The sequence below is a fragment of the Aethalodelphis obliquidens genome, unplaced genomic scaffold (assembly GCF_003676395.1).
Source record: "Aethalodelphis obliquidens isolate GAN/ISIS:26980383/991018 unplaced genomic scaffold, ASM367639v1 scaffold4, whole genome shotgun sequence".
Taxonomy (NCBI): domain Eukaryota; kingdom Metazoa; phylum Chordata; class Mammalia; order Artiodactyla; family Delphinidae; genus Aethalodelphis; species Aethalodelphis obliquidens.
In genome coordinates, this window is record NW_020837948.1 from 27,101,679 (window position 1) to 27,173,767 (window position 72,089).

The 72,089-nt window shown below is 37.1% G+C and overlaps 1 protein-coding gene across 2 annotated transcripts; it reads right to left on the bottom strand.

The window, feature by feature from the left end:
• Positions 1-22,936: 22,936 nt before the first annotated feature.
• SLC25A46 (solute carrier family 25 member 46) lies at positions 22,937-44,349 on the bottom strand. 2 transcript variants are annotated; one of them, XM_027100216.1, is made up of 9 exons: positions 43,937-44,349; positions 41,342-41,384; positions 40,474-40,531; positions 37,811-37,888; positions 37,261-37,361; positions 29,405-29,461; positions 28,115-28,172; positions 25,051-25,107; positions 22,937-23,776 (listed from the first exon to the last, which is right to left on the bottom strand). In XM_027100216.1, the coding sequence occupies exons 1-9, from the start codon at positions 44,226-44,228 to the stop codon at positions 23,198-23,200; spliced, it is 1,323 nt and encodes a 440-aa protein (XP_026956017.1). In that variant the 5' UTR covers positions 44,229-44,349; the 3' UTR covers positions 22,937-23,197. The 2 variants fall into 2 exon arrangements, with proteins under 2 accessions (XP_026956017.1, XP_026956027.1); XM_027100226.1 differs by lacking the exon at positions 25,051-25,107 and having other exon boundaries at positions 43,937-44,346.
• Positions 44,350-72,089: the final 27,740 nt, after the last annotated feature.

Sequence of the window (72,089 nt, forward strand, 5' to 3'; positions counted from 1 at the left end):
ATATGAGTATTGCTACTCCAGCTTTCTTTTGATTTCCATTTTCATGGAATATCTTCTTCCATTCCCTCACTTTCAGTTTGTATGTGTCCCTAGGTCTGATGTGGGTCTCTTGTAGACAGCATATACATGGGTCTTGTTTTTGTATCCATTCAGTGAGCCTGTGTCTTTTGGTTGGAACATTTAATCCATTCACATTTAATGTAATTATCGATATGTATGTTCCTATTACCATTTTCTTAATTGTTTTGGGTTTGTTATTGTAGGTCCTTTTCTTCTCTCGTGTTTCCCTCTTAGAGAAGTTCCATTAGCATTTGCTGTAGAGCTGGTTTGGTGGTGCTGAATTCTCTCAGCTTTTGCTTGTCTGTAAAGCTTTTGATTTCTCTGTCAAATCTGAATGAGATCCTTGCCAGGTAGAGTAATCTTAGCTGTAGGTTCTTCCCTTTCATCACTTTTAATATATAGTGCCACTCCCATCTGGCTTGTAGAGTTTCTGCTGAGAAATCAGCTGTTAACCTTATGAGAGTTCCCACGTATGTTATTTGTCATTTTTCCCTTGTTGCTTTTAATAATTTTTCCTTGTCTTTAATGTTTGTCAGCTTGATTACTATGTGTCTTGGCATGTTTCTCTTTGGGTTTATCCTGCCTGAACTCTCTGCTTCCTGGACTTGGGTGGCTGTTTCCTTTCCCATGTTAGGGAAGTTTTCGACTATAATCTCTTCAAATGTTTTCTCGGGTCCTTTCTCTCTCTTCTCCTTCTGAGCCCCTATAATGCGAATGTTGTTGCATTTAATTTTGTCCCAGAGGTCTCTTAGGCTGTCTTCTTTTCTTTTCATTCTTTTTTCTTTATTCTGTTCCACAGCAGTGAATTCCACCATTCTGTCTTCCACATTACATATCCGTTCTTCTGCCTCAGTTATTCTGCTATTGATTCGCTCTAGTGTATTTTTCATTTCAGTTATTGTATTGTTCATCTCTGTTTGTTTGTTGTTTAATTCTTCTAGGTGTTTGTTAAACATTTCTTGCATCTTCTCGATCTTTGACTCCATTCTTTTTCCAAGGTCCTGGATCATCTTCACTATCATTCTGAATTTTTTTTTCTGGAAGGTTGCCTATCTCCACTTCATTAAGTTGTTTTTCTGTGATTTTATCTTATTCCTTCATCTGGTACATAGTACTCTGCCTTTTCATTTTGTCTATCTTACTGTGAATGTGGTTTTCGTTCCACAGGCTTCAGAATTGAAGTTCTTCTTGCTTCTGCTGTCTGCCCTGTGGTGAATGAGGCTTTCTAAGAGGTTTGTGCAAGTTTTGATGGGAGGGACTGTTGCCGGGCAGAGCTGGGTGTTGCTCTGGTGGGCAGAGCTCAGTAAATCTTTAATCTGCTTGTCTGCTGATAGGTCGGGCTGAGTTCCCTCCCTGTTGGTTGTTTGGCCTGAGGTGACTTAGCACTGGTGCCTACAGGCTCTTTGGTGGGGCTAGTGGTGGACTCTGGGAGGACTCATGCAAAGGAGTACATCCCAGAACTTCTGCTGTCCTTGTCTCCGCAGTTGCCCCCCAGCTCTGCAGGAGATCCTCCCACACTAACAGGTAGGTCTTCTTCAGTCTCCTATAGGGTCACTGCTCCTTCTCCTGGGTCCTGATGTGCACACTACTTTGTGTGTGCCCTCCAAGAGTGAAGTCTCTGTTTCCCCCAGTCCCATCGAAGTCCTGCAACCAAATCCTGCTAGCCTTCAAAGTCTGACTCTCTGGGACTACTCCTCTCTTTGCCAGACCCCCAGGTTGTGAAGCCTTACATGGAGCCCAGAACCTTCAGTCCAGTGGGTGGACTTCTGTGGTAAAATTTTTCTCCAGTTTGTGAGTCACCCACCCAGCCGTTATGAGATTTGCTTTTATTGTGTTTGCGCCCCTCCTACTGTCTCATTATGGCTTCTCCTTTGTCTTTGGATGTGAGGTATCTTTTTTTGTGTGTGTGTGATACGCGGGCCTCTCCCATTGTGGAGTACAGGCTCGGGACGCGCAGGCTCAGCGGCCATGGCTCACGGGCCCAGCCACCCCGTGGCATGTGGGATCCTCCCGGACCGGGGCACGAACCCATGTCCCCTGCATCAGCAGGCGGACTCCCAACCACTGCGCCACCAGGGAAGCCCAAGTTATCTTTTTTGGTAAGTTCCAGTGTTTTCCTGTCTATGATTGTTCAGGAGTTAGTTGTGATTCCGGCGCTTTCACAAGAGGGAGTGAACGCAAGTCCTTCTTCTCCGCCATCTTGAACCAATCAATCAGATAATGTTTATTCTTATCTTGAGGGCCTGGCAATAGGATCTCTGTTGCAACTACTCAACTCTGCTGTTGTTGCATAGAAGCAGCAATAGGCAATATGTAAATGAATGGACCTGACTGCATTCCATTAAAAGTTCATTTACAAAAACAGGCAGCTTGTCCATAGCCATAGTTTTCTTACCCTATTATAGTAGATGCTCAGACAATCCCCTGTTTTGCACCCCTTGGCATAGCCATGTAAATCAACGAATATTTTTTGTTCTTTTGAGAAGAGAGAAGATTAATAAATTATGCTTAAGGCAAGGTAGACTAAATGTCATTAGATATATTTTCAAACTTACACCCTGGAGAAATAAGTGATAGTTAATTATCATTTAATTAAAATCATTTAATGTAGGAATTCTGATTTTTCTTTTTCATATGCATGGCTCCAGGAGGTTATTAGGCAATTCCTTGTTCCTATGTGTTCACAAGGCAAAAGAAAATTATAAATTATAAATTATTGTCAGTTCAAGAATTCTAGCCTAGGAAGGCCTTCTCTCCCTTTGGGGTGTCCCTAATCACTAAGGAGCAAAGCCATTCCCATGGGCCAGGACTCCCTTCTTTAGGCAGAGTGTTGAAAATACTGCAAAGAATATCTGTATATTCTATAGATATTGAAGTGGACAGAGAACAAAAAATATATAGTTTCCTTTCACTGGTCTTAACCTCTTGACATTCTGAAATTTTCATTGCGCTTCAATTTTAAAAAATTAGAGTACTTCCCAGAGAGACAGAGCATTCTCGAATTCGGCAAATTCTAAAACAAAGGTGACAGAATTCACCTATGGGAGTCCAACAAAAATCTGAATAATGGTAGGAAGCTGCCCCCATTGTACTGAATAATAAGGTAAATAGTTTGTTTACAATGGATAATGAGAAAGAGAAAACATGAGCAGAGGAAGACAATGGTATAAAGCTAGGGACTTGGCTAAAAGACCCATGGAAATTTCCTGAAAAAGAGATGGCTGAAGAGCTTCCCAGGAATGGAGATACTTAATGTTGAATTTGGTATTGCTAATTGCTGCAAAGTAACTACACGCTCTTCCGCAGCCATGACCCCCAGATTCTTGGTAAAAGTAATTGGTAAAAAATCAGTATTCAGGCTCCTTTAGACTTTATGTAAGTAGGTAATTATAAATAATCAAGGAAGGGGCTGTTTCACACTACCTGAATAAAATGTGAGACAGAGCTAGGGCAAATGGAAAGAGGAAATTGGAGACAAAGGTGACCATGAGAAAGTTAGCCTGTCTCTAAACATTTTTCAGACAACTTTGGATTCCCATAAGTCATAGGTTTAAAAAAATTGTTAACATACTTGTTTAGTTTGTAAACAATCATAACACAAATTACACTCAATTTGTCAAATTCTTTAAAAAAGTTTTTTTAAATGGAAGTATAATTGATGCACAATATTATATAAAGTTACAGGTATACAACATAGTGATTCACCATTTTTAAAATGTTATACTGCATTTATAGTTACTATAAAATATTGGCTATACTCCCTGTGTTGTACAATATATCCTTGTAGCTTAATTAATTAATTAATTAATTTAAAAAACTTTATTTATTTTTGGCTGTGTTGGGTCTTTGTTGCTGCATGCGGGCTTTCTCTAGTTGCAGCAAGTGGGGGCTACTCTTCCTTGTAGTGCTCCGGCTTCTCACTGTGGTAGCTTCTCTTGTTGCAGAGCATGGGCTCTAGGTGTGTGGGTTTCAGTAGTTGCAGCACGTGGGCTCAGGAGTTGCAGCATGCAGGCCCTAGAGCATGCCAGCTTCAATAGTTGTGGCATGAGGGCTCAGTAGTTGTGGCTTGCAGGCTCTAGAGCGCAGGCTCAGTAATTGTGGAGCACAGGCTTAGTTGCTCCGCAGCATGTGGGATCTTCCCAGACCAGGGATAGAGCCCATGGCAGGCAGGCAGATTCTTAACCACTGCACCACCAGAGAAGTCCCTTATTTATTTTATACATAATAGTTTGTACCACTTAATCCCCTTACCCCTATCTTGCCCTTCCCCCATTCCCTCTCCCCACTGGTAACCACTAGTTTGTTCTCTATATCTGTGAGTCTGTCAAATTCTTGAATACGCTTTTCAGTTTATGAATGCTTTTATAACAACTCTCCAAGTTAATGACTGTTATTCCTTTGGTGATATTTAGTTGTTATGACTGATTCCATGGTTGATGGCCTTGTGTACAGGTTCCAGGTTTTAGACATCATAATGACTGGTAATGGGACTTTACTTGTCTCTCAGGTTTTCCAAGTCTGACAAATTTTTGGACAATGTTTACTTGCATAGCTACATTTCCTAAGCCTGGTGGGGTTTTTGAAATCCAACAAATCTCTTTCAAATAACTTCTCTAACTAGCTATGTGAAGCAGGTCATGGCTATATTATCTAAAATTATTTAGACCTCAGGGTATCAGATGACTCCAGGTGACTTCTGCATTAAATACGTGAACCTGATAATGAAGAGAGCAAACACAGAATATATTAGCCACTATACCTGTACAATATATAAGCAAAAATTAAAAAAATTCAGTTGTCTATTTTGATGCTAAAGGCTGTCAGAATTACATTCAGTTGCCTCACTGATGTTTAATATTTAATTATGCTATAACTGATATGTTTGAAGAGCAGAACTAGTAGGGTGCAATTAAACAGCATCTTGATCTTTTTCCTACAATGCCTTTAAAACTCATTCTGTGTAGCTAGTTTGGGAAGTGGTGAAACTTCAGAAAGGCTTATCTGCTCTCTCTTAAATAGTTTCCCAAACTGTCTTAGTCCAGTAATTAATATGGCCATCCCAGCATTATAATTGAAACTCCTAACTTCACTTAAAGTTAAGACTTCTCCCTTCTTCTGAGAGGTAATGTAGATTTGGAAGCTGCAGAGTGAAAGGGCTTACTGTTGTCTTCTGTATTCCCCCATGCTGCATGTCTCCTCTCCTCCTCTGGCTAGGCTGCCTCTGCTCTGCCAAAGTCAAAGCAGGGAGGGAAGAAAAGGAAGGAACAATAAAGGCTTTGAATGAATTCTTGTAAGCAACATAAAGGATTTCTAACTTTGGAAGGAGGCATAGGATGCTTTGTGGGTTCTTTAGAGAAATCCCGTCACTAGGGAATCTCTCATCTGCATTTCTTTGACACTGATGATACACTTTCCAGCTGACTGTCTTCAGTTATTCCTTTGCTGTGTGCTTTTCTGAGGTCTAAGGATAGTGTCCTTAAAATACTCTTTATTGGGGTTCCATAGTCCCTCCAATTAATTCTCTTCATAAAAGTCCTGGCTGGAAGCCTGCAAACTCTTAAACATGTGCTCTGTCTCCATTTGGTCATATACATGAATTTTTTATATATGTAGAAGGAAGTACAAATATAACACTTCCCTCTACTCTGTTGGCACCAGACTGCTTCAGCCATATGTCATTCTTTCGAATTTTCAGGTGTGATTCAAACATAAATCCACTGTATCTCTCAAGTGCCAGAAGGCACATTATAGGCTGGAATGTGGTCTGCTTTAAACTTTCATTTAGGGAGTGGAAATGGAGAATGATGGTAATGGTCTGACACACAGCTTACTGCCAGTTCTTTTTAAAGAAATTATCTCTAATTTTTACTCTTTTTTTTTTTTTTTTTTTTTTTTTTTGCGGTACGCGGGCCACTCACTGCTGTGGCCTCTCCGGCGGCGGAGCACAGGCTCCGGTCGCGCAGGCACAGCGGCCACGGCCCACGGGCCCAGCCCCTCCGCGGCATGTGGGATCCTCCCGGACCGGGGCACGAACCCGTGTCCCCCGCATCGGCAGGCAGACTCCCAAACACTGCGCCACCAGGGAAGCCCTAATTTCTACTCTTTCACTCCAGTATTAAAACGTTTATAATCTTGAGAAATATGGGCAATAGGTTGATAAACGGGTTTTTGATCATTTCCTTTGCAATTCTTGTATATTTGGCTCAGTGCCTCACTTTGGAATATAAAAATACTTCCAACACGTTATTTTATTCTGGATATTTATTGCCTCGGCCAAAACTGAGAAAAGTGTCCCATTTTTAATATTTTATCACAATAACTTAATCTAAATATGGCTTTATACCAGGTTTCAATAGAATGAGTTCCACTTTACCTAAAAACTTCCTTGAAAATTCAAATTTCTTTCAGGACATTTGGCTTGTATTGGGGGGAAAGGGGGGAGTATGTTTAATAACTATTCTTTTTATTAGTAATCTCAGTCACAGAAGCAATATATGAATATTTTTATTCATAAAAAATAAAGTAATTTAGAAAAATGGAATAGTTCCCTTTGACTAGTCCCTTTCTAAAAATAATTATTGCTATAAACTTGTGTATTCTTCCAAACACTTTCTAGGCATTTGTATATAAAAGTTTAGATTCATAGACCATATATATGTATATATATGTTTGTATATGTGTGTACATACATGTATATATTATAAATATGTATATTTATATGTTTATATATTATATAAACATATAAATATGTATATATAATTATATATTTTTATATATTGTATTTTTGTGTACGTTTGTATTATATTTATGTTTGTGTGTGTGTTTTATTATATGTTTATTCCTTTTTTCATTATAAATTCTAATATATGGTGCATGCCATTCTTTAATCTGTTTTGTCCCCCTGCTGCATTGTACTTGATAGTCTGGATATAAAATAGTTAATTTAGGTATTTTCCTAATGATGGAAACTTTCAATTATTGACTATTACAAATACTTTTCACTAATACAAAACCATTCCTATATTTGCCTCTTTGTAAAGATGTGCAAGTGTTTTTTCCAGACTACAGCCACCTAGAAAAAGAATTCCTAGGGTTTTGGATTCGTGCATTAAAAGATTTTAATGGATATTGTCAAAATTTCCTCCATATACTGCACCAATTTGTATCACTGCCAGCAGTATATAAGAATCTCTTTCCCGGGACTCCCTGTTGGCACAATGATTAAGAATCCGCCTGCCGGGCTTCCCTGGTGGCACAGTGGTTGAGAGTCCGCCTGCCGATGCAGGGGACATGGGCTCGTGCCCCGGTTCAGGAAGATCCCACATGCCGCAGAGCGGTTTAGGCCCGTGAGCCATGGCCACTGAGCCTGCGCGTCCAGAGACTGTGTTCTGCAATGGGAGAGGCCACATCAGTGAAAAAAAGAATCCGCCTGCCAATGAAGGGGACATGGGTTCCATCGCTGGTCCGGGAAGATCCCACATGCTGCGGAGCAACTAAGCCCGCGAGTCACAACTACTGAGCTCACGTGCCACAGCTACTGAATCCCGCGCATCCTAGAGCCTGCGTGTTGCAACTACTGAAGCCCATGTGCCTAGAACCCGTGCTCCGCAACAAGAGGAGCCACCGCAATGAGAAGCCTGCGCACTGCAACGCAGAGTAGCCCCCGCTCACCACAACTAGAGAAAGCCTGTGCGCAGCAATGAAGACCCAACACAGCCAAAAATAAAGTAAAAAATTGTCTTGATATCTTTCAATAAGATGCCAAGACAATTCAGTGGGGGAAAGAATAAACTTTTTAAGAAATGGTGCTGGGAACTGGATATCCATATGCAAAAGATAAATTTGGATTCCTACGTCATATATATAGAAATTAACTCTAGTGGATCAAAGTCTTAAATAGAAAAGCTAAAACTATAAAATTATTGATGAAACGTAGTAATCTTTATGACTTTAGGTGAGGCAATGGCTTCTCAGATATGACACCAAAAGCACAAGGAACAAAGGAAAAATGTTTAAATTGCCTACCTTAGATTATACTTCTGTGTTGCAAAATATATCATCAAGAAAGTGAAAAGTCAACTCATAGAATGTGAGAAAATATTTGTAAGTTGTGCATCTAATAAAGAGACTTGTATGCAGAATATATAAAGAACACTTACGGGACTTCTCTGGCAGTGCAGTGGTTAAGACTCCACACTTCCACTGCAGTGGGCACAGGTTTGATTCCTGGTCATGGAACTAAGATCCTGCATGCCTCGTGGTGTGGCCAAAAAAGAAAAAACTGGGTAAAGGATATGAATAGATGTTTCTCTAAAAAGCCATACTAATGACTAACAGGCACATGAAGGATGATCGACATGAATCATTAGACATTAGGGCAATGCAAATCACAACCACAGTGAGATACCACTTCACATCTATTAGCATGGCTATAATCAAAAAGACAAGAAAATAACAAATGTTGGCAAGCATGTGGAGAAACTGGAACCCTCTTTCTTGCTGTAGGAAGTGTAAAATGGCACAGCCACTTTGGAAAACCTCCTGTCAATACTTGAAAATTTTAAACATAGAGTTATCCTTTGTCCCAGCAATTCTACTACTAGGTACATTCTCAAGAGAAATGGAAACCTATGTCTACACAAAAACTTGTATAAAAGTATCCATAGCAGTATTATGCATAGTTATTAAAAAGTGGAAGCAATTCAATTGTCCATCAACTGAAGAATGAATAAACAAAACATAACGTATTATACAATGGAATATTATTCAGCCATAACAAGGAAGAAAGTTTCTTCCTTGACACATGCTACAAAATAGGTGAACTTTGAAAGCACTGTGTTAAGTAAAAGAAGTCTGTCACAGAAGACCACATATTGTATGATTCCATGTATGGAATGCCTAGAGTAGGCAAATCTACAGAGATATAAAGTAGATTAATGGTTGCCTGGGTCTGTGGTGGGGGGGGGTGGGATGGGATGGAATATGGGAAATGACTGAAAATGGGCATGGGGTATCTTTTGAGGTGATGAAGTGATCTAAATTTAGATTGTGGTCATGGTTGCACAACTTTATGTGTGTACTAAAAAAACCACTGATCCATATACTTCCAATGGGTGAATTTTTTAGAATGTAAATTATATCTCAATAAAATTGTTTAAAAAAAAAGAATCTCTTTCCTCCATAAAACTGCCAACACTTTTTACACTCAAATTTAAAATATTTTTACTAATCTGACGAGTAAAAGATAGTGTCTTTTTGTTGTTTTAAATATCAAAACATTTATTTGTTGCCAGCTCTGCTGCTTCAATTTAGGAACACTTGAAATCAAAGTCATGTTAGGCATCTTATCAGTTGGGATTATGGGATGTGCACAGGGTCTAGGATGTCAACCTCATGAAAAAGTAAAGGGTAGACATAAAACTAATCTGGGCCTGGAAGATACACTTAAAATCTTGAGTTCAAGGAAGATGGTAAGGATGTGAGACAGAGGCACTTGTGGACACAGATGCAGTCGACTGTAGGGTAGCAACAAATGAAACCAGCCAGTCCAGCAAAAACCAGGAAGATACTGATAGCTAGGTAGGGCAGAGGTCAAATGCCAGATGAACAGACTGTTCAGAGCCATCAAATATAAAGGGATTGACAGAGTTGACTAATTAAAATGCAGACTCACAGGTAATCTGGAAGTAGGTCTAGAAATCACATCTAGCAATAGTCCAGGCCCAATCTACAGGGGAACCTTAAAACCTCTGCAAAAACCTCTTGTGAGAACCATGATGGGAGGGAACTATAATCACCATAAAAGAACCACCACTCAAGTATGTTATGTAAAGGTTAGCAAGGAAATGCATGTGCCACGAACAAGGAGTGGAAGAACAGACTAGACTTCAATTTTTCCTTGAAATAGAAACCCTTAGTTTCCGGTGCAAAACTTGTTGCAGGGAGGTCATATTTGCTCCAAGAAGTTGGCTATACATACTTCTTGCCTGCTTTCTCTAAGAGATCATGTCCATACCTGTGTCTCTTAACAAATTTTATAAACTTCCATGGTTTTCTGTTTCTATATGCTGGTTTCCAAGGAAAGTAGGTTAGTATCCCTTTAAGTTCTTTCTCCAATTATATCATTAGTTAAGTCCTCTGGTATTATTTACCTTGGCCCAAATGTTATAATTAATTAAAGTCAAAGTTACCTCAAGTGACTAAGTGGGCCTGTATAAATCACAAAAGTCCAAATCAACTGCATATCTATCTTTCCAACCAGCTGATGAAATGGCAATGCAGTGGAACCCTCCATTACCATTCATCAGGTGTCCTATAAACTCTGCTGCTCTTTGGCACCACCTCCAACATTTTGTACTTATGCTAATGGACTTGGAGGTGATGGAGTTTGGGTGCAGGAAAAAACAAACACTTGTAAAACAACATAAATCCATATCTACGTGAAGAATGCCAAAAAGATGACTTGCTCTTAAGTATGTTCCCAAACTATACATAATGCGCCTAAGGTTGGATCTCAGAAAGCCAATTACAGAATTCTGGGCTTCTGAAGCTTCTTGAGGAGCTACTTGTGTCTATAAAATCTAATATACTTATCTATTGAGCCCTGTAAGAATGTGTGGAGTCTTTCCTGGCCAGTCAAACCATTTGCTAGCATGGGAACTCTGTGAGAAAGTGTTGATAAAGGTTTCTTCCTTGAATGAACTACAAAAATAGGATTGAGTAGACAACAGGGTAAAAAGATAGTATTGATACCTACTTTTGGACATTTAGAATTGTTTTATTCCTTGTGGGTCAGTCTTTGATAGCAACATACAGTGAAGTTTCACAACATTTAATAAGTGGAAAATCCTCCAAGATTCTGGCAATTGGTTGACTGATCGTCCTTGTTTTTATTGCTTTGAGTTTTATTTCTCTGGGAGGTTTTTGCATAGGAAATTGGGAGAGACTGCACTGTAGATGTCTTCTTCAATCAACAAAACATATTTAAACTTTAAAAGTACTCCTCACCTGACTTCTCTAACTACAGAAACAAAAAGAATTGAACAATCTTCTGCTTGAAGAGAGAGACCAAAGAAACAAAACCAAGCAGACATTTGGAGACATTGGAAGAGAAAACGACTACATGATTTTTCATCTAGGACAAGTACTGGCTCATGAGATATATACGCGAATCAAATTTTACTGCAACAGTGCAATGAAGAAATGGCTACAATTGGAGAGAGAAAATCAAAAAGGAAAAAGAGAAGAAAAAGAGAGAAGTTATGATTTTTAGAAGTGACAGCAAATCAGCCAAAAAGAAATTATAATGAAAATAAAAGGAAACAGATTCCTTGACAGCAGAAGGAATTCAATTCATCATTTATCAGCCACCTGATACAGCAAAGAAATGGGCTAAGTGCCAAGTGTTCTAAAATGACTAAGATCTACTTTTTTTTATAACTGTTCCCTTTTATTGAGAACCCACTATGCACTACAACCTTACATATGTTTTCTTACATTGTCACCATTTTTTTCTTGTTTGATATTACTATTTCTATTTTATAAAAGAAAAAGCTGAAGCTCAAGTGTTTAATTTTCTCAAGGATATAACAGTAGTAAAAGATGCAGCTGGAATTCAAAACTAACCCAGGTTTATCTAACCCAAATTCATTTTCTCTCCAGTATACCATGCAAGCTTCTCAAAGTCAGGAATCAGATAAGTTTATAAATAATACAAGAAGTGATCATGGGTGTAGCTGGCAAGGAACTAAGAAAGAAAAACTAACATGGACAGGATACCTAGTGGAAACACCAGTGTTAGCATATATAGTATTTCAATATTATCTTAGTTCTATTGAGACACAGTAACTGGTATTGATAATGATAATCCCAAAACATAAAAAAAAAAGCTCAGTTTTGTTTTATATCTTCTAACTCCTAAAGAATAAGTTGTAGGATACATTTTAGGATTTCCTGTAGAATTTCTTCAATTTCCCACCATCCCACCTACAAACATATTTAAGTTTGTGACCTTTCTTATTTCTTCTCTCGAAAAGATTCCTACCCCACTCATTATCTCATTCAGTAAATATTTAGAGAGTCCATGCTGGGCTCTAGGGAGAAAATGGAGAATATTCCTACCTATATGGATTCACATTCAAGAAGTGGGCATAGTTAATAAACCAAATATATATATATATATATATATATATATATATGTATCATATCACATACATATATGATATATGTTATATATGATATACCATATGTTATACATATAATTTTATATATAATGTATTTTTATATGTACATTTTTATACAAAAATGGTGGAATTCAAATAAAGTCTGTAGTTTAGTTAGTAATATATTTTCAATGTTAATTTTTTGCTTTTGTTCATTTTACTATGCTTATATAAGAAGTTAACATTGGAGGAAACATGTTGAGGGAGAAAAGGAAACTTTTGTTTTAAATTAAGAGATTTTTTTTTTTTAATAACTGTTTTAGATTTACAGAAAGATTGAGCAAGTAGTACAGAGAACTCCCCTATACTCCCCACCTCCCTGCCATGGTTTCCCCTATTAACATCTTGCATTGGTGTGGTACATTTGCTACAATTAATGAACCAATATTCATGCATCACTAATAACTAAAGTCCATACTTCATAAGTCAGAAAGAGAAAAACAAATATCGTATATTACTGCATATAGGTGGAACCTAGAAAAATGGTACAGATGAACTGGTTTGCAGGGCAGAAATAGAGACACAGATGTAGAGAACAAACATATGGACACCAAGGGGGTAAAGTGGTGGTGGTGGGGTCGTGGTGGTGGTGTGATGAATTGGGAGATTGGGATTGACATACATACACTCATATGTATAAAATACATAACTAATGAGAACCTGCTGTATAAAAATTTTTTTTAAATAAAAAAAATAAAGTCCATACTTCACATTAATTTTTGCTTTTTGTATTGTATAGTCTATAGGTTTTGGCACATACAAATATCATGCCCACCTTTACAGTGTCATACAGAATTGTTTTTCTGCCCTAAAAATCCCCTGTGCTTCACCTGTTTTCCCTCCCTCTCTTTCCCACTCCCAACCCCTGGCAACCCCTGATCTTTTTAGGGTCTCTACAGTTTTGCTTTTTCTAGGAAGTCATGTAGTTCCAGTCATACAGCATGTAGCCCTTTCAGACTGGCTTCTTTCACTTAGCAATAAACATTGAAGCCTCCTCCATGTCTTTTTGTGATTTAATAGCTTATTTCTTTTTATCACTGAATCATATTCCACTGTATGGATATACCACAGTTTGTTTATCCATTCACTCAGTAAAGGACATCTCCGTTGCTTCCAATTCTTGGCAACTATGAGTAAAGCTACTGTAAACATTTGTGTGCAGGTTTTTGTGTGGACATACATTTGCAACTCAATTGAGTAAATACCCAGGAGCATGATTGCTTGATTGTATTGTAAGACAATAGTTTTAGTCTGTTTAGTTTTGTAAGAAACAGCCAAACTGTCTTCCAAAGTGGCTGTACCGTTTTGCATTCCCACCAGCAATGAATGAAAGTTCTTGATGCTCCTCATCAACATCTGATGTTATCGTCTTGGACTTCAACCATTCTAATAGGTACGTAGTGGTATCTCATTATTGTTTGAATATGCAATCTCTAATGACATAAGTTTAGCATCTTTTCATATGCTCATTTTCCATCTACGTATCTTTTTTAGTGAGATGTCTGTGTGTCTGTTCAGATTGTTTGCCCAGTTTTTAATTGGTTGTTTGTTTTCTTATTGACTTTTAAGAGTTGTATGTATATGTTGAATACAAGTGCTTAATCAGATACATGTTTAGTAAATATTTTCTCCTAGTCTCTAGCTTTACTTTGTCTTTTGTAGGTAAATATTTCAATAAAAAGCGGAGATCAGCAGCATTATCAAAATTTGCCCTCTTTGGCTATACTGTGTAAATACATATATGTCACTGTAAACATTCCAATTGTGTTTTAAGTGGGGTTAGATATTTTGCAGAGCCATCATGAACAGAGCCTTTTTGTTGATTGGAAAGAACGTAATTTAGCTTCAGGATCTCATTCAAGAAAATGCTACATCCAAAGTTACATAACAGATGGTTTTTCTACTTACCATCTATGATATTGTGATTTATAATAAATATGTGTTTGGTCCTTGTCCCTGTTTCTGGCATAGAGCTCCTAAAACCCCTGGAATTTCCTAAGGGATGAGAGCCTTTAAGGTGTCTTTTGTTATGTTAATGAGGTGACTTTTGGAGCCCATCTAAGGATGGGGTCTGGTTGCCAATGCAACCATGTTATGGGAGGATTGAAACTTGCAGTCCTGTCCTCCCACCTATGAGAAGGGTAGAGGGGCTGGGAGTTGAATCAGTTACCAGTGGCCAATGATTTAATCTATCATGACTCTGAAGTAAAGCCTCCATAAAAACTCAAAAGGACAGAGTTCAGAGAGCTTCCGGGTTGGTACATGGAGGTGCTGGGAGAGTGGTGTATTCAGAGAAAGCATGGAAGCTCTGTGCCCCTTCCCACATACTTTGCCCTATGCATCTTTTTCATCTGTCTATTCCTGAATTATATCCTTTTATAGTAAACCAATGATCTAGTAAGTAAAATGTTTCTCTGTGTTCTGTGAACTGCTCTAGCAAATTAATGAAACCCAAGGAGGAGGACATGGGAATCTCCAATCTATAGATAATGGGTCAGAAATATAGGTAAAACCTGGGCTTTTGACTGGCATCTAAAGTGTAGGTGTGTCTGGGGAGGGGTGGAGGGGGGATAGTCTTGTGGGACTGAATCCTTAACCTGTGGAATCTGCTGCTATTTCCAGGTGGATTGCATCAGAATTGAGTTGAATTCTCCGTTGCTTTGCTGGTGTCCAAGAATTGTTTGTTTGGTGTGGGGGCCCATGTTGGAATTGGGCCCAGGAACCTAAAAGACCTTCCCTTTGGTTTATAAAAGGCTGGGAATGATGTCAGTGTTGTGGATTTTTTCAGTAGCAATTATGGCAGACTTTGTAACTGAAAACAGACTTCTTTTTTTATTCAAAGCTTGATCCTGCCAAGTTTATCTTTTCCAAGCCATAGATCTTTCTTTTCTGCCTGGCTCAGAACTACTTCAACTAGTCCAAAGAAGTATCTGCTCACTAGCTGCAGCACATCATAGGTCTTTTTAAAGAAATAAAATGCACTTGGGCCCTCTGTTTCCATTGTTGGATGCAGGAATCTTATGACAAAACCAGTAATTAAAGAAGTTGCTATTTCAAACACATGTTTTTCCTGAGCATTGGTGTTGGGGGGAGGCATGGAAAGTTTTCCTCTCTCAACAGGTTAGATCAGATGAATACGATTTTACAACAGCCAGAAATAGGCTTTGTTTCACACACATTATACTTCTGTTTAAAGATAGTTTCAATCAGATTCCAGTAGAATCTGATTTGGGGGTAGAGAGATTCTCTAAGTAGCCTTAAAAGTCTGGGTTTGTTCCGAGGCCGTGAGCCATTGCTCAAGGTAGATCTCAGGCTGGGCACTAGCCTCAAGGCTGGATTTCAGGATGGCAGTTATAGGAGTTCTGAACTCATTTTCTAGATATGAGAATTTGTTTATCAAAAGGGCCCCTTCTACACTGTAAAATTATGATCTTAACAAGCTACTTGCTTGTAGTAAATACAGTTTGTGTTTTTGAATACTTATATGTATCAAGAAACGTGCTAGGGACTGGAGTGGGATGGAGCAGTGAATTTATTTCTAACCTTGAGAAGGTTGTTTGGGAGGTGATAAGAGTAAGGAATCTGTAATTAGCCAGCCAGAGGCTCTGCCACCTCAGCTACTCGCTAAGCATGTGACTCTTGCCAAGTTATGAACATCTTTAAGCTTCAATTTTTTCTTACTTAAAATGAGATAATAATATATAGTATACTAATATATTATGAATAATTATACTGATATAATTGTTATATTATTATAATATAATTATATAATAATATATGAAATAAACTGAGGAGAATAACCTTCATGGGGTCTCGGGAAGGATTAAATGAAATAATGTTTGTAAAATTTATAAACAATATTTGTAAAGCATTCAATACAGTGTTTGACATACATCCAACATGAAATAAAATTTAGCCATTATTATGATGGAGATTACAGTCTGTCGAAACAATAATAAACAGAGTTGTTAAATAAGCAACCCATGATATCTGCCAAAGATAAAATAAAGGCAGTTATTTCTGTGAGACTTCAAAGAAGGAAAGATAGGGATAGGAGGAGCTTGATAAATCTTGGCTAAAAGTTCCTTGTGCATGTGATGGTGTCTTATTCCTAGCTCCTCTCCTGTTATGTCAGGGCACTTAGCATATAAAATGTGCTCAAAGAACTTTGGCCCCCTGAATAACTTAGGATTTGAGTGGCAGGATACAATCTCAGTGGAGCAGAAATTGAACAAGGATGTGAAGTCAGGAGCAAGAGTGACATGAGTGCTGAGGTAATGGTGATTAACTAGCGCCTGCTCACGTCGGGTGGCAGTGAGTGGTCGGAGAAGCCCGAGGAGAGACGGCAAGCCTTTGGGAAGGTGTAAGCACCTGGATGGGGAGTACAAACTTAATTTTATGGGCGCTGGGTGGTTAATGAAAGCAGCTGAGCAGGGGAGCAATGCTAATAGAATGACAATTACGAAGAGTAACTTTTCAGTCTGCAGAATTCTTACAAGGTGAGGCTATAGGGAAAACCTGTTACACATGTGTGAGACAGTGAGAAAAACTCCAGGGGCAGAAAGGAGATTGGAAAGGGGAAACCTTTCAATACCACAGGTTATTTACAGATGCTATTTCATCTAGCCTTCAGCAAGATAGGCCTTATCCCCATAGGCAAGGAAACCGAGGCTCAGAGAGTGCATTAACATGCCATGGAACCAGAATTCCAAGCCAGGTTTTCCAGTCTCCAAGGCTTATTCTTTCTGTTAGGCTTTAATAATTGATTGACTATGAAATATTTAGGAAGAAACTGAAGATAATTTCAAATCAATTGCATATGATTGGAAAAATGTTAACATTACCTAAAACAGAGCCAGTTTGCAAAAGATAATGAATTTAGCTTTCAGTATATTGAATTTGAGGAAACATGAGTGCCAATATGTATGAAATAATTAGAGATGTGGGTCTGGAGTTTAGAGGACAAGCGAGGGCTGTAGAGAAACATTGGGAAGTCAGTGGAAACAATGGTAGCGGATGATCTGTGCTAGGCCCAAAAAAGTAAAGCCTTGGAACAGAATCAGGAGAAGGACAGGATTAGAAACTGGAGTCAGTGAAGAGGACAGAAGGTGGAACAGAAACGTTAGCAAATGAAATAAGGAATGTACAAGTAAAAAAAATTTTTTTTGAAAGTAGGGTCTACCAAGTGCTACAGAGCTCAGAGAGCTTCAGGTGTATGTTTGTACGGATATATAGCTGGAAAGGAGGGAGTCAGGGGTGAATGAAAGCTAAGAGGCAGGGTGATATAGGAGAAACTGACTAGCCTGGGAGTGGGAAGATGTGGGCTGTAGCACCAGCTCTGTTATTCTGTGACCTTAGTAAAATCACCAGACATCTCTAGGACTCAGTTTATAAATCCGTGAAATGAGAGGTTTAGTTGAGATGATTTCCGAAGGTCACTCTCAGCGTTGAAATTCTAAGCTAAAAGAGAATACGTTTCAAAATATATAGACAAGATCAGGTACACGATTTTATGATTCATTTATTCATTCAATGTCTATTATGTTTGTGTAATTTATTATGTCTATGTCTCTGTGTAGCAGGAGTGGGGAGAAAGCATGATCTCTAGCATAAAATTAGAGAATTTAAGAGTTGCTCACAGAAACTACAAGCTAGAAAGTTCATATACTATAAGAAAGAATTAAGAGGCTGGCTGTGAAAGCTCAAGAAGAAGAGGAAGCTTGTTTCCATCCTGGAGAAGGGAGGAGAATGGTGAGGACTGTGGAAGGACCCATCAAAGAGCTCTCGAGAGCCTTCCCATGCAGACACCAGTACAGATTAAGCTGAGAATTAATTCACTAGTGAGTGAGAACAGTGGTGTCCTTCATTTCTTCTGTTGAAGGTCATTATTTAAAGCAAGGCAAACTTTGACCTGGTAACCAACCTAGGATTAAGCGAGGTGTGTCAAATCTGAGCTATGCTACTTACTAACCTAATGATCTTGGGCAAAACTCTTAAATTCCCAGCTTCAGTTCCTGCATTTGTAAAGTGAAGATACTACCAGTAACTACTTCATTCACAAGGTTGCTGTAGGGAATATATGAGTTAATGCATTGGAGTTCTTAATGATCTGGGTATGATACTAAGTGCTCAGTAAATGTTAGTCATTGTTCTTTTCCTAAAGGGCAGATATTATTAGACCAGCTATTCCTGACTCTGAGAGGTCCCATTATGGTAGGACACTGAACTGGATTACCAGACCTAGGTTTGATTTCTGGCTTTGTATTTAGTGTTGCTTAACTTGGTGGATTGGCTCTGTATTGGGGTACCCCTTTAATCCTTAGCCAGGCTCTTTACAACTTTGCCTCAACTTTCACTTCCTGCTTATACTGAGTTTTTAGATTATCCAGTAGTGAAAGTTCAGGGTCTTCTCAGTTCTTTTCTGAGAACGTGTCCTGTCCCGGGTATGTGAGTGGCTTTCTAAATTCCCTAGTATACATGACCACTTTGGAATGCCCTAACTTCCCAAAGAAACCATCTCGCTGGCTTTTCCTCCCTGTCTTTAGGGGGTTTCTTACATGTCTCAACTGTTATTCTTAGCCCTAGGTGGCTGGAGGGTTTTTTTGATTTCCTTAGTGTTTTCAAGCAATGCCCACCATTTATACCTATTTCTTCCCTAAACAGCACTACTCAGAAAATTGCCTGAGGACAGTTGTAACGACCAAATATGGGACTGTGTAATACCAGAGATGATACATAGGCAACCTTATGTAAGGAAATATGTTACTTGTTTTGTACACATCACAGTTACATCAGAATGATTTTTTAAATGATGGGCAAAAAATTTAACTTTGTATTTTTTTCTTGATCTTCATTTGTACCTACAAAAGTGAACTTTTCTTTTACCCCTGTAGGTGTAGAAAAATCTTCCCTTCTTCCCTTCTAGGTCTTTGGCTGGTCTAATAACTTAATTGACATGAGACAGGTTAACAGGAGACAAATTTAATTTCGTATGTACCGGATCCCCATAAAATGAGACTCAAAGAAGGGAACCGGAGCTGAAAGCTTTTATAACGTTTAGACGAAGAAACAGTAAATTTGTGAAGAATTGATAGGCAGAGGGGTTTGTGGTGGGGTAGTAAATGGTGAAGAAGTAACAAGGTTTATTTATACAGTTTTCTCAGCCCTAAATTCTCTCTTCTGGTACAGGGAGGCTACCTTTCACATGGGCAATTTGCTTTCAGGGGAACAAAGGAGGGTCAGAGTGTCCTTTTGCACCCGCTGTTTCTCAAGGACCTTTAATACAAAATAATCAATATGCCAACACAGCATATTTTGGGGGGACATATTCTGAACACCTACACCACCAGCCTTAGTAGTTCTCTAGCATCAGTAAGAGAAAATTAGTGATTTTATTTCAACATTTTATTTAACCTTTTCATATTACACAATTTACTGAAAACACTTAAAGTACCAGTGAGACAAAAACTTAAAAGAAAATACAGACAACACACCTCTTCTAGCTGAGGTAATATTGTATAAAATTCATTGTCAAATCACAAGTTTTTGTTACTCTATTATACAACTTGGTAGCATATCAGTGATAATCAGTGACTCAAAAGAAAGACATTATATATCCAGTTTATATGAGAGAGAGAGAAGGAAAGGGAGAGAAATGTATAACTACTTGAAAGAGTAGAGAAACCAGAAATGCCGAAGTTAAGTATCACTTAAATTCTGATGCAATGTGAGTTGTTACCATGGGGATTTTCTTTGCTTATATATTATTAAAAATAATTAATTCAAACCTGGCTATCTTTTCAAGACCTCCCAGTATGCAAACTGAGGGTAAACATCCTCCACAATCTCATTTGAAAAAAACAAAAAGCCATGTGTTTTCTTTTATCTTCTGAGCACATGTATGAATACACGGAAATACTGAAGTGTTTGTGCCTAGTCAGTTAGTGAATGCTTTGTGGGGTTATAACAAACACAGTGCTGAAAAGACAGCTGTGAGCAGGCAAGCACATATGCAAAATGAGCAAGACCTCTTGCCTCTCAGTTTTACTTCTGAAAACACTGGCTATCAAACTCCACAATCCGTAACCATTTTGAAATTAGTTTTTTACTATTTCATAATTATAACATCTAGTGCTGGAGTTCGGAGGCTTAAATTATGTAAACTTAGAGATTATTTTTCTGGAAACCATAAAATAAAGAGTCTCTCGAAGGAAAGGGATTTATAAACAGATTTAGTAAATCAATTCATAAATTCACTTAACATAGTAAGTTAATATTTACCAGGTATTTCAGTTTTTAATTCCATTGCTTTCAGACTATTTGACTCAAGTTAAGAAACCCAACAATGTAAGGCAAGTATATCATACTTCAGCTCCATGGCCCAAATCTAGCTTATGTAAGTGGATCACTGGGACTGTGGAACATTTTAATAGACTCTTACTCATGATAATATTAATCATACTGAATTAAAAATGTTATTCTAAGCTATTATCACCTTAAGAAATATAGCCCATAGGTATTTGATTTTGGCACCTATATGCTAAAGAAATAGAGCAATTTTAAAAGGGAAAGAGCATGTCTAATGTTTATTTTGCTTATTCCTTTCTAAATTCAGTTAAACATATTTGGCCGGCATTTAAGTGCTTGAATTTTAAGGATTTTTTTATATTTCAACTAATTTGGAGCGGTACTAAAAAAATTAGTATTTTACTTGCTGCCTTTCAATTTTAGGTTTTTTTTGAATTTTTTTTTATACAGCAAGTTATTAGTTATCTATTTTATACATACTAGTGTATATTTGTCAATCCCAATCTCCCAATCAATTTTAGTTTTAACATTAATTTGTATTCTTTCTCCAAAGAGACAGAAAATAAGACCAACCTACTTGTATGTGGTTCAGCCTATCAGTCTTGTAAATGATTCCACGAGACAGATTTATATAACTGAATCTTCATAACTTTCATAAAATAATCTTGAAATATCTAGTAATTAGCTAAAGGATCCCAGATTTTCACTAGTAGATACTTGATTCCATTCAGATTCTGTTCTTCTAGAAATTTTCTGAAACTTGAAATTTTCAGAAGTTTACTCTTGTCTGAAACTATCTTCGATTATAATAAAAATGAAAGGTTTTTAGGAAGTTGGACATATTATAAACATCTAAAAATTTACTTATTAATTCAAAAGCAATGAGAACAACTTAAGTGCTGTAAACCGGACAAGGTAAACCATAATCTGAACGAGTACAACTTGTGTTTAATTTTATTTTCTCCCTCATGGTGGAATGGAAAAATGGAAAACTTCCATGTTTTAGTCATTAAAAAAGAACCACACATACACAAGATAGTAGAGAGAGTTGCAACAAATGTATTGTTTCACACTTTCTGGATGTCAATTTTTGGTTCCAACATTATTAATCACAAAAAGTAACCATTTCGCTGACATTTAGTAAGTAAAATAGATCTCAGTAAAACAGAACCTGCATTCTAGGTTGGACAACATCAGTGCAAAGTCATTGTACTTCAGTGTGCTAAATGGTTCCTAGTAAAACTGATCATTCACATGAAGAAATGAAACTTTAAAACATTTAATGATGGATTAATCAAATGCATATCATTTTACTATATGAAGAGCCTCACCCACCAAATTCAATTTCGGAACAGACAGAATTTTTTTATTAAACTGATGACCAACTTTTTTGCTTATTATTTGTTGAAATTTACTTCTTTTCATCACCCATAAAAAGCAAGGACAAACTTCCTTTAAGGTTTCTATTTTTCATCAGTATTCATCCAAACAAGTTTCAATAAAAGGTGATAAGGATAAACCTGCATTTCCCTTTATGTATATCTAGTTTGGAGAATGAAACTATGAACAGAAACTAAAAGAAAATAAAAATTGAAGTCATCATTTAATGATGACTATATGGAAGGCAAGAGGCACAAATTCCCAGGTGAATTTTAATCGTGTCTCCTCTAAGTCAAGTCATTCAGAAACGAATGGCAAGTGATATTCACTTTAGTACACAATTTGTAAATGTGGAAGCAGGAATAGTTGTCATGATTATTTTATATTCTATCTCTGTTAAGAGTGGTTCTAAAAACAGTCTGATGATTCATAAGGCTAGATAAGCAAATCAAACTTTATAAACATATGACAAATTCTAAGTTGCTGGCACTGAAACGGTGGGTTTGCATATGGACAAGTAAGCTGTTTGCCTTAAATCTTTGGGGTACCTTGGCTTTTAATATTTTGTTCTGATATTCAAGCAGAAAATACATAACTGCATTTTATACAGTAAGCTGATCTAAGAGTGGGAAATTTGTAGGGATGAAGGCAATTCCAAATTGTATGTATGCATATAAGTGGCTTTATAGAATAAATGTACAGCCATTAAAGTTATACAGGGACAGTGCAACTTAAAACCCTCAGCTCCTGTTTACAGACTGCCAGATCTAATCTTTCTTGTCCGGGTTACTGATAACATAACTTATTTGCTGAAAGGTAAACTATGACCTCCTGCTACTATACACTGTATTAAGAATGACATACCAATATCTAGAAGGTGAACTAAACATGTAATAAACATTAAAGTCATATGAAATTTTGTTTTCAGTTTGCTGACAAAATTTTGCTTCTTCCCGAGATCATTTTTAGTTCAGCATTAGTGCTACACTAGCTAGAATTTAATTCATATGAGTGTCTTTATTCAGTTTTCAAATTTGGAATACTTTGAATCCAAAATATATACCAATAACCTTTTTAAAAAGTGAAGAGTCAATATAATCAGCATGGACTTTTTCTACCAGTTTCACTTTCTAATCCATTTTCCACCAACGGTATTTCACTCTTATCCCTCATAATTTCATAACGAAGTATCCAGATGATGTCTTTCAGACTAACCAGGAATCTAAATCTCAAACACTATTTTGAAGAAGAGTAGAGTAAATAATCTTGGTAATCTGTAAAACAGCTGCGTGCAGCGTGTACTGTATTACAACAGCACCAAACCCTTTATAAAAACCAAGCATTCCTTCTTCCTGCCTTATGGTATTGATACAGTCTCTCATTCCCTCATACTGTGTATTAATTGGAAGCACTTCATAGCCAAGGTCTGTATTGTCAATTATTGTGCGTGTTCCTTGAATGTGAAGGCGGTGCAAAACTGTTTCCAATGGGTAAAGTATAACATCAGAGCAAAGACTGGCAGCAAAGTTAGCAATAAGCTCTGGAAAATAAGCATCCAACATACTCTGCACCGGGCTAGTGCTCTCAGCTAGGTGGCTATTGTAAGTCTTTCTCTTTAGAATTAGCAGGACAATCTTCTGAATGACTGAGCTAATGATGTAATGAAGAACCCCATGCAGCACCGTAGGGAAGATCAAGGAAAGAAGCGGAAGTAGTCGTTTGCTGTGAGGCACTCCCAAGCCTATCACTCTTCCAATTCCTTCTTTAATACATTCCAAAATTCCAGTATTGTCTCGAATTATCTCACTCTGAAATGAAAATGATGAAATGAGTAAAAGTTAACATCTGCTTATTCTGCCACAAAGAAGGATTCTTTCTAGGTCCCTTTTAAACCCTAATTTTCTGACTAAAGAGGAAAAACATCAATGGTTTGCAAACTTCAAATGTTATCTAGGCATTAGATTCTTTTTTCAAATAAAATTTCACAGAACAGATAGCAGTGAAGCTGGGAGCTATTCTTATTGGGGGAGGGAAACGAGAAGAGATGTGGAGGGTGACACACCTGGTTTCCCCACCCTCAAGAACCTCCTTAGGACACATTTTGAAAAGCAACAAATATTGTACATGACATTGAAGAGGTAGCACAGTGCTTGGAGTTCTTAAGCATTGCTTTAAAACCCACCTCCATTATGTACTTACTGGTCATGTGACCATGGGCAACTTACTTAACTTCTCCTAAGAGTCAGTTTACTGTTCTATAAAAATGGAATTAGGCCTACCTACCTTTTATGCACAGAGTTGCTGGGAGCATTAAATGAAAAAAGGCCTGGTACCCAGAACACACTCAATAAACATGAGTCATTATCATCTGCATTGTCTCTGCTTTTTTACAATTATGGGGATATGTATAAGGAAGTTTGTGATACTGGTTACAGAGGCATGGACAGGCAGAAAAGGAACAACTAAGAGGCCAATTTGGCTGCAGCAACGACTGAAGAAGAGAACAGCAAAAAATGAAGTTAAAAAGGTAGTCAGGGGCCATACCATGCCACTGTGCAGACCTTGGCCTCCAGTCAGATGGGAAGTGACTAGGTGGTTTTAAGCATAAGATGGGTAAGATACAATTTATGTTATACTGGCTGTTGTGTAGAGGAGAATGAGAGCAGAGGCTGAGAAACCAGTTAAAGATATGATGGTGGATTGGACTAGCAGGTAGCAAAGGAAATAAAATGCTGCAACTGTGCTTTTATCCTAAAATTATAGCCAATAGGAATTACTGGTAGATTTGATTTGGGGTGTGAAAAAGAGAAGACAAGGATGACGTCAAAGCTGTTGGCCAGAGGAAGTGGAGGAATAGCAGTGCCTTTTACTGAGTTGGACAATATTCCTGGGGTAGCAATTTGGGGGAGAAGATCAAGAATTCAGAAATGTTAAGTCTAAGGTGTAAACTCCAAGTGGAGTTTATAACCTAGACTACAAGGAAAAGGTCCGAGCTGCACGTACAAATGTGAGAGTTTACAGTGAAGAGAACATATTTAAAACCATGAGACTAAAATGAGCTCACCTAACCTAATCCATTTACCTGCCTCTGGCCCCCTTCCCAGTCCAGTTTATTTTTAATACAGCAGCCAAACAGATCCTATTAAAGACACAAGTTAGATCATGTCACTCTTCGCTCAAACCTACCAAAGACTTTCCATCTCCCTCAAAGTAAAGCCAAATTATTACAGTGATCTTTAGTGTCCTGTGTGATCTCTCTCCCTCTTACCTCTCAGACCTCATCTCCTCTTGTTCTCCCTTCCTTAGTCAGCTTCAACTGTATTGGCCTTCATTTTGCTCCTCAAACATGTAAGATATAATCCTACCTCAGGGCCTTTGCACTTGCTTTCCCTCTGCTTAGAATGTTCTTCTCCCAAATATCCATGTAGTTCTTATGTTCAGACCTTTACTCAAATGACTTTTGCTTCTGAGAACTTTCCTGATCTTAAAAAAATAGTAACATCCCTTGCTACCCATTACACATCTTATTTCATTTCCTTGTTTTATTTTTTAGCACTTAGCACCATGAAGTATCCTTTTGTTTATCTTGTTTATGTCCATCTTCCCCACAGGAATGTAAGTGCCATGAGGGCAGAAAGTTTTTGTTTGCTATGTTATCCCCAGGGTCTATAACAGTGCCTGACATAGGTTAGCACTCAATAAATGAATTTAATTCATTTATTTAAAATTTTAAAATTTAAAATGAGCTTTTAAAAAAAATTAGCAGTTAAGAAAGATTAGCTGAAAGGTGAAGTCAGTAAAAACCTTGATTTAATACTATGCTGAGAAGTCTGAAATTGATCTTCGAGAACATGAGTCAACGTGGATCCTTAATCAGCAAAAGGATACAAGCACTGCAATTTAAGAACACTAATCTTGCATGAATATGTAGAATGGACTTTAAAATGCAGGAAACAGAACAAAGATTCTTAGTAAAGACAACAGATCACTAGGAAGTTCATATTGAAGAATGGTGGTGTTCTTTAGGAGATCTATATATACATGTGTATTTTTCAAGGGAAAGACTGTTCTCAAAGAGATCTGAGCTCCCCAGACAGGCAAAAAACCACTGAACATGGTAGGGAGAAAGAAGCTAATGTAACAAGAAGGAAAGAGAATGGTGGCCTATCGGTGGGGAGGAGCAGACAATCTCAGATACTCCCTAAAGTTAGAACTGAGAAGGCATGATGGCTGATTGGTTATGAAGGATGAAAGAAATATGAAAATCAAGAGTTTTGTAATTTTTAGATTCACATAAAGGTGAGAGTTAAAAGGATTCATGCAAGTAAATGAGTTCTCCAGGACAGTGAATATGGGACACAAAGCAGAGAGGGTCAAGGATTGTGCCTTGGAGCTACAGGAGAAGAGATGGTAAGAGGTTACTAAAAGAAAAGGAGGATGTTCAAGAGAGTAGAAATTGAAGGAAAAAAAGAGAACTAGAAAATCAGACAAAAGGAGTCAAAGGAGGCGGTCAGCAGGTGGAACCTGGGGCAGAAAAAAACAGGGCATTTGGGTTAAAAAAACACAACAAAATGAACATATAGTGAGCTGGGCACTTTACATAAATAATTCACTTAATTTTTATAATTCAGTTAATAAAATACTATTCCCATTTTATGTATGAGAAAATTAAGATTTAAAAAAGGTTAGGACATCTGCTTAAAGTCTCTAATTTAAGTAGAGAAATGTGACTGTGATATGGGTCTGCATAAAGCTAAAACTTGTTTTTCCCCAATATATCACGCTGTTTCGTTTTTTTTTTCCTTCAATAATTATCTTCCTGCTATTTTTTCCCCCTTATCTATAAAATGAGGCTATGTCATAAAGTGATAATTCTGTAAACTGCAGCCCCATACAAAGGTTATATCCTTTCACATTGCCAAATGCAAGGGGATAGGAGACAATATTTGGGTAGCAAGATGTTAACTTCAGTTAATAATTCTAAAAAATAAACACATAAAAAATCAACAATAGGTTCTGCCCCCAATCCACCCCCAACTGAATCTCTGCCCTGGGGTTTGAAGGCAAGCAGGTAAATGTGAAACACATAAAGGACTTCCTTCCTCAATTTGTGCCGTGCTCCACTGCACTGTGTAGTGAAGCGAGAAAGGTCTGTGATGGTTTTGGAGTTCCTTCACCATTTGGTCCAATTTGTATTGTAATAAGTCAATGTTTCTAAAGTTGTGCAGGAAGATGGGGTCATTACGAGTTTATGCATGAATAAAGTTTTTTCTGCCTTTAAAAAAAAAGAAAAGAAAAGAAAAACAACGATATGGCCAGAAAAGCAATTAAGTGGAAAAGAGTAATTAGAAAAGGAAAGGCTGATCCAGTGAGGTTTTATAGAGAGGAAACTCATAAGCGCTGATTATGACAAAGAAAAAAATATGCCAGAGGATCTGATGTTGAAGACGGAAGACAGGTGGTAGACAGTTAGTTGGATTTTGTGTACAGGGTAAAGTTAAGCTAGCTCTCTTACAGTTTTAAATGCAGGAACGGTATGTGAGAAAGTACATTAATTCAATGTACTTGAAGTGCCACCATGTGGTTAGAAATAGTGAAACAATTTAAAATGCTAGCAGGAGACTGCTTTCGCTTTGTAGTATATACTAAACACCATAGCATCAAATGTTCCTTAAAAGGCATATTTAAAAAGAATGCTGTTAGTAAACTACCTATGGGGACTACCTTCTCACTGTTAGGATGATTATCCATCATGTTTTATGTTCAGGTAATTAGTAATTTATTGTCTGATAAGCCATAACTATTTGAGTTATTAAAAAGTTGGAGAAAAAAACAAAAACAAAAAACAACCCTATAGATTTTTTTGTATTCATAGGCTGGTTTCTGAGATATCTGAATGAAGAGTACAGCTGTCTGTGTAAGGGATAAAAAGAATTAAAAGTGTGAAGTAAATTTGCAAAGGAAACAGACACACCAGCAGTGTGCCTAGTATATAATCTTTGATATATGTATGGTATCTGAGAAAAAATAATTTTTTTAGAAGGATACTGTCTTAAATTTTTCTGTTATACTATCAGACATACACAATATACTGAATATTCCAACAACATTTTTAATTTAAAAAAAGACAGGAAAAAATAGCTCACCTGTACTGTTTCGATTAGACTTGCTGAATAAAAAGGCATTGCCACTATATAAGTTAGGCTGTAGAAATTAAAACAAACTTATCAGTATACTGAAACAAGATGCTTACACTAAATTTTTTAATATCTACATTAATACATCAACATAATTTATACTCAAGCTTGAATAATATATTCAAGGTTTTTAACTATTAATACCTATAGCCTAAAGATACTTCGGAGACCTGTAACAGAAGATGCTTTACTCAACAATTAGAGATGAAAAATTAAGTATTAATAATAACACAGTGACAGCCTGTAAAGAAAATTATTTTAAACCAGTAAAATGTAGGCTTGTTTATGATTCACTGTTTGGACGTCTACCTGCACATAGCTAATGTAGCCTGTATATCTGATACCTAAAATTTAGGTTGAGGGATCCATTCCATTGCTTGCCTTTTTAGTGATATCTCAACAAGGCTACTGTTCTGCTATTGTCCTATCTATTATCATTATCCATTCCCAGATTTCCCACCCAGCAGAGCTAAGCCAGTCTTCCATGGTAAGTGAAGTCCCCTTTTATTATTAAAAAACAATATTGTACAGCTTTGCAAAGTTGCCTCCTATTGCCACTATTTAGACATAGTAATATTACAACTTTGCAAGCCTGCAAAATATAGTTATTTAAAATAATGTCAAGGTGGGACTTACCTAACCCTATGGGCCAGGTCCTGGCAAGTAGTGGTTTTCAAGGTGAATGGAACATCACTAAGTAAAAATGTGCTGGAATGTCCCACAGAGGGAGCCAGCAAGCTGGGGGGTTTCCAATTCCCAATCTTCAAAAAAAATTAAAAAATGAAGAGTAAAATTCTAATCCATAAAAATGGTCAGTGTTGTAAAGTCACTAAGTGCCTTTAGGACTACGTTTTAATGACACTAAGGTTTTGTTTGAGTTTACTCATCACCATACAAATATAAATTTGTATGTCTGCTTACTAAGAGAATAATGATAATAATAATAAGAGTAATAATTTTCCTGGCAATTCAGGTTTAACAAGTTGAAGATCTCTGCTAACTTCCTAAGAATGCAAAGAAAAATTAGGTTGTGATTTTAGCCTTTCAAATTAGAAGGGTTATTTAAAAGACAACATATATTTCAGGATTTTATTCCTAAATTCTATGTTACTTTTCTGATTAAGTTCTAGTCCCACAAATATTTCATTGCTCTACTTTCCTTCACTTTGTTTATTTAATAAGCTTTTTTTCAGTTCTAACACTATAAAAATGGATATAAATGCTGCTTTCGATACTTACGATTTCAGTAGAAGGTGTTCTCCTATTTGTTTAGGATTCCATTTATGTGAAATCTCCCTAAAAAATAAATAAAGTAAAAGCCATGTTTTCTAAAACATCTTGAATTAGCTTAAGCTTTAAAAAAGTAATCAATTTTTAATTTTTTTTAATCTGTAGGAGAAATATATTCTCATGATGAACATTTTCCTTTCTGGGACCCGTCAAACAATTACAGTGGGTTGAAAAGAGAAAAAACATAGAAGGTCTTTCTGTATGTGCTGACAGAAGGGGATGACAGAGGAGGAAGAGTTATAACTGACTATAAAAATGAACATGAGACATTAGATAAGATGCAAAAATGATAGACTGAGGAAAACAATTGATGGGGAAGAGAAAGGTAAACAATAAAATAGGATAAAGGAATAAAAAAAGCTTTAAAATGTATGTAAGAATGAGAATTAGAAAACAAAACAAAATTAAGTAACTGTAATTCAGAATGACACATACATTTGTATAGCCCGTAATTTTCAAAGTGCCTTTACTTATTGAGATGACATTACTTTTGTGACCTTTATTATATTCTATTATCTTTTTTAGCTCCTACTATATGCCAGGCATTGTGCAAAGCACTCTGCATAAATTACTTCTAACCCTCACAATGAACCTATAACCCCCAATTTCATAGATGAGGAAATCGGCTCAGAGATGGTTCAAAACTTACCCAAAGCCATGCAACTAGTTAGCGGTGCAACTTGGTCTAAACCATGGTCCGTATGACTTGAAGTCTATACTATCTGCCTGTACTGCCTCTCACCTCATTTGATACAAGAAGGAATCCTGTGAGATAAGCAGAGCAGGTACTGTCCTATTTCTTTTACTTATGAGAAAAATAAAGGTCAAAAAGATCACAGGTGGGCATATACCCTGAGAAAACCATAATTCAAAAAGAGTCATGTACCAAAATGTTCATTGCAGCTCTATTTACAATAGCCCGGAGATGGAAACAACCTAAGTGTCCATCATCGGATGAATGGATAAAGAAGATGTGGCACATATATACAATGGAATATTACTCAGCCATAAAAAGAAACGAAATTGAGCTATTTGTAATGAGGTGGATAGACCTAGAGTCTGTCATACAGAGTGAAGTAAGTCAGAAAGAGAAAGACAAATACTGTTTGCTTACACATATATATGGAATTTAAGAAAAAAAAATGTCATGAAGAACCTAGGGGTAAGATGGGAATAAAGACACAGACCTACTAGAGAATGGACTTGAGGATATGGGGAGGGGGAAGGGTAAGCTGTGACAAAGCGAGACAGAGGCATGGACATATATACACTACCAAATGTAAGGTAGATAGCTAGTGGGAAGCAGCCGCATAGCACAGGGAGATCAGCTCGGTGCTTTGTGACTGCCTGGAGGGGTGGGATAGGCAGGGTGGGAGGGAGGGAGACACAAGATGGAAGAGATATGGGAACATATGTATATGTATAACTGATTCACTTTGTTATAAAGCAGAAACTAACACACCATTGTAAAGCAATTATACTCTAATAAAGATGTAAAAAAAAAAAAGATCACAGGGATATGTTCAAAGGAGAGAGGCAGAATGCCAGGTCTGGAACCAAGGTCTAGGACTGCGTGCTTCCTACTATTTAGGTTACCTTTGGAAACCAGAAAAGAGAGAAGAAAAAGAAGAGAGGCAAGCTGAATGAAGAACAAAAAGGGAGAAAGTTATATCAAGAGAAAAGTCAAAAAGGAGAAAAGAACATGGAGAATAAAAGGGAAAGTAAAAAGGAGGCGGTGTGGGGCGGGGGGGGGGAATGAAAAGGCAGACAGAGGGGATGGAAGGGATGTGAGGGGAGGGAGGAAGGCAGAGTAACAGAGAAAAGGAAAATGTAAAATAAAGGGGAGACTGGCTGCCACCTGCTCCCCTGATGACATTGGCACCCATGTACCACAGCCACAGCAGGAACCTGAGAAAAACATTTTCTATTTGAAATGAGTAAGTATGACAATCATAAGGAGACAAAGGAATATATTTTATACTAAAAAGGTAAAGGAAATTAATCACTGATAATGTAAGTGCTCTAAAAACAAACTCAGTACACTTATGGCATGGGTGGTATGTGAACTTTTCTACATTTTTCTAGGAGACTGAAAGGTCTGCAGAGAAACTTTTAGACAACAGAACAACCATCTCTGATTCATCACATTCTGATTAAATTAATACCAGAATACTATATGAGGCCTGAACAACTATCGAAAAATGCAGCTGGAATGACATTTAATGATTAAGACGAAAATTGTAAAAAAAGATTAGGCTACTTAACTTACTGACAGTGACTTTATGATTATAAAACAAAATATGCTAAAAGTTTTGGAAAATTTCTGGGCACTGCTATTACTCTTACTATGGCCTCAGAAAGGGTTATCACAGGTTATTATGACATTAAGTTTGTGCACTCCATTAACATTATGGATAGATGGGTCTGTGACCTGCATTTCTGTAAGGACTGGGCCACCTTTCCTTTGAATACTAATTACTGCGGCCGGTTCGTAAGATTATTAGGATTAAGGTAAAAAGAGTGAAAAAAGAAATTTAGAATCAAGTATAAAAAAAACCCCGAGACGCTCTTCCTGGTATCTGCTTTCTACTCCTTTATAAAATGTGTAAAACTTATTGCCACAGCTCTATAAATTTAAATTAGCATATTTAAATGCTTCAGGAAAAAGGGTAGTGTAAAAATCTACTTGTGATTAAACCTTTTTATATTTCATCATCAAATGCCAAAATATATAAGTATATTTAACTCGCTATTTTCACAAGCAAAAACTGCCCTTCAAATGAGCAACAAAATTAAGTGAAGTGACTTACTTTTTATCAGTTTTTCATTTGACACACTAACACACATACTCCCATGCATAATCAATACACAAATGCAATAGAATTTTTAAATAACCCTCTATTTATACAGTCTACTTTCCATTGCCTCTTATTTTCCCGTGCTCAAACTGCGCTCTTAAAAAAAAAATCTTCCCTCAATGTAACCCAAGCCCCTCATCTTCCAGCTCCTTCTCTTCATCTCTCCTCTTCACAGAGGACTGTCTAAACTTGCTATTTCCATGTCCTAGCTTCCCACTCACCCTGAACCCATTCCAAATAGGCTTCTACCCTATTATTCTAAGAAAACAACTCTTGCCAAGGTCCCCATGACCTCCACATCACTAAATCAAATAGGCATTTTAAGGTTGTGCCTTATTTGACCTTTCAGCAGCCAACATGCACTTGTGTTCTTCCCTCCTTCTGGAAGCACTCCCTGCCCCTGTATTCCACTATCCCATACTCTTCTGGTTTTTCTCCTCTCTTCTGGTCTCTACTTTTGACTCCTTTGCAGGGGCATTTTTCTGAACTCAGCAACCTATTCTGGAGTTCCTAAAGGCTCAAGCCCTGTTCTTTTCTTACTATATAAGTTACATTCCTTCCCCAGGCAATCTTACCCAAGATGATGCTTCAGAACCTCCCAAATCTATTATCTTCAGTTTAGACTTCTCTCTGTGTCAAAATGAACTTGTCCAAAATCAGACTTATAACTTTTCTTTCTTACTCTTAGACTCTTTTACTGTTCCCTAATTGAGAACTTAATCAGAAAGGAAATCTATTGAATTGGAGAAAGAGTTCATTGTATTTAAAATGGAATGTGTTTCAGGTCAGTGAATTCAGAGGAGTCATTAGGAGAAACAGACAACATGAGGAGAAAACAGTAAAACAGTACTGGTACAACTACAAATGTGAGATGAGTCAAACTAAGCTGGAGTTCAACTAAATGGATTCTGTGAGAGACTGAACTATACAGGTAGCCTTGGTTAGAGGTGCTCCTTATGTTAATGATTTGAGAAATGCCACGTGAAAGGAAAGGGTACTTCAGGGTAGAGCAACACAAAGTCTAACTCACTCCACCTGGGGGAAGGTTTGGGGAAGAATTTAGGAGGGATCTGAACAGTAGATAAAGAGATCACAGATGATGATCCTGGGCTTTATACATTTTTTTAAAAAAGTAATAAATACTGAGAAACTATAATGTGATCAGATCACAAATTCAGATGTGATCATAATCAGTATAAAAAATTATTGGTGAATCCAGACTGTCTCACCTGTTGTACCTAGTGATCACCGTGAACCTCAGTCTCAGAGACCCTAGAGCTCATCCTCCTCAAGTGGTAACTTCTGTGAAATGCTTTGGGTTTCTGCTTTAATACTGTGTCTGCTATGACTTTGTTTTCCCCCAAGAAAAGTCAACCTTGCCCAAATAAGTTAGAATTAAAAAAAAAAATGTTTACACTGTATGTCTGAGAATGGCTTCATTTGACATCTAGTTACACAAGCCAAAATCCTAGAAGTCATCCTCGACACCCTGTCTATCATCAACTAACTTTAATCCATCATCAAGTTCCATCAATTTTACCTAAATATATCTCAAAATCATCTATTTACATCCATCTCAAAAGATACCATCCTAGTCCTAGTTACCATATTTCTCACCTAGATGGTGATAGCTTATGAACATGTATCCTTTTCTCTACTTTGGTCCTCCTGCAATCTTTTCATCTCCACTTACAATGACCCTTTAGAAACATAAATCTGATCATGTCATTGACTCCTGCTTAAAACTCCTCAATATTCTTAAAGTGGCCTACAAGGCCAAGCGCAGATTGGCTCTTGCTCTCCATCCTGCTCTCTGAGCTCAAACCCTATGAGCCTTCCCTCAATCACAGGAATTCTCCACATTCCCCCTGCCGCACTGCCTCTGCACCAACTGGTCTGTGTCTCCTGAGTGCCATTCGGATCTCAGCTTAAGTGTCATTTTATTAGGGACACTGTTCCTAACACTCTAATACTGTCACAGAACCATATTCTTTTCTTTTAGAGAAAAAGCCTCAGTTTGTAATTATTCATTCATTAGTGGGATTATTTTACTTAACATATGTCCCTTACACTAGATCCCAAGTTTCATGGTCACAGGTACCTTTTGTTTCTTCTCACTATATACCTGATTTCTAGCACAGAACCTAGCACATAGTAGGGACTCAGGAAGTATGAGCTAAATAAATAAATGAAGTAATGAGTGAGATTTACCACAAAAATTTAACCCAAGTAGGATACCACAAAGACAACCTTTTCTGTCTTCTTTAATAAGATTCAAATGACCAACAGACAATACATACCCACACAACTGATGTGTCTGTGTGTCTACAGAGTAAGAAAGTTAGATAATAAAATTTAACAAAATTTTGTGCCTTCTCATTCTCATTTCTCTTTTCCCTTCCCTTCAACCTGAAGTTAAAGTTACTATTTCATCTCTGCTTTAGAGAAATGGTGTTACTTGCCTAAGGTCCCAGAACTAAAAAGTGGAATAGTCAGGACCAACAGTGTTCTGACTGCAAATACAGAATTCTTTACTCTTTGCGGTACAGAAATTACTGAATTTCGTTAAATTTTTATAAAATTTTGTGTTTGTGGGAGAACTTCAAGAACATTTGATGACAAGTACTAAGTTTTGATCTTATCCTGTGATATGAAAAACAATGGGGTGAATAAAGTTAGCCAAGGGCAGAAATTCAGATTTTTTTTAAGTATGAGAGGAGAAACTTAGCTGACAAAACATTTTTTGTTTTCTCTGTAACACTCAGCAAAGCTGTGTTAAAGGAACTTCAAAGCTATATGGTCCTTTGAAAGCAATCACACTGGCAAAAAGCCTGATATCAGTCTCTTCTGCCTTTACTTCCTTCCCTACAAAGACTGATTCTCAGATTGAGATGCTAGTGGCTGCACCTTCAACTACCTCACTTCCTTGTCAATCCAAAAAATTCACCCTGCCAGGGGCCAATTTTGGAATAACAAACCACTCGGTCTTTAACTCCATCCCTGGGATTTACTGTTGATACAGGAAATCCCAGAGTCCTGCCAAATAGCACCTAAACAAATTTATGATCTCCAACATTCTCTCTTAACATTATTTTCATGTATTCCTTGTAAGATCCCCTTCCTGTTACTCATAGCTGTGACTGTCTCAAACGTCTATCATTGTTCTTATGCTCTATCTAAACCACCCCAGTATGGTTTCACCTGTACCCTGTTTCAGAGAGAAAATATACCCAGAATCAAACATTCCAATTTCTCTACCCTCTCCCTCCCAAAGAATCTACAATTCTGATTCTCCTCTCTTGGCTTGCAGGCCACCACTGTCCTACAGCTTACTGCTCTTGTTAATTTTTTTTGTGAACATCTCTTACTACTCCCCTCTATTACCTCTCCTACCACACACACACACACACACACACACACACACACGTGCACTCACACACCGCCCAGGATTCTGTCCTTGGTCCACTCTCTGTCATCTAGTCTACACGTCCTCCTTAGGGAAATTCATCCAAAGCTTCAACTGCCACTTTAGTGCCACACATTCAAAGCTATGCCTCCAGCTTTAAATTGTCTCTGAGACTGATCCACAGTTCCAACCACTACTAGGCATGTCCCCCTAGATGTCTTGCATGAATCTCAAACTTTATTTATTTATCCAAAAATATTTATTTATTTATTTATTTGGCTTCATCAGGTCTTATTTGGCAGCATGCGGGATCTTTGTTGCAGCATGCGGGCATCTCTCGTGGTGTGCGGGCTTCTTTCTAACTGTAATGCTCGGGCTCTAGTGCACGCGGGCTCAGTAGTTACAGCATGCGGGCTCAGTTGCCCCGCGGCATGTGGGATCTTAGTTCCCTGACCAGGGATCGAACCCGCATCCTCTGCATTGGAAGGCAGATTCTTAACCACTGGACCACCAGGGAAGTCCCTCAAACTTCATTTATTGACAGTTACATTCCTTATCTTCTTTCTGACTCCAACTTACTCTTCTTTATAAATTCTCCAACTCAATTCCAATCTAGAAATCTGTCACTGCTGCTAATTCACTCTCCCATAATCCCATTCCCAATCTATCACCAATTATCTATTATACTTTAGAAATGTTTATCCAGCTCCTCCCTTCTGTTCTACTCCATAGTTCAGACCCTTCTCCGTCTGGCCTAGATTACTGTAACAGTTCTCCGTAAGTCTCTGTCTACAACACTCCATGTTTTAAAAAAACACTGCCACTTGAGAAATCCTTGATCAAAGAACCCATATATTAAACAAAAAGAAACAATCCCCCCCCTTAGATTCCCAACTCCATAGACAATAAAGCCTAAGTCACTTACAAAGGCAGAACCATGCTTTAGTCTAGCACCTCAGCCTCTTTTCACGTTATTCTACTCCACACATGCCCAATATTCTAAGCACAAGACACTTCTTATCACCTGGACCTTCCAACTTCCATAAAATTGGGCATGCTGTGACCTCTACTTGCTCTCCTTCTCTGCCAAGGTATTTCCTACTCATAATTCCAGATCTAGCTCAGATTTCAGGCTGTTAAAAAAATCTCTGCCAATAAATCCACGCAAAGTGTCCCCTGCACTCTGAAAGGGGTTTGTTTAATTACGGCACTAATCACGATGTAGTAAAATTTGCTTACATGTGTCTCCTTCACCAAGCTAGCCACTTAAATAACAGGAATTGCTCACATACTCAGGTTTGTTCCTTAGTTGATAATTGTTGATATATAGCAGTAGGAGCTGAAAGAGCTCAATAGATATTAGACCAGGAAGCATTTTCTTTATCACATACTAATTCCATAAGATATAATTAATTATTTATTCTCAGTTTCTTCTCTTAGCTACTTCAGGCAAGTTTTCAAATTCAAGGTATTTTTAGCAACTATCATATTTTGTCATATATTTAATATGAAGTTAATCTGAGAAAATGCCAAAAAGGTACCTTGGTAAAGGTGTGAATTCACTGATTATTCCCTCTGCTCCAAGTGTGACTCCCTGAACAATAAATGTACTTCCCATTCCTTTCCAAAGAGCCCTTGGTCCCTAAAATGAACAAAATTTATGGTTATTTCTGTTAATGCATAAAAAAGAAACCAAAAAAAGGTCTTAATAAAACTTGATATTGAATGTTTACTGATATTTTCCAGTAAGGCATTATTCAAAAGGACATTTTAGTAAAGAACTACAACTGAAGTAAGTCCTATCATTATTTTAACATTTGTTGGGTGGCCTACATTTAGGTGAAGATAAACACTCCAATTAATTATCTCTAATATGGATTAAATACCCCTAATATTTAATTAATTTTGGCAAAGGTGTGAATTTACTGATTATTCAGTGATATCAAGAAGATGTCATTATGTTAAGTTAGTTTTAGTATAAGAGTTACAATATCTTTAATAACTAAAAGGAATTATTGTTGCTTTAATTATTACTAAGGCAAAATGGCACATTACAAATAACTTTAATAGAATGTACAGACTAATTCTCACCTGAGTTTTGTTGAAGCTGTACATAATATTGATGACTGTAAATGGAGTGAGATGATAAAGCCGAGCATGGTAATTAACCTGTAAAAAAAGATATTTCATGGTTATTTTCTGTTATTGTCTTGTTAAGAAATAAAAAGTCATGAAAGATACAGTGAGTCATAGCATAAATGAAAGTTCAATTCTAAAGTCAGCATAAATTACACATAAGCAAAATTACTCTTGAAAGTGCTTTAAATAACTTAAAAGTACAGTACATGAGGTTGTACAAATACAGCCCTGAAGACCAATGTGTGATATACATAGTAATGTAGAATATATAATAAAGAGGGCCTTGGTGTTTGATATTTATGTTTCCTTAAACACCAGAATTACATTCAGTGAGGCAAAATGCTCATGCCATTAACACATAGGAACCACGAAGAACTCAGGGAACAGCAGATTCCTGTCTACCAATGGCAAGCAATAACAAGCTACAAACAATTGGTAAATTATGAAATCAGTATACGGGGTCAGAATTAATACTTATTAAGTGAAATAATAAAAAGGAAAGTATCAGAATGCATCATACATTCTGAAGGTATTATTTGCTAAAACATTTTAAAAAGTTACTCATATAGAAGTATACACTGGATCACAATGTGATGTTGTCACAATGTAAAATATATGCCTGAAATTCACTGTTCTAGTGTATGTAACACTGTTAGGGCTATTTAAATAGCTATTTCTCTCTATATGCTTACTTTTTGGTGCTAAGCATAAACAGCTTAATTTTTAACTATTTCTATCTTGTCTAACTCAATTTTCAAAGAAGATAAGTTATATTATAGGAGCTTTTGCCAGTGTGGTCCACTAGCCCTCAAGGGCCTCATTACCCTTTCAGGGGATTGACAAGTTCAAAATTATTTTCTTGATACTAAAGCATCATCTGCCTTTTTTACTGTGTTGACATTTTCAGTAATACTGCAAAAGCAATGGTGGGTAAAATTACTCACTTCGTAGCATGCATGAAGGCAGTGGCACCAAACTATATTTTTGTACTTATTGTATTCTTTATCCGACTCACTTATAAAGAGGCAAAAGCCACTTTCCCTAAAGAATGCCCTTGGTGAAGCAGTAAGACACATTTATTTTATAAAATGCTGACTCTTGAGTACACATCATCTTTCTCATTAATATTTTGTGTGTTGCATAACGAAGATGGCTGTCATAAGGAAAAGAACTTGTCCGATGGAGTTGTGAGCCTGAACTAACCACTTTTTTCATGGATCAACATTTTTTCTGGAAAAACTAACAGAATATAGTTATTCACATTTGGGATAACATGTTTTTAAAACTGAACAAAGTGGGCTTGTTGATTAAACAACAACAACAGTATTTGTTGCCAATGATAAATTTGAGCTTACAAGCAAAAATTATAATTCTGTAAAACTTATATCCACTATCAAGATCGTATGAAAACTGAAACGCTTTTCTGGTGAGACTGGTAGTGATTTTAATGACGGTGGTCTTTTGATACTGTAAAATCAAATGTCATAACATTTAGATGATCTATATGATTCAGTAAATTAGTATTTTTCAATTAATCAATGCATGATGTAACAGAAGCATGCACACGTAAAAAAACTATTCAAGGGCTTCCCTGGTGGCACAGTGGTTGAGAGTCCCAGGTTAATCTCTTTGTCAATGGGATCTTCAGATAAATAGACTAGTTACACTTACTAGGAGGAAGAGACTTTATCTAGAGTGCTCTTAGGACAGCCCTGGCTAAAGGATTACTATAAATAAACCTGAGGGCTTCCCTGGTGGTGCAGTGGTTGAGAGTGCACCTGCCGATGCAGGGGTCACGGGTTTGTGCCCCAGTCTGGGAAGATCCCACATGCCGCGGAGCGGCTAGGCCCGTGAGCCATGGCCGCTAAGCCTGCGCGTCCAGAGCCTGTGCTCCGCAACGGGAGAGGCCACAACAGTGAGAGGCCCGCGTACCACACACAAAAAAAATCTATTCAACATGAAGTACAAATCAATAGCTTTTAATGTAACAGGGTATAAAAAGTTGATTGACGTGGTTTCAGATTTCACATTGCAAATAACTTTTAAAAAGTTACCACTTATTGAGTTTTGGTGTAGTATCAAAGAAGAATATCTGCCATTACCTCTTGTTTCTTTCAAAAACAAAGTGTTGCAACAAATTGCCTATAGAAGCAGATGTGAAAATCTGGCTGCCTTCTATTATGCCAGACATTAAAGGTATTTTCAAAAAAGTAATAGTGATTTTTCATAAAAAGGCTATTTATGTCAGTATCTAATGATACTAATGATCTAATGATCAGTATCTAAGATATTAATATTTTAATTAAACATATATATATATATATATATATATATATATATATATATATATACACGTGTGCATAAATTTTTCCAGTTTGGGGTTCTGAAATGGCAAATATTGATAGATATAATCAATATAAACAATTGTTCTTTGGAGACCTCAATAATATTTAAGACTTAAGAGCTTTCAAAGACCAAGAAGTTTGAGAACTGATATAGATTTTGGTGAATGTCACATGGGATAATGGTTACATGGTCTCAGTCATTTATCTGAGGTCTGTACTTCAAATCAGGGTTAGAATTACTGTTTAGAAAATCATAGAAAGTACATTTACCTGACATTGGCGGCGTAGAACAATGCAGGGATGGGCCAGTACATTTTCTGTAAAAAGACTATAAAATAATAATTTATAACATTTAATTTACAACACATATAAATCTGAATTTATTCTTGAAGAATCATGCATTATTTACATTATGCATTTTTCTTAAAATTAAAAAAAAAGTTTTCAAATGTCTAGACATGTTTGCAAATCATTGTACCAATAACAAGATTCAATATGAAAAAAACTAAAGCCAGATTCGCAAACTGGTAAGCAAAAGCAACAACATATATAATATTAATATATACAGTATAAAGATGAAACTACATCTTGTATGCCTGATATGGAAAACTTCTTTCCTAGACAATTTAAATGCCCCTTTCCATTTCTTTCAGAGGATGTCCTATGAACAAAGTTCCTATCAGAAGGGCCATCTGCCCTATAAATTCTGTAAATTTTGGTTTTGATGTGCTTTGCACTTAAGTTATATGGATTTTAACGATCATGTAAGTAAAACCTAGATGCCATGTTGCTAAATATCTTGTTATAATTCTAATGTTCAGCAAAAAGGTTCAATGCACAATTACTTTTTTTTGGGAGACAAGATTAGATTTTATTTTATTCTTTGGATAGATACATGAAACTTCTTACAATATTCCTTACAAAATTATTTTGTGTTTATAAAATTGAATGACTATTCTCTATCCTTACTGGGAAAAAAAATCAAGTTATCGATTTTAAATAATAAATTTTTTCTGCAAAATATTTTTCAATATTTTAACTACTGCTCTAAAGAAAGCAATACTAATTACCTAACATTATAAATTAAAGAAAGAACTTTAAATAAAAACTTGAATTAAAAATCTTTAGACAAAATTACCTTGCAAGTCCAATACCAAATCCAGCAAATCTATTCAGCTGTTCTAAAACAGAAGGAATAAGATTACTCATAACCATTATTTAGGTTTACTGTGAAAACAACAAAAAGTATTTTCTTTTTAACATGATATTCATTTAAACTCCATGTACCAAAATCAAATTCTGATAGGGGCCAGAGAGGCCATCTGAGGAAGTGAAGAGCTCTCTGGAGGCTTGTGGCAAGTTGCAAGGTGTAGACCTTCTAAAGGCCCAACTGCTTTTCAGCTCCAATCCATTGTTGCCACATGGGACTCTGAGTCCAAGGTTTCAAAGCTGTGATTTTTCTAAAGAGATATTCTCATTTTTATATAGCATCTTCCAATCTTAAAATACTAGCAACTATTTTAAAAAGCGTTAAAATGTTGTGTGGACCAAATCAAACACGTTTGCAGGTAGAATCTAAGGGCTACCAGTTTTCAACTTCTGACTACAAATAATTTAAAATTTTTTCTAGAGAAGACTCTGACTGATACTTTCACCAACTTTACCTCCCATGTTGTAAAATTCGTCCTTCACTGTTACTGATGGAGAGCATCTATGTTAAGCCACTAGTTGCAAGCAAAAATACCCATGAAAATTATTAAATTGAAAGAGCACTTAGGGTAACTGAAATGGGTAAATAAGGCTCTCTTCTCTACTTCCCCAAGTTTTAAATACTTTGATAGTAGCTGCTTAATTAGGTCTCGGTGATAGACTACTGCATCCATATGCACTATAGCTGATGGCATATCTATAGTCTTATTAGAAGAGTTTACAGCTGGAAAATTCCTATGCATATGTCAAAACAGAAAATAAAACCTTTTTCTACTTAATTGGAAAACTTAAAATCATAATGGTGAAATATCACAACCCCAAGAGACCAGACATTAAATTTCAGCTATAATACAATATTCACAAGGGATAATTTTTCTCTCATCCTCTTTTCTCTCTCCCCTCTCTTCTCCAATCCCTCCCTCTCATCTCTGCTCTTTTGAATGAAGTAATGCCCTCACTATTCCCTGACAGACAGAACAAGGTCACGTAAACAGTCTCTGGGGAAACCACTTGGTTCACTATTGCCTTGAAAAACATGCAAGGTAGAGAGAAGCTTCTTTTGCCCAATTAAGATACTTTCCTTCTTTCAGCTTTTCCCTTTTTGTGTGTGTACAGGTCATCTGCTAATATTAACAGAAAATACCACTGACATTTTCTGGAAGGTGTTAGGAAGGTTTACTATTGTTAACTGTGTAAGTCTCTCAGGCTTCTATCCTCTTTGCAGTTATTCACCAGCCTCTAAACTGCTGCAAAAAACCCCCACAAAACCCTGGTTATTAAGAGCTCCTCCTCATTGTAACCATCAAAGCATACATTATGAAAAGATAAAAACATCAGCTTTACTGCCTAAAGGTAACTGTGTAGCAATCGTACATGCATTTTCAATCATTTATAACTTTCCAGCACTCCTTCTGGGACCTGTAGGAAAAAAAAAACTAGACAGAGTGAAAAAACTAACTGTATGACATTGAGTAAGTCACTGATCCTCCTCCATCTGTCCTCACTGGATGACATTTGAAGTCTATTCCTCCCAGTAACCCAAATCAAATAAATATTACTGTATTTCCAAGTCGAAATCAAAGAAATGAGAATACAATTTATGTCTGGAATATACATAATATTTAAGGATGTAATCTATTATTTTAAAAATTTCAGGAGAATGGGAAGATGCAGGCATTATTTCCATTTTACGAATACAGCAGATGTTGACAATATCCAGATCATACAGTGTTGAAATTAAAACAAGTCTTCTGACATGCTACAGAGAATAATTATGTCTTGATTCCAAAGACTTATCTTGAAAATCTCTTAGTGATTTTGACTTTTCAGTGGAGTTAAGTCAGAGAAAGAAAGCAGGAGGTGCGAAAATACAGGGGTAGTTTGGGGATCTAGAACAGATACAATTACTATGAGTAAATGGAAAAAGGAAAGATACACTTTTAGCCTACTCTGTGCTCCATACTGTACTAGGCATTACTCACACCTCATTGTTTTGACACTTATAAAACCCTGAGTTATTCTTCTACACACCTTAAAGATGAGAACACTAAGAAATCACAGAGGTTAAGAAAGTCTCTCAGCTTTTAAGAGTGGTAGAGGCAGATTTGAGCCCAAGACTGCCTTTGCTGGAAATACTTCTCTTTCCTTCCACATTTCAAGGAAATATAGCTGTTGGTCAATTAGGTATTTTTCACATGATTCCCAATAAACAGTAAACCATTTCCGTCTTTCTTGATTCAGGTCATGGAATGTAATATGCCAAAACCCTCCGAAATCCTACCATGCAGACCACAGCTAAGTCAGTCGTCTTCTTTTGGAGGTGATCCCGGAGAAAACATTGGTGTAAAGAAGCGGGAGGAGGCCCGCTTCAGGGGCAGAGGACTAAAGGAGGGCAGAGGGTGTGGCGCGCGATAGGTCGGGAGGCCCGGGAGGCGGGACCCTCCGCGCGGCTTCCGGGGTATGCATGACCCGGTCTGCGGCTCCCCACTCCACCCGCCCCTACCGTGCGCCCCAGGTCCCTTACCGCTGCTCTGCCCGGGCACGCTGCCGCCGCCGCCGCCGCCGCCGCGGGGAAAGGGTTCCTCTGCTGGACCCTCGAGCGGGGTGGAGGGAGGGGGCACACCGTAGGGCGGGCTCTTCTCGCCCCAGTGCAGGTTGCGGCTACCCGGGATGTCTGGGGGAGTTGTCACCCAGTGGCTCAGGTCCGACGCGGAGCTGAAGGACCTTGCAGGGAAAGCGCCGCCAAAGCCCTGCTCATCCCGGGCACCACTCCGATAGCCCAAGCCATCGAATCCGTCCGGGCGCCGCGGATGCATCGCAGACGGGGCAGGATGAGAAGAGCCCACCCGGAGGCCACCACCCCTGGGGCCACGGCGACCTCGGGCCACACAGCTTTTCCTCCTCGGGAGTCTCCGCGTCTGGGGAAATTCTGACAACCGGAAGTCACGTTACAAATCCGGACGTTCAGGGAGCACGTGATCGTAGTCTCTTCCGGCGGCCATTAGAGACACGGTTGCTAAGGTGACGCGGCAGTAACTCTTAAAACTGCGGCCCTTAGTAGGGAGTGGGAAAATGACTGTCGGGTTAATGAAACACAGTACCGAGAGATGCTGTGAGGGAATTGGGGCGAGAGGTGCGGCCTGGATGAGAGGAAGTCGAATAAAGATGTTTCCTAGAGGGAGTTGACGCGTGGGTGGAGCTGACGCCAGAAATCTGATCTCAGCCAGAAATGCCCCGCCCCACACAAAGGCCCCAGGTCTAGCTCTTTCATTTCTTCGCTGGGCTGTTGTCCCGCCTGCCACGAAGGAGCTATTAGAGGTTAGAGTTGCGGGATGTTCGTATATCTGGCTTTGCCTCCCGCACTTAGCGTTTTGGGTAAAATCTGTTGAGAGATCTGGTTCGGCTCAGTGAACCCAAAAGTATTGTGGACGGCTAGAGCAAGCGTTAGAATAGAACGTCGCGGGAGAAAATCCGCCTCTTCCCCTCCCCTCCGCAATCTACCCCAAGAATATAAACTGTTCTCCGGGATTTAGGAAATAAGCATTTTGCTTTTCTGAGGCCACAAAACAACTATAGTTTTCTGTAGCTTTTTCTTATTTTTTTTTCTGCTGCATCTAAATCACTCAGGGTATTTAAATCCAAAGCGATACTGTTCAAAATCGAGACCCTAGTTAAAAAATTAAGAGGACTTCTAAAGAGAGTCTCCTACTACCTGTTTTCATCAGCTCCGTGGGCTCTTCTGGCAGCATCTCTCTCCCTAGATGTGAACGAGCCTAACATGGGTTCTTCCTGTGTCTCTTCTGACCCATTGGACTCCCAGGATTCTGAAGGCTTTCGGAAGAGAACCCTGACGCACTATTCTGAATCTTCCAGAAGCCAACCTTTTTAAAAAGTGATTATCAACTTCGGTATAAGTAGATTGACATTCTTTTTTGTTTTTCCAGTATGCGGGCCTCTCACTGTTGTGGCCTCTCCCGTTGCGGAGCACAGGCTCCGGACGCGCAGGCTCAGCGGCCGTAGGCTAAGGGCCCAGCCGCTCCGCGGCATGTAGGGATCTTCCCAGACTGGGGCACGAACCCGTGTCCCCTGCATTAGCAGGCAGACTCTCAACCACTGTGCCACCAGGGAAGCCAGATATACTTAAATTGAGTTGTAATGTGGCTTGGGCAAATGTATTGAGTCATTTCCTTAGTAAGTGTATCCAGTATTACTCGAGTACTAATACCAAATTACTGTGTACCTAGTATCAAATTAGTTACTGGACGTAATAAAAATATTTCTGTGTTCCTTAAGAATGATTGGCTCAGGTCCAAAACGTATTGTTTATTAAAAGAAGGAGAAAAAGGCCTGTGTGTGTGGCATCTCACAATTTCACATCTACCTCAGTGGAGAAAGGATGAGTTATTAAAAGGAGGACAATTGGGTAGCCACTTGAGGGGAAGAAACAACAGCCTCACCTCACAGCTTACTCCCAGATGAATTCCAGCTATAATATATTGTTTTTTTTTTCTTTAGTTTTTGAAGATTGAATATTGGAAGAAAATAATTGGTGAATATTTTTCAAATAGTGGATTGGAAAACTTTCTAAAAGTGACAGCAAAGTCAAAAGCTGTGTAGGGAAAGAGTAATCAACCTGACCATATAAACTTTAAATTTCTACATGATAAAAAGTTAAAACATAATAATCAAAACTTAAAGACAAACCACAAACTGGGAAAATTACATTTTAACATGGTTTAGACAATGGGTCACTTTATTATAAAAAAGAGCTCTTACCAGTAAGGAAAAATTAGTAGAAATGTAAGCAAAGGACATGAAGAGGCAACTTATAAAAAAAAAAAAATGCAAATGGATAATAGTTACATGAACAAATATCTGCCCTCTAGTAACTGAAGAAAGGCAAATTTGAATAATAACCATTTTTCCTCTATAAAAATGACAGTGTTTAAAAGGGAAATGTACATTATTATGCAAAGTGAGAAAAAAGTAGCTCTCATTCATTTCTGGAATGGTATAAAATATAATGTTTTGATGGAGGGCAGTTTGGCAGTTTGTATCAAAAACCATAAAAATGATATCTTTTGACTCCTAAATCTTAGGAAACACATATAGGATGTAAATATTTACTTATGCACATGTTCATGACATAATTGCCCATAATAGGAAAAATTGTCAGGATTTTAAATATCAAGTAATTATTATGCATTAATAATTAAAATGGTACATCCATATGGTCCTTTAATTAACATACATTTATTGAGCACCTAACTGTACCAGGTACTGTTCTAAGCAATGTGGATAGAGTGATGAATAAGCCAGATGAAGTCCCTGCTTTGTTGGAACTGACATTCTTTTTGGGAGGCAAATAACAGGTAAATATATCGTGTCAAATAATGAAACAAACATATACTACAATGTTAGGTAATGACATGTATTATATTTTAAAAATTAAATGATAGAGGCAGAGTTTTTAGATTGGGTGGTCAAGGAAGATTATTGAAATAAAGATTATTTCTCTGAGGAAATAATCTTTAAACAGATCTAAATGAACTGAAAGAGTGAGCCATATATGACTATCTGGGAGAAAAAATTTCAAGGCAGAGCTAAGTATAAGGTCCTGATGACAAACTAGGTAGCCAATGAGCAAGGACTCACTGAGAGCTTAAAGGAGGGCAGTGGCCAAATTTTGCAGGGCCTTGTTGGTGATAGACAAGAATTTAGGTTTTTTAAGGTGACCTTAACAATGTTCTAGAAGGATCAACCTGGCTTCTGTATGGGGCAAAAGTGGAAGTCTCCTCTACATGGCAGGCCATTGCAAGCTGCTGAGGTAAGAGATAATAGTAATCTGATGGAGACTGATAGTGATGAAGGAGGTGACAAGGGCTAGAGTCAGCATGTTTAAAGATTACAAGAGAGATATCAAATGACAAGTGGACATGTTAAATTAAAAATATTGTGCACAGTATGATTTCACTTTTGTAAAAATAATAAAGATGCACTCACAATGAAAGGATATATGTTATTTCTGGGTGTAGGATTGCTTATGAGCTTTATTTTTTTACTTTGCATTTTCTAATTGTTCTAAAATAGGGTTTTTATTTTTGCTAAGAAGAAAAATTATTTTCAAAAAAATTAATAGATTTAATTATGGGACAGCAATAAAGTTCTTTCTAGATTATTAAATCTGTTCATAGCATTTAATCAGCAGTCTCTAGAGCACTATCAAAGTCCTTTCATCCTATATTTCTTTAAAATCTTTCTAAAATAATGATGTTGAAATGGTCCAGAGTGTATGGCTTCAAACTAGTTTGAGAAAGACATAACACAGAAATTAACACACGTAATTCTCTATAGCATTTAAAAAGATGGCCAATATGCCTTTTATGAGATTAACGGTATAATATTTGTATTATCTGTTTTGGCATAACAAATTACCCCCAAACCAAGCAGCTTAAAACCTTTGTTATCTTGTAGTTTCTGTAATTCGAGAATTTGGAAGTGGCTTAGATTAGTAGTTCTGGCTCAGGGTTTCTCAGATGTTGCAGTCAAGACTTCAACTTGGGGTATAGTCATTTTAGACTTGCCTGGGCTTGACTGGGACTGGAGGATCCATTTCTAAGTTATCTTGCAAAACATTGTGGAATTCTTGCTGGTCTGTTGTTAGGAGGTCTCAATACCTTGCCACATGGATCTCTCCACAGAACTTCTCAAGTGTCCTCATAACAATACAGCTGGCTCCTTCCCAGAGCAAATGATCTTAGAGCAGGGATGAAGTCACACTCTCTTTTATGACCTAATCCCACCTCATCACTCCTGCCACATTCTATACTCTAGAAGTGAGTCACTAAATCCAATCCATCACTCAAGGGGAAGGGGTATATCTTCATCTTTAGAAGGGAGGGTTGTCAAACAATTTGTGTCGTATTTTAAAGTCACCACAATTAAACCATTATATAACAGTTAATGGATAGAAGATATTGTAAGCACCAAAAATTATTAGGAACATTTCCACACAATCATTAATAGAATGATATGGATTAAAATTTTTATCTTGTTCCTTAGTAAATAGATATGAAAGATTAGTTTTGGGGAAAAGAATCATATGATAGAAATATTTATAATCATGAAATAGTATAGATATATTTGAGTCCAATCATTATTCACTTAGATTTGAGTCAAAATACAAGTGAAGATTAGCAGACTATTTTGACAGTTTTCAAGAGTTGGCACAGAATGATGTGACCTGCTAAACAAAAGTACAGAACAAGCAGGTCATTCATTTATATTAATATTTTACTTAGAAATTCTGACACTGAATAAATTCAGCTCACAGGATAAAATAAAAATCATCTACATTTCTATTCAAGAATTCACCCAGCACTACGTATTAAGTATGTACTATGTTTAAGTCACTGTATTAGGTACTGTGATGCAGCTACCATTTTCGAGGATGGAATCTGAAGGTATTTTAAATATTTTATTTCTAGAGCATATATGTGGGCCAATAAACAGTTTTCACAGTAAGTTTTAATATGTAGTAAGCCAAGCTAAGCCCTCCTGTGCTTGCTTCTTTTTCGTAATTTGTTTCGGCTAACCTGCCATTTATTTTTTTCAGATGAACTTTAAAATCATTTCATTTTTCACTCTCACTCTCCTAAAACACACACACATACACACACTTTGAGATTTGAAGTGTACTTGCATAAAATTTATATGGTAACCCTAAGAGGTTTTTTTAATTCTGTGAAATATTTCCATCAAGGATTCATAGTTTTCTATTTGCTGAGGGCTATATTTATGCCACTAAGTGTTTTCTTCCAAAAACATGATATATATTTCTATTTATTGAAATCAATCATTTACTGTGAGTTGAGGATATAACTGAGTGCCCCCAGCCTACAGCAGTGGAACATCTTTATTTTACACTCCTTTGTGAAAATTGAGAAATACCTTACTGCTTCTCACACTTCATTATTTTAACTTGAATTATAAAAACTATAACCACATCATCTTGTTGGAAAATTTTTTTGTCATTTCATTTTGTGGCCAAGAAAAAAATTACCTTGTTTAGGTACATCTTGTTTTAGGGCTCAATATAAATTCTTTCCAACTTTTACATTTTTTATTTCTTAATTTTGATTAATGTCTAAGTGATTTGTCCTTTGGTTTACTTTGAGTGGTTTAATCTTAAAGTATAAGAAAAATAGGGGACGAATTGGTGAATTCTTTCTTATATAATCAAGTTCTTTAGTTATCTTCCCCATAGAATTCATGGATAACTACTTTTTTCTCTAAATGCTTAGTAGAATCAACTGATTTTTATATTATGATGAAGAATTTTTTAACTAACCTGCTTTTTATCCCTTTGAGAGTAACCTGTTTAACAGTTTGCTTTTTTTATGCTTTTAACATTTTTCCTAGATCTCTTGGAAGAAAAAAAACAAAAAAAAATCCCACCAAGCTATTTTTAAGTGCAGCAGTCTTTACACATTCATTTTATTTGAAATATAGTAGGAACTCTTGATTTGCTACCTCAAGTCTTTTTTTTTTTTGGATTAAAGAAGTTCCCCCCTACTAATTCTTTAATATTATTTATATTTTCTCTCTTTTTGAAACATGTTCTATGTGAGTTAGCACTCTAGGATCTGCTTTCTAAGAAATATCTTTATAGTCTCTCTCAATTTCACTTTTGTTCTTACCCTCAACTTACTGCTCAATTAGGAGGATGTGTTTCAGAGAAGCCTGGGATCAGCTACTGTAATTTATGTTTTTTTTAAAACTCTTATTTGAAAATAATTAATTTATTTTTGAAGTCTTTATTATTACTAGTTTTAGAGCATTTCTAGGTTCACAGCAAAATTAAGAGGGTAGAGTGATTTCCCATTTACACCCACCCCTTCCCCCAGTGGATTGCCTCCCCCATTGAACATCCCCAATCAGAGTGGTAATTTGTTACAACTGATGAACTTATATTGCCACATCATAATCACCCAAAGTCTATGGTTTATATTAGAATTCACTCTTGGTACATTCTGTGGATTTGGACCAATAATTTTTGTTTTAAATATCAAAATGTAGTTAAAAAAACCCAGAAGACTTATTTGGTGCCTATTATGAACAGAAATAATTCAGGACTGATGTATTTCATCAGGATTAGTTAAATTCTCTTTTGAAGTTCTTAATTTTTTTAAGGCAATTTATTTCACCAGGACAATCCCCAGGCCTTAGCTTTGAATTGAATCACAATTGCTGTTAGTAAAACCCTTGTGAACATTAGTAGAATATTTGAAGTTGTTCGCCTGTAAATAGACATAGACGTTTTGTAAGAATTTAAATTGGATAATTTTGGGGTATACTACCTTTAAAATTAGGCATTCCTTTGTGTTTGAATTCGCCCCCCTGTGGTTAGTACATATAGAACACACTGGAAGCTTGGTTTATCCAGTTCCCTCATTGAGAAAGACACTGGCAGGTCTGGAGTTCTATGTAAAAGGGGCTCACGAACAGCAATTTGATTAAAAGACATGGCTACCTTCGTATAGCATGCATACTGTTTTTATTTTTATTTTTTAACTTAGATTTTTTTCCCCCCCGTGGAGGAGAGGCGAGGCTTTGGAGGAGGCATTTAGACTTTGAGGAGACACTAAACCACCGCCAAGGCACTTCTTGCCGCAGCTCCTGGCCGGATAGCCAACGTATGCACAGTATTTAAAAGGAATCATTACCATGTGCTTTATGATTGTATTTTAAAGCTAATAAAGGTCTTTCACACATCATTGCATCTAGTCGTTCGAAAGCGAATACAGCTGTGGTGAGGGCGGGGAGGGGAAGGTGGAATTGCACTAACAGGTCCTGATTGGCTAAGCCCTGGTCAGGAGACTCTAAAAAGAGCAACCTTCCGTGCTTCCCTGGTGGCGCAGTGGTTGAGAGTCCGCCTGCCGATGTACGAGACGCGGGTTCGTGTCTCGGTCCGGGAGGATCCCACGTGCCGCGGAGCGGCTGGGCCCGTGAGCCATGGCCGCTGAGCCTGCGCGTCCGGAGCCTGTGCTCCGCAACGGGAGAGGCCACAGCAGTGAGAAGCCCGCGTACCACAACAAAAAAAAAAAAAAAAGAAAAGGCAACCTTCCAACTCTGAGAGCGACTCTCACAGCGTCCTTAGCAACCACTCTTAGTCCTCAGCGACCCCGAGCACCAATGTGAGTGACTACTACTACGTTCAGCTTCTGATGACTTGAGAGCTAAGGTTATTGCCGTATTCACCATCCCGGGGCAACAGGGTAGACCCACAGAGGCCCACAAATGGGAGTACCGAGCCTTGTTTCTTAGCGTCCTGTAGCGCTGGTTGTTGGAAGAAACCTTTGCTACTCACGCTCCTGGCCCAAGCCCGCCGTCCAGGCCCCTCCTACGAATCTAGGCGAGCTGGTGGAGACACCCCAGCGGGTGCTTGAGGGAGAAAGTGGGGGATCAGCCTCCAGTTTCGCTTATTTGATAGTCTCCGCAGCAGAAAGCTATTTCCCTAAAAGAGGTGGGTGAACTTTCTCATTGCTATCGGTTGGGAAATTCTTCTAATTTCCTCTGGACTCGGGCTTGCTTGTCCTCCGGGTACCCTTAACTCATAATCCCGCTTTCTGCGCTGGACGATTTTCAAGTCCTTATATTCTTGGTGAAATGGCAGCCCTCCCCGCAGACTCTTTTGGATTTCAAAAAATTTCAAAAGTTTGGAGAAGTGGGGGTGGGGCGGGGGAGGATCCTTGAGGATGTGAAATACAAGGATTTTTAAAAAGGCAATTCATCTTGAGAAAAGGGCACAAGTTATATATTAGGAAAAATTTCTGGGAGGGGGTAAGGTGATGGTAGGATTCCATTTTTTACCTTATCTCAATGATGTATCTGAATGGATTCCACCTTTTTGGTTGTCTTTGGTCAATTAACCTTTGTTCCTTCCTTCAGGTTATAGTCTACGTCTTGTATTTCCTAGTGCATGTTACCAATCCAAAGGCTTACTATAATTTTAATATTGTCTAGTTCTCAGAAATTATTTTTTTAAAGTGTACCTTTCCAACCTTGTTTCAACTGGAGCTTAAAAATATCCACTAGGGATTAATGTTAAAAACTTAAAAAAAAAAATTCTGGGTCTATGCCAGTTAGGTATAAAACATATCTTATCCATACTTAAATTTGACTATTCTCTAGATCCTGTCATATTTATAGAATGTCATTTTGATCACATAATTTTCTTGGGCATTTTTTGCCCTCTGAAATCACCTGGAGTCCTGTAATGGAATTCAGTATCTTCACCTGTGATAATGTTGATTTAAAGGCCAGTCCTTTTTCTCTAGATTATAATTTCTTAAAGTAAGGGACCGTATTTTAATTGTCTTTGTATCTCTCAAACACAGGGACCTCAAACATCATTAGAACTTTATTTTTGTGAAAACTGAACCAAATTGAATTTCCTAAATGACAACGCTTAAAATGAACAATGTGGGTACTATTTGGTAGTGCTGAAAATGGTCAAAAACATTCTTTTATTTCTAGTTTATGTGTAAGTGCATGTGTGTCTGTGATACAGTTTTTTAAATTTCGTATTGTATGTTGAGTGTTGCAAATATAAAGCACTGGCATACAACGGAAATCCAAAAAAAGAATTCATGGACAGTTATATCCATTTTTGCAGTTCTTTCACAAACCATTCATCACATGAGTAGTTTGCATCAAAGCCAAATGGCTTCCTATGGTGGGTATCAACCTAAATAAAGAGGTAAATTGAGGCAAGCTGGAATTACCAGACATTGAGTTTATTCGGGAATAGCAGAGGAATTTTAATTCGGGAAATAAAAACCATAACAAGCTACAGATGAGTCCATTGAGGATTTTCGGTGGGCTGTATTTTTTGCGGAGGGAGTCCAAAGAGTGGGAAATCCCGCCAGAGTCTGATCAGTAAATCCATTGGCTTAAGGATGGGGAAAGATTCTTGGTGAATATTCTTTGGTCAGGAGATAAGTTCTGGTTTTCTGTAAGCTGGGCATTTATGGGAAATCAATAGCTTTATTTTTCTGAGGGCGCATGTGTGAGAGTCTCTGGTTCCATTTTAGATCGAAATCCTTTCAGTAAGTAAATGAGATTTAAGATATTTAACCAAGTCAGAACAAGACTATCATTTAAGTATCAGCTCACTGCAATTTTCCTGAATAAATGAGTAAATAAGTGACTCATGAGAAATGAATGGAAACAGTTCATGTTTAAACTTTAATGGTACCTTTCAGTTCATTTTCATCATTGTCCAGGGCTTTCTTAGTCAAACCTGAATAATTTAACCACTTCAGTTTTCAGTGTTTTGAATATTGCTCTTTCACATTGATTATGGATTATATTTATATTTATTTCTGGAAAAGTGTCAATTTATTTAATAGTACAAAGATGAAAAGACATGAAGTACTTATGAATCATAGTTGGACTTATGTGTGCAAGAAATATTTCTGTACTTTCTTTAAATTGACTATGTACCCTCCAAGCCTCTGTTCTGCTTAGCTGGTTGGATATTCAGTCTTAGTTTTTACTAAGCCTGCCTCTGCCCTGGGGTTATACAAAAGTCCTGGGAGCTTATGTATCAACAAAGCACTGGAGGGGCACCAGGGGACATTGGGCCAAATGTCGCATCCATGTGGTCCCCTTTGTTTTGGCATTCCTCTTTGGGACCACAACTAGGCCAGGGGAAGATTTTATGCCTCTGCTATGCTATGGGGTCCAATCTCTCAATATTCAGTGCCCAGACATTTCTTCTGTGACACTGTCACCTCCTGGGGGTGCTGCTACAACAGAGGAGTTGGCTCTGAGTGACCTCTGTTATCTCCATTCAAATCTCAGGAAAATCTGTCTCTCTGTTATTGACCCTCTTAGATCAGATGGGCCCCAACTAGGACTTTTCCTTGCCTAGTGCCATTCATGCCAATTGAAGGAGACCAGGTTTGGCAAAGCAGAGCGGAAACTTTATTCATTGATCAAGGAATGGGGAAAGGAGAGACCATGCTCTGAAGACCTCTTCTCCTCCAAGGGAGGAAAGCAGGAAGCTTTTAAGAGGTCACAGGTGGGTGCGCCATCAGAACTCAGGGAAAGGGGCGGTGATTTTTAGAAACAGCCCGAGCATGCGCAGGCCTTTGGGTTCCTGTGCGCACGGCACTAGTCGTGCCTAGCAGTGCGAGTGCCCCTTTGGGCGGAGGTCTTAGCATGATCATAGGCAAAGGCGACTTTCCCACACTTCGGGTCTCATCTGTGCAGGCGCTGCCCTCGTGGTCAGGCTGGAACCCATTCAGGTCAGTTGACTGTCGCTATCTTGGGCTTTTCTAGCTCAGGCTAGTTCTGTGGTTTATGCAGACGTCTGCTTTAGTTTCTGTTAAGTAAGCACAGCTGTGAGCATTGATGAACCAATTGTGGTGTGGAAAAAGCAAGAAAGTAGGTTAGCCTCGGTACAAGTATGGGTCGTGGTTACATCTCCACAATTCTAGGAGCTTTTTCCCTCCCTACAGGACACCCAGTGTCATCTCTACAATAAAGTTAATTTTTTATTTTTGTGGGTTTTTTTTCCCGCCGGTACGCAGCCTCTCACTGTTGTGGCCTCTCCCGTTTTGGAAAACAGGCTCCGGACGCACAGGCTCAGCGGCCATGGCTCACGGGCCCAGCCGCTCCGCGGCATGTGGGGTCTTCCCGGACCGGGGAATGAACCCACATCTCTTGCATCGGCAGGCGGATTCTCAACCATTGCACCACCAGGGAAGCCCTATTTTTGTGTTTTTAAGTCAGGAAAAAGCCAGTGACTTCAGGCAGTTTCACCTTTCTGCCTTGGAGAAATTCAGGCAAGAAAGAAAGGGAAAAAAATTATCTATCTTCTCAGAATAGAGAAGTACAAATCAAATGGGAGAGGAGTTCTTTAAAAAAAAAAAAAAAAAAGTTTCATACTTAAGAGGTATCAGTGATACCCCATCACCCAAACTTCTCTTTTACAAGCTAAACATCTTTAGTTTTTTTTAACTATTTGCAAAAGGGACATGGTTTATATTTCCTTTTTTCCATCATGCTGAAACCAAGCAGGACCCTGTAGGACTTTCCTGGGTACAAAAGCCTTCCCATGTCCTGTTTCTTGTTTGTAGGAAAAAGGTTTTCAGCCTCCCAGACCTTCCCTGAGTTCTAAAGTGTAGATTCAAACAGTTACTAATTAGGGGAGTTTGGGCTTTTTGAGCATGAGCTGCTCGTTCTCCTTGCTTGGACCTGCAGTAAACCTTTCTCTGCTCCAAACTGAGCGTTTTGGTTTGTTTGGCCTCACTGTGCATAGGGCACACGAACTTGGGTTTGACAACAGTGGGGATGGAAGAAGAGTGAAATGATCAGGAAATTTATGTTTGGAATAGTTACTCTGGCAGTCATGTAAAAGATGAGCCTAGAGGAAGAGAGATCAGAAGGAGACTGGAAGATAAGAAGTCACTGTATTTATCTAGAACAAAGATAATGGCATCCTGATTGAGGAGAATGGAAGGAGGGATGAAAAGGAGACTGAATTAACAGAGCTCCCTTGAAGAAAGGAATATAGTGACCAATAGTGCCTCCCCAATGATTTGATGCTACGTGAGCCGGGGAGCAACCTGAAGCCAGGTGAGGCTAGATAATAACCATGAAAGGACGATTTACATGGAGCCTTGGTTTCTTATGACAGTGAAGCTGGTGCATAGACCCTAAATTGTCTAGCTTTAGACTTAATTTTTTTTTTTTAACATCAGGGAGAAATACACCTCTATCTTGTCTGAGGTATTGTCATTTTTACTTCTGTTATATGTCACTAAACCTAATTCTAATATATGTTCTCTTATAATCTTATTTTTATTGAGGTAAAATTTGCATATAGTGAAATGCACACATGTTCATTGTACGATTCAGTGAGTATTCTGGGTATCTGTTGCTGGTAGCAATCACTAAAACTTAGTGGCTTAAATAATTTTTTATCAACTCTCATGGTTCTGGAGTTGATTGTTCACAGCTGGGGAATTCATACTTGGGCTCTCACTTGTGATTTCAATTAGATGTCAGCTGAGGCTCTAGTCTTCTAAAGCCTTGACTGTGTTGGGCATCCAAAATGGCTCACTTACATGCCCGGCCATTGCTGCTTGCTGTCACCAGGAAGCCTGGTGGGGTACTCAGGTAGAGCTATCAACCAGAGTGCTCACACATGGCTTTCCATGTGGTATTGGTCTCTTAGCATGATGGCTGGACTCAGAGAACATCTCAAGAGACCTAGAAGGAACCTGCAAGGCTTTTTTTTTTTATGGTCTAGCTTCCTATGTCCCAGAGTATTATTTCTGCCATACTCTGTCAGTCAAACAAGTCACTAAGTTAAGCCCAGATTCATGGGGAGAGTGAGTTAGATTCCATCTCTTATGGGATAGTGACAAGGCCACATTGCAGAACAATGCACAGTATGGGAGGTATTGTTGTACCATTCTGAAAAATGGAATCTGCTACGCTGAGTTTTGCTACATATATACACCCATGTTACCCCCAATATAAAACATTTCTATTCAGTCCCTACTCCAGTACTACTTCCCATCCTCTTGTGGATCATCACCATGTAATAGTTGTTGAACTTCTATATGGAAGTATATGGAATCATGCAGTATGTACACTTTTGTGTTTTGCTTCTTTCATTCAGTGTAATATTTTTCATTCAATGTTTTTTTGTTGCATGTAGCAGTAATTTTTTCTTTTTTTCTTTTTTTTTACTACTGGGAAGAATCCTATCACATAAACATATCACAAATTTGTTTATCCGTTCTCTTACTGATGGATGTTTGAGGTGTTTCCAGTGTTAGACTATTATGAATAATATTCCTATAAACATTCTTGTACATGTCTTTTTGTAACATTGTTTTCATTTCTTTTGGAATGAAATTTCTGGGTCAAAGGATAGGTATGTGATTAACTTTCTAAGGTGGAAATAGATTTCCAAAGTGGTTATGGCTTATTTTCACTCCTATCAGCAACGTATGAGAGTTCCATTGTTCTACACCTCACAAAACCTGGTACTGTCAGTTTTCAAAAGAAATTTAGCCATTCTATTTGAAGTGAAGCAGAATTTAACTGTGGGTCTAATTTGAATTTTCTTGAAGATTAATGATTTTGAGCAAACTGACTTTGTTGATTTTCTCCTCAGATTTTGTTCTGATATCATTAATTTCTGTTTTTAAGAATTCCACTTTTGGGGAGTATATCTTGCGGTTATTTTTCCTGTATTTTTTGTTAGCTAATGAATTTTTAACCTTTCTTTGTTGTTAGAGATAAGTGTTTAACATTTCCTCTGAAGGGCCACTTTTGTTGCACTTCACAAGTACTTATATGTAACATTTTTATTATCATTTAGTTTTAAGTGTTTTTGAAATTCTGTTTTTCTTGTTTTGATCCACAGGTGACTAAGAATTGTTTTTTATTTCCAATATATGACTTAGAATTGTTTATTATTATATATTATTATATTTATTTATATATGGAGGGTTAATTTATCTTTTTATTACAATTTTCTAATTTAACTGTGTTTTGATATCAGGATTATAATCTACTCATGTAGATTACCTACTCTTTGTAATTTAAGACTTGCTTTAGACTAGAATTTTTAGATAATTGTACTTGTGTGCTTGGGAAAAATGATATTCTCTAATGACTGAATGCAGAATTCTGTGTCCATCATATTAATTATACTATTTAAATCTTCTATACCTTTGCTGATTTTTTTTTTGTTGCCTACTGGACTTACAAATAGTTAGGAAAGCATAGCTCACACTACATTTTACTAATTTATTTTCTCAGAGCCACACTAGCTAACTATCAATACTTCTTTCTCTAGCCATATACAACCAATTCCTAATAGCCTTTCATTTCCCCCTGTACATTAGCTCAGGGTTTTTTCCCTTATAATTTCTTGGATTTTAAGATTCCTTCTTAGTCCTACGAAGTTGTTTTTAAAGACAGGATCCAAAGCCTATGTTAATTGGTCATCTTTTCTGGAACTGAAACCCATATCACTAATTTTTCTATATTAATTGTTTATTCATACATCTTTTTTAATTGAATGTAATCTATATTTTGTATGTGCAGATTCTTCTGAGATTTTTATGCAAGTATTTTTCAAGTAAATATACTGTTCCTCTTTTCCCATGTTTATGCCTCTTTTTTCCTTATATTTTTGTTGGCTCGGACTACCTATAAAATGTTGAAGAGTGGCAATAATAATGGATATTCTTGTGTTGTTCTTGGCTTTTTAGATAAAGCTTCTAAAGTTTTCTTGTTAATTAGCATGATTTTTTTTAGTTTTTCCTAGATACCTTTAATTAAATTGAGTGAAACTCCTAATCCTAACTTGTAGAGTTTTTGTTTGTTTTTATAATCATGAGTGGAAACTGGATTTAATTGAATTATTCTTTGGCATATATAAAAATATTTTCTACTTTTTTGCCTTAAATCCATCAGTGTTATAGTCTACAACAATAGATTTTGTAGTATTAAATTATCTTCACTCTTCTGAGACTAACCTTCCTCAGTTATAAAGAACTATTTTTTATTGGTATTGCTGGATTTGGTTTCCTTATGTTTCGTTAAGAATTTTTGCACCTATATTAATAGGTAAGATTTCCCTATGAATTTATCTTCCCATACTGACCCAGATCCTGTAACCTTGGATGATCTAAAAATTTATTTCTTTTTGTATAAGATCTGATAATATTGTTGAAACTCTAAAAAGGCATAAAAATAGTAACATTATGAAAAACCTTAGGAAGTTATTCTGGAGAGAAAGAATGAGCATAAGAGGAAAAGAAAATGACAAACTAAATAATTGTATTAGCAGTTTTAAAGTAGTTTTCGTTCAAGTGTTCTGGTTATTCTTTTGGTGTTAATGTTAGATATTATGTCTTTTTTTTGGTTTATTAACATTTAGAGTAAATTTGATATATATCATATACTGTATCTATATATAAATATGGTGGCCTTGTGATTTTTAGTTAAATGCTGAGAAAAATTGATTAAATCTATGTAATTGTGAACCAGTACTTTAAAATATTTTATTATAGGGAATTCCCTGGCGGTCCAGTGGTTAGGACGTGGTGCTTTCACCGCCAAGGGCCAGGGTTCAATCCCTGGTTGGGGAACTAAGATCCTGCAAGCCTCATGGTGTGACCAAAAAAAAAAATATATATATATATATATATATATGTGTGTGTGTGTGTGTGTATGTATGTATATATATATATATACATACACACACACACATATATATATGATTATAAAAGCTTAAAATCATGCAGAAAAGAAAAGTTGGGAGACTAGTAGATGAATTCCCATTTACTTTTAACCCAGATTTAAAAATTATCAATTCTATCCATACTTTGTATTAATTATGTAATAATTTTGTCTAAAGTGTTTATTACTTAACACATTTATATGATTAATTAGAAGAGTATTACACAAAGAACAAATAGTAGTGAGTTGTACTCTCCAGTTGGATAATAAGGACAGAAGACACTTTTATATTCATATTTATGGTTTTTTTTGGTTTTTTTTGCGTTATGCGGGCCTCTCACCGCTGCGGCCTCTCCCGCTGCGGAGCACAGGCTCCGGACGCGCAGGCTCAGTGGCCATGGCTCATGGGCCCAGCCGCTCCACGGCATGTGGGATCCTCCCGGACCAGGGCACGAACCCATGTCCCCTGCATCAGCAGGCAGACTCCCAACCACTGCGCCACCAGGGAAGCCCCAATATTTATGTTTATATTTATATTATAGATGAGGAAACTGAGGCATCTGAAAGTTAAGTAATTTGCACAGTAACAGACATAATCTGTGCTGGAAACAGAATTTAAAGTAAGCTGTTGATCCCTGCACTTGCACACTTATCTATTACTGATAAGGACACTTCACAGAGGCAGGGAGACAAGCCAAGGGAGGAATGTCATAATAAATGATAATGACATTTATTTCTAGAAGGGGTGGTAGACAGAGTAACTATAGAAGAATCAATGAGATCTGTACTGAAAACTCATAATTGAATTGTCCACCTGGAGATCATTGTCAACCTTGGAAAGATTATCTCAGCATTGGGATAACAGAAACTAGATTCCAGACGTGTTTTGTGCACTGGAATAAATATAAGGGTAAATATCATTTAATATAAAAATAACGTCTGATGTAAGTAAAAGGTAAAACAACCTGTTTATTTGCCCACTTCAGATAAATATGCAAGGTAAATATTCACAATCTATTTAAATTATTGAAAATCGTCTCTGGAAGGTGGTAGAGAAAACATGAGTCACTGCAAGATCATACTCTTTAGTGGAATGCTGTATATGCTAAGAAATTACAGCAAGAGAAGAGGCAGGTCTTAGAATAGTTGATGTCAAAAATGATGATTTTTTAAAAATTAATTAATTTATTTTTGGCTGCGTTGGGTCTCCGTTGCTGCGTGCAGCCTTTCTCTAGTTGCGGTGCACGGGCTTCTTATTGCTGTGGCTTCTCTCGTTGCGCAGCACAGGCTCTAGGCACGCGGGCTTCAGTAGTTGTGGCTCGCGGGCTCAAGAGCTCTAGAGTGCAGGCTCAGTAATTGTGGAATATGGGCTTAGTGGCTCCACAGCACGTGGGATCTTCCTGGACCAGGGCTCAAACCCATGTCCCCTGCATTGGCAGGCGGATTCTTAACCACTGTGGTACCAGGAAAGTCCCTGATTTTTTTTTTTTTTTTAACCTTTCTTTTCAGAGTTTGAGGGAAGACTTTATCTAAAAAGATCAATTTTAAGATCTTTTGATCCAGTCTTTAAGATTTTGTTTCCATTTCAATCCACAAACTCGGTCAGTACCCTGCATTTTTGGGTACCATAGAGAATAAAAGGATACTTAAATTGTAAAGATCTATTTAACTTATAAAAAAGCTCATTTTTACATTTACATCACATTTTGCTGATTCAGGAAACATGGTTATTTCTTGACAGTGATCTAAATGTGAAATAATCCAATTTAACAAGTCTGTTTTAATCTCTTTACATTTAATTGTGATTTCCCAGCAGTATAAATGAAATGAGTTTTTGTATTTGATAGCATAAACTAAAAATAATTTGGCCTCACTTTAATTTTCTATTCCTGTTTTAAGGTGATCTGGGTGTTACTGGCTCTGGTCCTTGGACTCTTAAATCAATAGAAATTGATGAGGCCAGATGAAGAATTCAGGCAGCACAAGGGAGTGATAACAAAAACAAGCGCCCTTGCTCACTCTCCCAGAGGAGGGCGGGCAGGTTCCTTAAGTGGGGTGAGGGCTAGGGGTGGATCCGTGGGTGGGGCTGGAGGGGTGGCTTAGGTGGTCTGCCCACCAGCTTGGTGGTGCTGTGTGCAGGGATCATGCATGGTACCCTGCTTTTCCTCTTGGCACCTCAGAGATGACAGTTGATTTGTGGCCTTTTTGTATGTAATTGTTCATAATTTGCCCCAAGTGTGTGTGCATGCAGTTATTTTTAGTCCCTTATAGTTTCTTTGTATTCTTTCGCTGGAGATGTTTGTCCAGGTGCAAGCCCTGCAGTGAAGGGTACCAGGTCCCACACTGTCTCATAAGGTTACTAAAGAGCATGAGATAGGCAACTGTGTTTGTCTCTTTCTATACAATTCGGAAGTCAACATCACTACATATAACTGTCCTGGGGAGGCATAAAAATGGTACAGATGATCTCCCCTGTAGGCTTTAATAAATGGTTCAAAAAACCATTTTATCAAATAGTGTATTAGAAGTTGAATGTTTTAGCTTGACTAATGATTAATATGTGTGACTCTGGTTTTATTAATACAGTGCAAAAAAAGCCCTGCTGCACATACAATAATAGTAACAATAACAATTCCTTGTTGATGACTTAAGGTTTTGGAAGGTACTGAGAATTTGAAGACTATTCTTATGGAAAGACTAAAACTTTTGTGAAAGTTGATAACATTTTTATGTTCTATTTTTTGAGGGTTTTTTTTGGCGGGCGGAGAAGGGAAGTCATTTTAAATCTTATTTTCTTTGTTTAGTTACCTGACTGAGCATTTAATTCCAACATTTCTATGGGAGACATTTATGAAGACTTGGATCTTTTCGGAAATTTGAGATTATTTGGTTACTGTTTCTTTTACTCTTAGCCAAAAGCAATCATAACTAATAAAATATATTAGGGAGTCGTCTTATCTCTCTCATATATCACAGTACTATTCAAATAGTGGTTCATAAACTAGTGTTCGTTAAGCACTTTTACTCCCAAGGTAGGTACTCCTAAGATACGCCAGAAATCGAAAGTAAGCATGTCTTTTACAGCAATTTGACATTTTCTACCCATCCAGTCTGGGGAAGTCTCATCAACAGGATGTCGTGGAATTGCATGTTGAGTAGATGGTGCGAATACCCATCACTTTTACCCACAGATGTGAGGACTCTTTGGATAGTAGGTTCAGTGATCAAGGGAGAATTTCTAAAATAATTAGTCCCTAACTTTCGCAATTTCAAAAAATATGACTAATCATAGTCAGTCCTCTGAAATGTATCAGGAGACAGCTAAAAGCTCTAGGTCAATATGCCTAACACAAGCACATAAAGACCCATTTGCCTTCAATTCACTTTCTCATCAATTATTTTTCTCTGGGTGGCCTGGCCTGTACTTTTTATTTTCTATTCATTTGGCATTAAATGTTTTAAATTTATCTAAGAGTATGTCTGACTGACGTTTGTATTTCTAAGCTCTATTTCTGAAATATGTAATGTTTTATGAGTGCTGGGGTTCCTTTGTCGTCTTTTGCAGACTTTGTCTACCTAGTCTGCTTAAACATCTATCTTCGTAATTTTATATGATTCATAATGAATACTTATGTACTTATGTAATTTGTAACATTTATTACTAGATTTATCAAATCGTTTCTACATCTTTATTCTGTGCTTACATGTATTTTATCATGAATTCATTAATAATTGTTTGCAGTTATTTTCCTAAGTGCCTTTTAAGATGGAAATACTCCATGTGATGTTAACTGTTAAAAAAAGAAACTCCTGAATATATCAATCCTACTTGAAAATAACTTGTATTTTATATTAAAGTTAGGCCAACTCTGAATGACATTCCTGTAATAGCTCAGTGCAGCTGCTGACTTAAAAATGCATTTGCTCTATTCTAATGGATATAGATTATAAGAAGCAGACCTTGCTGTAAGCAATAGCAATAGATAATGATGTTTTATGTTTATAATCTGCTTTGCTGGATATTTTCCCATTGCCCCTCCAGATCTACCTTCCATCCTTCTCCACTTTGCCTTGAACTTTCTGGCTTCTAGTTTGGTTTAGCAAATGGGAAGCACAGGTAGATGACTGGAGTGGAGTGCAGGAAGGCTCCTTCTTAGCAGGCAGCCTCAGATCGGTTGCATCTCTCCACCAAAGGCCAAAGATTTTTATTAAGCACCACTCTCCTACAGCTATTCTTTCTGGGTCTCTGTTCCCCTTAGTCCCGAGAGTAGTGACAGTTCACCCTCTTCTTGCCTACCCCTGAGGATGGCACCATCTTGGGTTTTTTTTAACTATATTTTTTTTCTTGAATAACTCTGCCCACATCTTTGGAAAGTCTCTTTATGCAGTTACCCCATTTGAGGGTGCTGTTTCCTGCCAGAACCTTGACTCATCAGTTTTAAAAATTAGCTATCTTAAAAAATGAAATGAAAAATAATTCATTGTAAGTCTGACTATCCAGTTACTTCATTACGTGTTTGACTACTCTGCTAAACACAGGTAGTATGTCCTAGTTTTGGTCATACACTCATAAATGTGCTCAGATATACTTCAAGAGGGAAAGAAATCTGGATGTGAGAGCAAGCAGAGGAAGCGTAATCTAAATGGCAAAAAACAGACATAAAAAGAACTTTACCATGCTTTCTGTTTTTTTTTTAAAGTTACTTGTAATCTAATGATTATCACAAGCACTTAGGTAAAGCTTCCCATATGCCAGGTTCTTTTCTAACCGATCTACATACATTGAGCTATTTATTTCTTCCCACAACTCTCTGAGGAGGTACTATTCCCATTGTACAAGTGAGGAGACAGTCACAGTTAAGTAAATCAGTTAGTCTGGTTGTATTCTCTTAACTACTATGCTGTGCTGTTCTTTCAGTGGTTTTGATGATAAAACTGTTAAGTATAATAAAGACTGAATATTATATGAAAGGATAAGTTTATAATAGTAATATCATAGAAATAACATGGACTTTCAGTTCAAAGTTGGGTTTGACTCCTAGGTCTGACAGTTTAAATTCTTCCTTAATATAATTTTGCCTTTAAGCCTGATTTTTTTTGTTGCCACCCTTTTCCCCATAAATCATGAATTTGCGTGATGTGCATTATTTGGTACTGTGAGTGCATTTGTCTTCCAATATAAAATTTAATATTTCTCTTTAGGTTTACGATCCGTGAACATGCCTGCTAACAAATCATCTGTGATTAATAAATATGGAGTAGTATGTTCCTCTTATGAAAAATCAAAGTAAGTTTGAAAAAAATTTCATATTGTTAAAGTAGTAGACCCATATATATTGTAGAATTTAGAAGGTTACAGAAAATTGAACAGTAAAAAATAATCACTCATAGTTCAATATCTAAGAATAAAAATGTTAAGGTTTACTATTTTATAAATAAATAGCTTTGGAATGATTTTTTGTAATGATTATTTGTAAAGATCATATATTTATAAAATTTTGAATTCTATACTTTTTAAACTAAGCATTTTTTCTATAATCAGTCTTAATTCATTTTTAATTAATTTTTGGCTGCATTGGGTCTTTGTTGCTGTGCGCGGGCTTTCCCTAGTTGCGGCAAGCGGGGGCTACTCTTTGTTGCAGTGCGTGAGCATCTCTTGCAGTGGCTTCTCTTGTTGTGGAGCATGGGCTCTAGGTGTGCGGACTTCAGTAGTTGTGGTGCGTGGGCTTAGTTGTTCCAAGGCATGTGGGATCTTCCCAGATCAGGGCTCAAACCCGTGTCCCCTGCATTGGCAGGTGGATTCTTAACCACTGCGCCACCAGGGAGGTCCCTATAATCATAGTCTTTATTTAAAATTAATTAATTTATTTTTAACATTTTTATTGGAGTATAATTGCTTTACCATGGTGTGTTAGTTTCTGCTTTATAACAAAGTGAATCAGTTATACATATACATATGTTCCCATATCTCTTCCCTCTTGCATCTCCCTCCCTCCCACCCTCCCTATCCCACCCCTCTAGGTGGTCACAAAGCACCGAGCTGATCTCCCTGTGCTATGCGGCTGCTTCCCACTAGCTATCTATTTTACGTTTGGTAGTGTATATATGTCCATGCCACTGTCTCACTTTGTCCCAGCTTACCCTTCCCCCTCCCCATATCCTCAAGTCCATTCTCTAGTAGGCCTGTGTCTTTATTCCTGTCTTACCCCTAGGTTCTTCATGACATTTTTTGTTTTTCTTAGATTCCATATATATGTGTTAGCATATAGTATTTGTCTTTCTTTTTCTGACTTACTTCACTCTGTATGACAGACTCTAGGTCCATCCACCTCACTACAAATAACTCAATTTCGTTTCTTTTTATGGCTGAGTAATATTCCATTGTATATATGTGCCACATCTTCTTTATCCATTCATCCGATGATGGACACTTAGGTTGCTTCCATCTCCTGGCTATTGTAAATAGAGCTGCAATGAACATTGTGGTACATGAGTCTTTTTGAATTATGGTTTTCTCAGGGTATATGCCCAGTACTGGGATTGCTGGGTCATATGGTAGCTCTATTTGTAGTTTTTTAAGGAACCTCCATACTGTTCTCCATAGTGGCTGTACCAATTCACATTCACACCAGCAGTGCAAGAGTGTTCCCTTTTCTCCACACCCTCTCCAGCATTTATTGTTTGTAGATTTTAAATCATAGTCTTTTAATTTGCCATAATAATCCATGAAATGCATAAGAGAAAGTATTCAATAACTACTGAATTGTGAAGCATCTTAGTTATTTCTAAGTGCTTGTCTATTTCAAATTAAACCACGATAGAATATTTTTCTGCATTTCAAATTATTTCCTTGGGATAAAGTTTCTGAAATTAAGTTACTAGATCAAAGTTTGTTGATAATTTAAAAATTGTTTGTGATTTTAAGAAATTTTTACAAACTTAAAGAACATGATAGAGTACATAATAAAACTTATGTGTTGACATATTGTTACGTTTGATTCAAATATTTTTCTTTAATAAAGAATAGATCAACAGATAAACTTGAAGCTCTTTGACCACATGTCCTTTCAATTATAATAATTGTGGCATATATTATTTCCATTCATTTTTGTACTTTAACATACAAGAATGTAAAATTGCATTTTCCTGGGCTTCCCTGGTGGTGCAGTGGTTAAGAATCCGCCTACCAGTGCAGGTGACATGGGTTTGAGACCTGGTCCGGGAAGATCCCACATGGTGCAGAGCAGCTAAGCCCATGCGCCACAACTACTGAGCCTGCGCTCTAGAGCCGGCAAGCCACAACTACCGAAGCCCACGTGCCTAGAGCCCGTGCTCCGCAACAAGAGAAGCCACCGCAATGAGAAGACTGCGCACCGCAACAAAGAGTAGCCCCTGCTCACCGCAACTAGAGAAAGCCTGTGCACAGCAACGAAGACCCAACGCAGCCAAAAAATAATAATAATAACAACAAAAAATTGTATTTTCCAGTCTATTTCCTAAAGTACATAACTAGGAATGGAATTGTTGGATATACCATTTAGTAAACAGAACTTATTAATTCTGTCTAATGATTAGTCATTTTTGTATTTTGGTTATAAAATCTGTCTCTACCACAAGATCATGTAGATATTGTTATACATTATTTTTTAAAAAATCTTACTGTTTTATCTTTAATACATATGGAAATGATTTTTGTTAGTGGTGTTAAGCGCAGGTCCAGTTTCCCTTTTTTTAATGTACATACCAGCTTGATCAACACCATGTATCGAAAAGAACATCCTTCTTCACTATTTCTCTAGTACAATGATTATGTAAATCAAGTGTCCACATATAGTGGGTATATTTCTGGGCTCTCTTTTCTGTTTCACTGGCCTCTTTGTCCCTTTTTAATATTACCACACTGCTTTAATGACTGTCACTTAGTGATGACATTTAATAGTCAACATGATAGATTTTTCCAAGTTTCTTCTTCTTCAGTGATATCCTGCATATTCTATTTAAAAATTTAAAAAAATTTTATTCAGGTGTAGTTTGCTACAATATTAGTTTCAGGTGTAGAACATAGTGATTCAAAATTTTTAGAGATTATACTGCTTTTAAAGTTATAATATTTATATTCCCTGTGGTGTACAATATATCCTGGTAGCTTATTTATTTTATACATAGTAGTTTGTATGTCTTAATCCCCTACCTCTATCTTGCCCATACCTCCTTTCTTCTCCCCACTAGTAATCTCTAGTTTGTTCTCTATATCTGTGAGTCTGTTTCTGTTTTGTTATGTTTATGTTTGTTTTATTTTTTATTCTCCAAATATAAGTGATAACATACAGTATTTGTCTTTCTCTGACTTATTTCACTAAGCATAATAACCTCCAGGTTCATCCATGTTGCAAACAGCAATGTTTCATTAATTTTTATGAATGAGTAGTAGTCCATTATATGTATATACCACATATTCTTTATCCATTCATCTATTGATGAACACTTAGGTCGCTTTCATATCTTGGTTGTTGTAAATGCTGCCAGTGAATATTGAGGTGAATGTATGTTTTCAAATTAGTGTTTTTGGAGAATTCCCTGGTGGTCCAGTGGTTAGGACTCTGCGCTTTCATTGCCAAGGGTGCTGTTCTGTCCCTAGTTGGGGAACTAAGATCCCACAAGCCACGTGGGGTGGCTAAAAAAAAAAACAAAAACAAAAGAAAAACCAAACAATGCCAGAACAAGTCAGTGTTTTCATTTTCTTTAGATGTATACCTGGAAGTGGAATTGCTGGATCATGTGGTAGTTCTTCTTTTAGTTTTTTGAGGAACTTCCACATAGTTTTTTACAGTGGCTGCACCAATTTACATTCCTACCAACATTGTACAAGTGTTCCCTTTTCTCCACATCCTCACCAACATTTGTTATTTGTGGTCTTTTTGATGACAGACATTCTGACAAGTGTGAGGTGATACCTCATTGTAGTTTTGATATGCATTTCTCTGATTAGGGATATTAAGCATCTTTTCATGTGCCTGTTGACCATCTGTATGTCTTCTTTGGAAAAACGTCTATTCAGGTCTTCTGCATATTTTTTAATCAAGGTGTTTGGTTTTTTTGATATTGAGTTATATGAGCTGTTTATGTATTTTGGATATTAACCCTTTATCAGTCATATCATTTGCAAATATTTTCTCCTATTCGGTAGGTTGTTGTTTCTTTTTGTTAATGGTTTCCTTTGTTGGGCAAAAGCTTTTAAGTTTAATTAGGTTCCATTTGTTTATTTTTACTTTTTCCTTTGCCTTAGGAGAAATATCCAAAAATATATTGCAACAATTTATGTTAAAGAGTTTTCTGCTTATGTTTTCTTCTAGGAGTTTCACAGTTTCCACTCTTACATTTAGGTCTTTAATCCATTTTGAATTAATTTTGTTTATGGTGTGAGAAAATGTTTAATTTCATTCTTTTATATGTGGCTGTCCAATTTTCCCAGCACCACTTATTAAAGAGACTGTCTTTTCCCCATTGTGTATTCTTATCTCCTTTGTCATAGATTAGTTGGCCATAAGTGCATGGGATTATTTCTGGGTTCTCTATTCTTTTCCATTGATCTATGTGTCTGTTTTTGTGCCAATACCATGCTATTTTGATTACTGTAGCTTTGTAGTTTTGTCTATGAAGTCAGGCAGTGTGACACCTCCAGCTCTATTCTTTCTCAAGATTGTTTTGGCTATTCAGGGTCTCTTGTGTTTCCATACAAATTTTAAAATTATTTGTTCTAATATTGTGAAAAGTGCCATTGGTATTTTGATATGGATTGCATGGAATCTGTAGATTGCCTTGGGTATTTAGGTCATTTTCACAATATTAATTCTTCTAATCCATAAACACAGTATATCTTTCTATCTGTGTCATCTTTAATTTCTTTCATCAGTGTCTTAGTTTTCCCAGTACAGGTCTTTTACCTTCTTAGTTAGATGTAAATTTTTATAGAGGTACTGTCTATCTTTTCTTAGGTTTCTTCCTATGTATTTGGTATTTGTGATCCTGCTGTAAGTTTTATGCACATATTGAAAAAAATATGTCTTCTCTAGCTGCTGCCAGAAGAAAGACAATTGATTTTTGTGTATTGATTTTACATATGGAAATACTGCTAAATTCTCTCATTAATTCTAAACATGTTTATCTCAGTCTCAATTTAAAAACAATACTCTAAACATTTCATGATTAAGCATGATCTTTTTTGAAACTTTATCTGACACTTAAATTGTATTTTGTGGTGTTTTTTTTAAATTTAAATCTCATTAGACTTCATTACTATCTTAAGCAGTTAATTTTCCTTTATATTTTATTTATTGTTCATCACTTTCCTTGCTTTTCATTCTTTGTTACTTCCTAGATCTGGTTTTTCTTTTGCCTGATGTACAATTTTTTTTTGGCCACGCTGCGCAGCATGTGGGGATCCTAGTTCCCCAACCAGGGATCGAACCTGTGCCCCCTGCAGTGGAAGCATGGAGTCTTAACCACTGGACTGCCAGGGAAGCCCCAGATGTACAACTTTTTGAACTTTGCTTAGTGAGATTTCGTTGTTGAGAAAAATCTTAGTTTTTGTTAGTCTGAATATACCTTTATTTTATTCTTATTTTTGGAAGAAATTTAAAACTGAACATGGAATTGTCTTTGGTCTGTTATAACTTTTATTGGTTTTCCCCCCAGAACATTGATGATATCGTTCCACTAACAGCTTCCATTAGTGCTGTTGGGAAGTTAGCTGAAATTTTGATGCTATTTCTTTAAAGTTTAATCTGTTTTCCCCAACTTTGGGTGCTTTAAAAAATTTCTTATTCTCTTGTATCCTGCAATTTTACTATGATGTGTTAGAATGTAATTTTAAAAATATTCTACTTAGATTTCTTGTGCCTTTTGTATCTGTGGACTGTGTCTCTCTTTTGTCATTCCTGAAAAAATATCAGATATTGTTCCTTTAGATATTACCTTGACAACCCATTCTCTCTTTTTCTGAGACTGTTGATTGAATGTATATTAGACCATCTCATTTTATATTTCATATCTTTTATTTTGTCTCCATTTTCTATATTTTCATCTCTTTCTACTGTATTTTGAATAATTCTGATATGTGCTCTGTTTTCCCATGACTAACTCTCTCTTGTTACCAATTTATACATTGAATTTTAAAAACTCTATCTTACATTTCTAGCAATTCATTTATTTTTCTTCAAATCTTCTATGTAGACTTATAGTTTCTGGTTGCCTGTACATACTTTTGAGCATATTGTGGAAATAAGTATGATGGTTTTATAATTTGTGTTGATCCAATGAATAGGGTATAAATCTATGTTGAGACTAATCTTCTCAGATATATGTGTATTATTTTTTCTTTCTCTTTTCTTCTCTGTTGAGCAGCAAGGCGGCCTTTTCTACAGCTCCCTGAGGTTGGGAGAAGGGATAGTGATTAGTTCTGATTGCTCTTACCTCGGATATTTAGTCAATGTGGAGGGAGTCTTCTATAACTTTTCCCCACCTTGAAAATCCTGGATTTTTTTTTCTTACTGTGCAGTCATTTAGAAAACACACTTTGTTTTGTATCAGTGGCCTCTTGTATCAAGGTAAACCAGATTCTGCGCCTGGCATCAGCTGTTAGAGATGAAGCAGAGATCTTGGTACCTTGCATGAAAAGACATTACGTTTGGTTTTTTTATGTATTGCCTGAATTGTCATAGACCTCGTACTGTATTTGCTTCACTTATTCTTCTTAGAAACAAGAGCTTTGCGTGCTTAGTGTGGGTTCTGTTGGAGATGCATGTAGGGCTCCATGTAAATCCTTCAAGTGAGGTACTGAAGTCCACCCATTTCTGGACCAAAGGTTATTTTATATCTTTCTCACAGAAGCTGCTCTTGAGGGTTTCTTAATTTTTTTAATATCTGGAGACTGTAGTCTTCAAAGCTTCCTGAGATATCAAAGCCTGAAATTTTTCCTTTTTATTAATGTTTTTGACTTTTATATTTAGTAAAATGTGCTCTACAAATGTGCTCTAAATAGTTAAAATATTACGTATTTATAGTATATATGTATATAATAGTATTGATTTTGATATGTATACATTTATAATACCATATAGCTCTATAGTGTGGGCTCTAAATTTGTGCTGTCAGAAGCAGGAAGAAACTTTTCTACACTCATATTTATATTCTTGTCATTTGTTTATTTGATCTGTGATCTGTAGTCTTTGTTTTTCATTTATCTGAATTACTATAATCTTTTAAGTGATTCTAATGGTTGCGACCTTGTAATTAAGTCTGTTAATTTTAACCTAGGACATCTGTACTTGTAGCATTTGGGTTGGCTACAAATGATTTAGCCCAATATATGGTAATTTAGGAGCTGGGAGGCCGTAAAGAGC

Excerpts from the sequence above, each read along its gene's own strand:
- SLC25A46 (XM_027100216.1), bottom strand. The coding sequence starts at position 44,228 with ATGCATCCGCGGCGCCCGGACGGATTCGATGGCTTGGGCTATCGGAGT. Across the intron at positions 41,385-43,936 it reads CGTGCCCGGGCAGAGCAGCG|AACAGCTGAATAGATTTGCT; the intron begins GTAAGGGACCTG and ends CTTCTGTTTTAG. Across the intron at positions 29,462-37,260 it reads GAATTCACACCTTTACCAAG|GGAGATTTCACATAAATGGA; the intron begins GTACCTTTTTGG and ends TTTATTTTTTAG.